General features: G+C 36.4%; 2 protein-coding genes, 2 long non-coding RNA genes and 1 pseudogene across 5 annotated transcripts; 3 read left to right on the top strand and 2 right to left on the bottom strand.

Annotated features, from left to right (window-relative positions):
- The first annotated feature begins 18,479 nt into the window (after positions 1 to 18,479).
- Positions 18,480 to 20,539, top strand: ATN (cyclin family). The gene is made up of 4 exons (XM_011093728.3): positions 18,480 to 18,825; positions 19,069 to 19,211; positions 19,438 to 19,493; positions 19,598 to 20,539. The coding sequence occupies exons 1-4, from the start codon at positions 18,727 to 18,729 to the stop codon at positions 20,395 to 20,397; spliced, it is 1,098 nt and encodes a 365-aa protein (XP_011092030.1). The 5' UTR covers positions 18,480 to 18,726; the 3' UTR covers positions 20,398 to 20,539.
- Positions 20,223 to 26,575, bottom strand: LOC148785214 (uncharacterized). The gene is made up of 2 exons (XR_016067703.1): positions 26,145 to 26,575; positions 20,223 to 21,640 (listed from the first exon to the last, which is right to left on the bottom strand). It is a non-coding gene; the product is annotated as an uncharacterized LOC148785214 (long non-coding RNA).
- Positions 21,793 to 23,562, top strand: LOC148785215 (uncharacterized; annotated as a pseudogene).
- Positions 26,576 to 42,215: 15,640 nt separating the features above from the next.
- Positions 42,216 to 61,777, top strand: LOC105172345 (glycoside hydrolase family 2 protein). Of its 2 annotated transcripts, XM_088885777.1 has the most exons (11): positions 42,216 to 42,640; positions 43,054 to 43,192; positions 46,514 to 46,741; positions 48,692 to 48,750; positions 50,368 to 50,416; positions 50,746 to 50,976; positions 56,544 to 56,713; positions 56,787 to 56,991; positions 59,225 to 59,893; positions 59,977 to 60,204; positions 60,671 to 61,777. In XM_088885777.1, exons 1-11 carry the CDS (start codon positions 42,492 to 42,494, stop codon positions 61,460 to 61,462), a joined length of 2,919 nt encoding a protein of 972 aa, XP_088741903.1. In that variant the 5' UTR covers positions 42,216 to 42,491; the 3' UTR covers positions 61,463 to 61,777. The 2 variants fall into 2 exon arrangements, with proteins under 2 accessions (XP_088741903.1, XP_088741904.1); XM_088885778.1 differs by lacking the exons at positions 42,216 to 42,640; positions 43,054 to 43,192 and having other exon boundaries at positions 46,601 to 46,741; positions 50,727 to 50,976.
- A 749-nt stretch (positions 61,778 to 62,526) lies between these two features.
- LOC148785213 (uncharacterized) lies at positions 62,527 to 66,420 on the bottom strand. Its single transcript, XR_016067736.1, has 2 exons — positions 63,654 to 66,420; positions 62,527 to 63,571 (listed from the first exon to the last, which is right to left on the bottom strand). It is a non-coding gene; the product is annotated as an uncharacterized LOC148785213 (long non-coding RNA).
- Positions 66,421 to 72,089: the final 5,669 nt, after the last annotated feature.

The following is a 72,089-nucleotide window of genomic DNA, read 5'->3' as shown; positions in this document are numbered from 1 at the left end:
CAAGTAACAAACGACTCATGTGTGGGAATTTTAGGGATGTTAACAAAGCATGTTCTAAAGATTTCTACCCTTTCCCGACATAGACTAATTGGTGGATTCCACATTTGGTCATGAACTGTTAAGACTAATGGATGTCTTATACCACCAAATTATGCTTAACTCCAATTATTAGAAGCTAGTTAGCTTCACCACGTCAAAGGATACCTATTATTGTGTCGTTATGTCTTTCGGGCTTAAAATACAGGTGCTACTTACCAGTGGATATTAGACTACATGGTCTGAGAGTAGCTAGCGCGTAACATGGAAGTGTACATCGATGACATGCTGGTGAAGAGTCGACAAGCGTATCAACACATCATCGACCTAGATGAAATGTTTGAGATACTAAGGAAGTACCACATGAAATTGAATCCTGGTAAATGTGCATTTGGAGTTCGGAGCGGTAGATTCCTTAGTAATATTGTCATCGAGAAAGACATCAAAGTCAATCTGGAAAAAATATGAGGAATACAGTTGATGGTTCTCTTGCCAACCTCAATGAGGTCCAGAAACTAGTTGGTCATATAGCAACCCTCAATAGGTTCATATTCCGCTCAGTATAGTAAAGCCTACCCTGCTTCAAAGCTTTGCGAAAATCCAAAGACTTCACTTGGGATGAGGCATACCAGCAAGTTCTAGGACCCAATAGCCTATCTGGGCAAGTTGCACTTACTGACTAAACCCCCGCCAAGTAAGCAACTATTCCTGTACCTTGTTGTAGGCCATCACGTTGTGAGCTCCGTGCTCATCAAAGTCGAAGATGAGAATCAGAAACCCATATACTATGTAAGTAAGGTATTACATAGGGCCAACAACGCTACCCTGAGCTAGAAAAATGAGCTTTCACTTTGGCAACTACATGCAAATTACAACTTTATTTCTTATTACATTCTATTATTGTTCATACTAACACCCCTACGAGCAATGCTGGGGAAAACTGAGACTTTAGGTAGGATAATCAAGTGGGTTATAGAGCTCAGTGAGTATGATATCTCTTACCAACCCAGAACATCCATCAAGGCCCAAACACTTATAAATTCATGTTCAAAGCTAAGCCAACTGAGGAAGACAAAGGAAAATGGTTACTGCATGTAGATAGCTCCTCCATCTATTATAGGAATGGAGCAAGAGTCGTGCTAACCAGCTCGGAAGGGGAGGAACTGGAGTTTGCCCTGAGATTTAACTTCAAAGCCTCAAACAACGAGGTAGAATTTGAGGCCTAATACTAGGTATTAAAATAGCTCTTGATGTACAAGCAAGGAATTTAACCACTTACACCTACTCCCAACTAGTGACCAACCAGGTGGATGACGCATATGATGTAGAGGAGGATAGGATGAAAAAGTGCCTCTAGGAAATCCATGAACTTAAGAGCAAGTTTAAAAGCTTCCAGCTTCATCAAATCCCTCACATTAACAACACCATGGCAGATTACCTTGCTTAGGTAGCCAGCTCTCTAGAAGATTGCAGTACTTGTACGATTGCTGAAGAAACCCTTCTTGCTGATGAAAATAAGGCAACCCGCATAAAGAGTAGGGCAAATCGATTTATCTTACTAGGAGGGATACTCTACAAACACAACTTCTGTCGACCCTACCACTAATGCCTATCAACATAGAAAGGTAAAACTCCTATGTAGGAGATACATGACGGATCTGGTGGATCGCATATAGGTGGGATGGCTCTAGCAGAAAAGGCACTACGAGCTGGATATTCCTGGCCTACTCTCAAGAAAGACGCAATGGATTGGTTAAAAAAATGCGAGCAATGTTAGAAGCACGCCCCACTCATCCATGTGCCTACTGAACTCTTCAAAGCCCTTTCAGCACATTGCCCGTTCACCAAATGGGGAACGAACATAGTAGGTCCTTTCCCAACTGCATAAGGACAACACAAATACCTACTAGTAGCAGTGGACTACTTCAGTAAGTGGTTAGAGGTCGAGCCTCTTTCCAAGATCACAGAGAACGAAGTGCTAAAATTTCTTAGAAAAAATATAATCTATAGGTATAGCTAACCTCGTGAAATCATTTTTGACAATGATCACCTGTTTCAAGGCTGGAAAATTCATGATTGGTGTGCTAACCTCGACATCATGCAGTGTTTTACCTCGATCCCCTACCCCCAAGCTAAAGGGCAAGTTGAGGTCACAAATAGGAAATTGATGCAAGGCATCAAAATCAAACTTGAGCAAAGAAGAGGACAATGGGTCGATGCCCTGCCCTGGCGTGCTGTGGTCCTAAAGAACCACCCTAAATCCACAACAAAAGGGACTCCTTTCAACTTGGGTGTACGGCTCAAAAGCCGTCATCCTTGTTGAAGTAGGACTGAAAACCTTCAAAGTCCAACACTATGAAGAAGAAGGTGACAATATCTTGTTGCATACTAAACTTGGATTTAATAGATGAGGTTTGGAAAGATGGTCGAACTCACATGCAGAGGTACAAATAAAAGGTGGCGAATGCCTATAACAGAAAGGTGAGAATGAGATAATTCCATGTGGGAGTCCTTGTGCTAAGGCATGCAAGTGATTTGAAACCTGTAGGAAAGTTGGCCCCAAATTGGGAGGGTCCTTATAAGATCACTCGAATTATTAAGTTTGGAGCATAAGAGCTGGAAGACACAGATGATAGGAAGCTCTCCCGACCCTGGAATGCTTATAATCTTAGGAAGTTTTACTTCTGAAAATCTTGCTCTTACTTATGCTTTTATAGATTTACTTGTTAAGCACTTTTTTGCTAGAATAAGAACTGATCTCATTCTTCTTGCTATATGCTCTGTTGGCGACAGGTTGATAGCCCTGGTAGCCAATAAGCCACCTTCAGTTGGCACACACATACTTGTTGGCTTCAAGCCCTAATAAGTTACCCACAGTTGGGGCACATATACTTGCTGGTTTCAAGCCCTAATAAACCACCTTCAATTGGTGCATGCATATTAGCTGGCTTCAAGCTATAATAAACTGCCACAATTGGCGCACGCATACTTGTTGGCTTGGAGCCCTAATAAACCGCCCTCAATTGGCCCACGCATACTCTTTGGCTTCAAACCTTCATAAGTGCCCTCAATTGGTACATTCACTCTCATTCATTTTTTTGTGTTGGTTGCAAGCTCTAATAAGTCGCTTCTAGCCTATTCCCTCATTTTATTGGCTACAAGTCATAATAAAGCTGCCTCTAATAGGCACATTTACTTGGTTTATCATTTTATAGTTCACATCCACTCACGTGCTATATGAAGTACTCTCTTATCTCCTAGTATTCCTATACTTGCTTACTTTAGAGTGTAACAGGTCTATGATTGCAAGTCATGGACAATGACGCTTTGATGCTAAATGAGAAGATTTTAAAGCATATCTGGTCAACCTTCTCTATTAGTAGGAAGGAAAATATCAGGTTACCACCTTACAAGCTAAGAAATTACTCATTCTTCACTTAGGAAGATATTATGTTTACTTAAGCATCTAGAGAAAATATCATTTACACTTGTTGTTATAGCAAGATTTCAAAGTTTTCCCCTCTATTTCTACCATTAAGCACCTTTAGAGAAACAACCATCCAAGTATCATGTAAGTATTGGGTTATGCACAATATTCTGTTTTGACCTACAGGAAAAACAAGCATATTTGTGCATGTATCTCTAGCAATTTACTGGAAAGGAAGTATGTCAAGAACCCAACAACAATTAATTGAATGGAAAACATATCGTAAATCATCAATAACAAAGAAGGGGGGGGGGGGGGGGAGAATAGAAACCAAGGCGTGTAGTGCCAGCAAAAACCAACCCACACCTAGGCATTTCCAAAACCTTAGACAGGAGGTACCCAAAAATTAAAGTTGTTTGTTTGTGCAGAAAAAACAAATTACTTATCATTAAGAGGGGGGACACTCTCATTACCACTAGCTAGGGGCTCTGTACTGAGGGGGAAGGCATCATCCATCACTTGATCGTCTAGGCCCCTTGGAATTCTTTCCTCCTACCTAGCACGTAGAAGGACCTCTGGCAGTTCACGGGGACCTCCTCATTTGGCTTAGGGGCATTAGCCAGCCCATCATGTACTCTAGAAAGAAAGCAGGAGCACCTAGAGAAGGGTACCCCTCATCACAAATTGAAAGGGGCAGGACTGAATCCTATGGTAGCAATATTTCAAAGCACTATCTCCTAGTAATTTCTAAAAGTCTAGAGATTCTTGAATTCTTACAGCCTATTGGTCCACATATCCTCCAGCACATTCTTTCCCTCTTCAGTGGAGGGGTATTCATGAATTCTCTCCTTCCTAATTTGCCCCTACTTCAATACCACTTGCTCCAGACGCTAGTGAAGACTATTGATATCATTCCTCAGGTGTTTAAGGCTCCAAGATCCTCCTCATGCACCTGATCCTTCTCCTAGATCGCCATCTCCACCTCTTGGCCTCTTTCGTTGCTGGACTTCCCTGCTCTGCCCAGCTGAGTAGGCCATTGCCCAACACGGTTGCCTGATAATCGTACAGGTCAGTTGGTCAGTTCATTATTTATATAATAACTTACTAAAAGATATTATTAAGTACACATCTTGTTAAGATAAGAAGCAAATAAGCCCAAAGCCTGAGCTCGGGGTTAGCAGTCTATGTAAGCCCGATCTGATAGTGTAAGGACTCCCTTTAGAAACTCGGCAGCAAGGCTGCTCTCACCCTCCTCCTGCATAGGGAGTAACTTTCTCTTATAGCTTGTTTTTTCTTTGTAGATTTCTTTTCAACAAGTTGTGGGATCCCAGCTCGAGTAGCAGGATAGGGCACTAGAGATGCTAAAGGCCCAACTGACCCTTTAGCCCGTTAAGTTGGCATAGAGAAGGCCTTAGCCTATCGCTTACCCTTTGGGTCCCCTATTGTGGCAAGACTAGCTGGAGTAGAAGGATGACTCTTCAACACTGGGTGCTTGGTAGAAGAGCTAGCCTTGGGAGACTTCCCCTCCTGGAGGGCCTTATCATGCAGCATCTTGTGGAACATGTGACTGCAAGAAAATAGGTACAACAAAATGCAGGTCCTATGTACTATTCAAATAAGCAAGAAAATTGCAAAGCAAATGAGTGAAAGCTATACCAGCAGCCTCCTTAAGACTCAACCCAAGATGATGATGAAGGATTGAATGGACTAACTTGTGAGGGTCATAATAGCAGACATTCAAATGATCCAGCAGAAGCTGGAAAGTAGTTGGGTGAGTGCAAGTAGAGTATCTAGGTTGTTCAAGAGGGCCAAAAATCCACTTGAAAGAAAACGCCAAGGTATGGGAGAAGAAATGAAGAAAAACAGACACTTCCACTCTCTCATAGGGGAATTAGAAGAGAGAAAGTAGGCATCCCCCCTGGAGGTAAAATAGAACAAGTTGGCATTGGGCACTCATCACCAGCCAACACCCGAATCAAAAAATCGTAAGGTATCCCATACTTAGCCCTAATAACTCCTATGTCTTTTATAGATAAATGAGAGTGAAAAAACCTAAGGGGTTCCAGTGAAAAGAAGTGGATCAACCCGAAACGTCGCGAAAGTGTGAAAAATGAGAGATTAAAAGAACAAACGGTGTTCAAGGGGTACACCCTTGAACGTTCTCGGGCTACTAGTCTATAAATCACAGATCAAAAACAAAACACTAGATCTATGATCTAGTCTATTGAAAAAGTAAAAAATAACCAAAAACATATAGTAAATATACCTTTACCAGTTTGTACTTTTGATCGACTTCACGCGTTGTACTCCTTTCCAGCATACGTCCACGCAAGACACCAATGTAGGAGACCACTAATATTGTGAACACCATACTAGGAATAAGGGATTTGTCCTCGTGCTAGCAAGAAATAAATTCGAAAAAAAGGATAAAAAAAATTACACTATTGCTTAGTATTTTTTTCGATCTGCCTAGTTCTTAAATTGATTTTAAACCAAGAAAAACATGAGAGATGGGGAGAGAGACAGAAAACTTTTAGCCCATGAGAGAAAGAGAGAAATCAGCTAGGGTTGGAGAGAATTGACTGTTGGAAGAGTTGGAATGAAGTTAGGAGCAAACGGAGGAAGACCTAGTCAAGTAGGTAATTTTCCTATCTCCACCAACTTCCCATAAACCCACCTTCACCTCTCAAACTCGAAAATCGGCCTCAAAATTAACCCTAGCAGTCGATGTTTCTTCTCCATACAAAGTAAGTCGAACAAGCCCATTTCTAACTAATAAATCTAGTTCACTGATTAGACTAGTCCATCTACTAATAAATTAATGAATCCAACTCACTAATTAATTGGCCTTGGCCATTCAAAATTGATCCAATTAATTCAAAAGACAAATCTAAAATTCAATTAATCTAATTAACTAATTTAGATCATCCATCTAATGGATGAATCCACATAAATGATTCAATCATTTCTGCTCTTCAAGAATTAATTTAATCTAATTAAATTAATTCCATCACTTTTTCATTGATTTGTGTGTGACTCTTTATGTTCACCTATGTGTTTTATAGATAAATGAAAAATCCTAAGGGGTTCTAGTGAAAGCAAGTGGATGGGCTCGGGAACGTGGCGAAAGCGTGAAAAAGAGAAATTAAAAGAATAAACGACGATCAAGGGGTATACCCCTAATCGTTCCCGGACTATTGGTGTATAAACCACATAGATAAAAAACAAAACACTAGATCAATGATCTAGGCCATGGAAAAGGAAGAAAATAACCAAAAGCATAATAGTAGAAATACCTTTATCGATTTGTACTTCTGATCGGCTACACACATGTACTCCTTTCGCATAAGTCCACACAAGACACCAATGTAGGAGACCTCTAATATCGTCCACACCACACTGGGAATATTAGATTTGCCCTCGCTCTAGCAAGAAACAAATCTAGGAAAGGGATCGAAAAAACTACACTATTGCTTAGTGTTTTTATGATCCACCTAATTCTTAAATTGATTTTAATCCAAGAAGAACATGAGAGATGGGAGGAGGGGCGGACAATTTTCAGCCTTTGAGAGAAAGAGAGAAATCAGCTAGGGTTTGAGAGAATTGAGTGTTGAAAGAGTTGGAATGGAATTAGGAGCAAATGGAGCAAGATCTAGTCAAGTACACAACTTCCCTATCTCCACCAACTTCCCATAAACCCTCCTTCACCTCTCAAACTCAAAAATCAGCCTCAAAATTAACCTAAGCAGGAGATGTTACTTCTCCATACAAAGTAGGTTGAACAAGCCCATTTCTAATTAGTGAATCCAATTCACTAATTAGACATATCCATCTACTAATTAATAATTAATTCAATTCACTAATTAATTGCCCCAAGTCATTTAAATTTATCCATTTAATTCAAAGGAAAATTCAAAATTCAATTAATCTAATTAACTAATTTAGATAATCCATATAATGGATGAATCCACATAAATGATTTAACAATTTCTACTCTTCTAAAATTAATTTAATCCAATTAAATTAATTTTTCTCTTTTAAAATTAATTTTAGATTAATTTCATCACTTCACAGTGATTTGTGTGTGACTATTTTGTAAGGGAGTGAAAAAGTGGATCGGCTCGGGAACGCGCAAGCGGAAGCGGTAATTAAAAAATTCATAAATTAAAACTGAATATAATAAAAACCCATGATCAAGGGGTGTACCCTTGGAGATTCCCGGCGTTCGATGTAGTTAATGAAATAAACAATAAAAACTAAATCGGGGCTTATGGTGAAATTAAAACCGAGTGCAAGAAATGTAAATTAAGGATTATCCTTTTGTTTGATTTAGTTCGAACCTCCTTTTGTTGGTTCGTTCACGCGAGACTCCAACATAGAAGTTCTCTAAAAATACGCTCATACCACCCCGGGATATAGGGATCCCTTAATTCTCTTGGCTAGAAGAGAATAAGGGAGAAAAACACACCAAGTGTGTGTAGAGAAGGGGGGGGGCGGCCGATTGGGTGTTCTATGGTAGGAATATTTTTGTGTTGTGTAATAAAACTTAGTTATTTTAAATAACTAATATATATACCTTGTATTGATGTACTAGAATGTGTCTAGGTTCATTCCATAATACATAAGGCAATATATTCTTTATTCCAAATAAAGAATGACCAACATAGCACTTTTCAAAAGTAAAAATTCTTAGTCAATTATTTCCTTTCCTAGAATTTTCCAATGTGTTTAATTAGGGAGTGCTTGGCTGATTTTATTGAAATAAAATACAAGGCCCAATTAATTTTAATTAAATTCAATTTAGTTAAAATCCACATAATTAAGTCCATCATATATTTAATCCAATTAAATACATGAGCCCAATAAGTCTTTATTACTTAATAAGTCCAACTTATTAAATAATAAGGGCAAACCCAATATACATTAATCTTATTATTAATTAAATCTAATTTAATTAATAATTCTCGATCAACTCTTCATCAAGAAAGCCCGTCACTGTAGGTGACCGTCTAGTAACAGTCCATGGCTAGAGACTAGACGAATATCCATGTGAACGTTTAGGCTCTCAGTCTATACGGGTATGGTCCTTCCGTCTACCATATCCCGACCTTAGTCTAGGACATGGAATTGGGTGTCGGTTCTCATCCTAATCTAAGCGTCTATGCTTAATACTTGAGATCGCCTTACACCAAATTGCTTGATATAAGAACCTCTTTTTCTATTCGACCAATGACTATGACACAGGTTCATAAAGCGTAAACGCATCTCCAAATGCATAGGAGATACCTCTGTCACATATTGACAGGGGATGTATCCTTCTCTTGAAACTCACCGTCCTCGCTACATGCTTTGACTGCACTGGACAAGGCTTATGATGGCCATGTCTGAGACACAATCACCTCCTGCACAAATTCAAGATACACTCATTGTACGCATGTGACTGCCGTGATACCTCAAGTTTGAGGACTACTCCCATACTATCAAAGTCAGGAATTCGAGTCATACCGACCAAGCCTCCAAGGCTTCCATATGACAATCCCCACGAGTCAGTTCAGTCGATTCGCCACCTAGCCAATGAACCCACTAAGACCGTATAGACGTCCCACGTCTGTTGCCGATGAAACGCAGCACTCATCAAATGAATACGACTCTTAATGCAAGTCTCCATAGGATATTCGATGCCCATTCTTGAGGTCCTAGACTTGAAACATTTCAAACCCAACCCTTGGCTGTTGATTTTATGACCGCCATCCAATGCGCGTCCAACTGTTGCATGGTTGTCAAAGTGGTCTGTGGGCTTTGTTGTGATGTTTAAAAGAATTACAAATATATATAATGAGCACAACAAAGGAAATGCCAATAGTGAATACTCATTTTATTCACTAAATAATATTACATGGAATCGAGTTATTGTTAGAATGGGCTACAAGTATGCCAATCTAATTGGCTTTCAGGTAATTTATTCTAACATCTTTAGGTTTTCCTAAGTCTTTTCTAGATAATTGAGGGGGGGAAATCCTAAGGGGTTCTAGTGAGAGGAAGTGGATTGGCCTAGGAACGTGGCGAAAGCGTAAAAAATGAGAAATTAAAAGAATAAACGGCGTTCAATGGGTATAGCCTTGAATGTTCCCAGGCTATTGTGGTATAAATCACATAGATCAAAAACAAAATACTAAATCTTTAAGCAAGGCTATGGAAAAAGAGAAGAAAATAACCAAAAGCATATTAGTAGAAATACCTTTATCGATTTGTACTTTTGATCGGCTACACGCGTGTACTACTTTCCGGCATATGTCCACGCAAGACACCAATGTAGGAGACCTCTAATATCATCCACACCACACTGGGAATATGAGATTTTTCCTCGTGCTAGCAAGAAACAAATCCAGAAAAAGAGATAAAAAAACTACACTGTTTCTTAATATTTTTTCGATCTACCTAGTTCTTGAATTGATTTTAATCCAAGAAGAACATGAGAAATGGGGAGAGAGGCAGACAATTTTAAGCCCTTGAGAGAAAGATAGAAATCAGCTAAAGTTGGACAGAATTGAGTGTTGAGAGAGTTGGAATGAAGTCAGGAGCAAACGGAAAAAGACCTAGTCAAGTAGGTAACTTCCTTATCTCCACCAACTTCACATAAACCCTCCTTCACCTATCAAACTAAAAAATCGGCCTCAAAATTGACCCTAGCAGTCGATCTTTCTTCTCCTTACAAAGTAGGTTGAACAAGTCCATTTCTAATTAATGAATTTAATTCACTAATTCGAAAAGTTCATCTACTAATTAATAAAGAATCCAATTCACTAATTAACTGGCCCAAGCCATTTAAATTGATCCAATTAATTCAAAGGACAAATACAAAATTTAATTAATCTAATTAACTAATTTAGATCATCCATCTAATGGATGAATCCATACAAATAATTCAATCATCTCTACTCTTTTCAAGAATTATTTTAATCCAATTAAATTAATTCTCCTCTTTCGAAATTAATTCTAGATTAATTCTATCATTTTTCAGTAATTTATGTGTGACTCTTTAGATTCACCTAAGCTATTTGTAGATAGTTGAGGGCATAAAATCCTAAGAGGTTCTAGTGAAAGGAAGTGAATCGGCCCAGGAACGTGGCGAAAGTGTGAAAAATGAGAAATTAAAAGAACAAACGGTGCTCAAGGGGTATACCCTTGAACGTTCCTGGGTTATTGGTGTATAAATCACATATATCAAAAACAAAACACTAGATCAATGATCTAGGTGATGAAAAAAGAAGAAAATAACCAAAAACATAATAGTAGAAAAACCTTTACCGATTTGTACTTTTGATCAATTACACGCATGTACTACTTATTGGCATATGTCCACGCAAGACCCCAATGAAGGAGACCTCTAATATCATCCACACCACACTGGCAATATGACATTCGTCTTCTTGCTAGCAAGAAACAAATCCAGAAAAAGAGATTGAAAAAACTACACTATTGCTTAGTGTTTTTGCAATCTACCTAGTTCTTGAATTGATTTTCAACCAAGAAGAACGGAGAGATGGGGAGAGAGATGGACAATTTTCAGCCCTTGAGAGGAAGAGAGAAATCGGCTAGGGTTCGAGAGAATAGAGTGTTGGAAGAGTTGGAATGAAGTTAGGAGCAAACGGAGGAAGGCCTAGTCAAGTAGGTAACTTCCCTTTCTGCACCAACTTCACATAAACCCTCCATCACCTCTCAAACTCAAAGATCGGCCTCAAAATTAACCCTAGCAGTTGATGTTTCTTCTCTATACAAAATAGGTTGAACAACCATTTCTAATTAATGAATCTAATTCACTAATTAAAAAGTCCATCTACTAATTAATTAATTAATTCAATTCACTAATTAATTGGCCCAAGCCATTTAAATTAATTCAATTAATTCAAAGGACAAATCCAATATTCAATTAATCTAATTAACTAGTTTAGATCATCCATCTAATGGATGAATCCACATAAATGATTCAATCATTTCTACTCTTCAAGAATTAATTTGATCCAATTAAATTAATTCTTCGCTTTCAAAATTAACTGTAGATTAATTCCATCACTTCTCAGTGATTTGTGTGTGACACTTTAGGTTCACCAATATCTTTTGCAGATAAATGAGAGCGAAAAATCCTAAGGGGTTCTAGTGAAAGGAAGTGGATCTGCTCAGGAACATGGCGAAAAGCGTGAAAAATGAGAAATTAAAAGAATAAACGGCGTTCAAAGAGTATACCGTTGAACGTTCTCGGGTTACTGGTGTATAAATCAAATAGATCAAAAACAAAACACTAGATCTATAATTAAGGCTAAATCCACAAATTGAAGTATCACGACTATCAAATCTGTAACACATAATACACAATATCATTAACTTCAACACAACATCATTGTTTTTTAAAATCTACGAACACCATTATCGTAAACTCAGAAACCTTGAGAATATCCACACTTTTCTGAACGAAACCAATGCACAAATGTAAAGAACAATTATCTTCCCTCATCATCTAATCATCGCGTCACACCTTTAATTAGGGGTGGCAATATGAGTGGAAACCAATGGTCCGAACCCAACCCACCTAGTTTTGGGTTGAGTTGGACTTAAATTTTCTTAATATGGATTCAATATAGTTTTATTTAAATAATTTAAATAAATTATGGGTCCGATATGAGTTCTAATGGGTCATAAACGGGTTGTTCATATTTATTTTCTATTAGTTTACCAAAAGTAATTTTAATAATATAATAGAATTGATGAAAGATATTAGTATAAATAATAATCATGAGTTCATTATGGGTTCTATATGGCACTAAAAAAAAATTACTATTAGCTACACTATCAGTGGCTATGGCTAAAAACCGTGGTAAATTATTACTATTAACCATGGGTGAAATAAAATCGATGCAAAAAATAGTTTTTCCACTATAAAAATATTATTTTCCACAGTTAAAAGTCATTGTAAAAATATTTACCATAATTTTTATCCATGATAAATATTTTAGCCACCCTCACAAAAATCATGATCAATAACCGTTGCAAGGCCGTGGTTAATTACTATTTACTATAGCTATTTCATATTAATCATGGTAGTTAGCGATGGTTAGTTGTTTAATTGTTGTAGTGTGGGTTGGTGATGAATTTTAAGTGGGTTGGTGATGGGTTCTATATAGATTGGTGATGGGTCTTAAATTCATTAGGATTGATTTAATTATACTATATATTACTAACTACTGTTACATTTCTAACTTTTCACATTTTTATGAGAAACAAAAATTTCAAATTTTACTTAGTAAATTATTATTTTTTAAATGAATGAGAAACAAATTAAAGAAAAGTGAAGAATTTTATAAAAAAGTAGTCAAAACTTGTAATTCATATGTAACCATTTAATTTTTTTTCCTAATAAACTGAGATTTAGTATAATTATATATAAATTTTTTATAATTTGCAAAGTTATATCTAGCACACATGATGTTTACTTCAGTCTAACAAATAAGTTCATCATTTAGTCAAAATTCATCAAATTTATTGATATTAATAAAAACAACTGAATGAAAATTAATATTTACTCTTAATTGACTTATTAATGACTTATTGCAGGTCAAATATTTTTCTTCCGACTAAACTACCCTTATAATGGTGAAGATATACCCCCTCACATGCATTAATGCGAGAAGACGTACGAGGGTAATTTGATCATTGAAACATTTGTTTGACCTGTAATAGATTAATAATAAGTCAATTGAAGGTTAACATAGATCTTTTTTTTCAAATTTTTTTATTAATATCAGCAAATTCGATAAAGTTTGACTAATGGGGGGACTTATTTGTTAGACGAAAGCAAACCTTAGGGGTGTTAGATATAATTTCTCAAATCACAGAAGATTTACGTGTAATTATACCAAATCTCGTTGAAGGATAATGTAATAATCCCAACATTAAATTGGTGGACTACAAGGTGAGACTCCTGCAGAAGAAAGAAGAAGAACCCTACTAGAGAAACCCATCATCATGAATTTGTCCAAGGAATCCTTCACATGGCACCGGAGGAGGTTATACATGAATTTGTCTCCTACTATCAATCTTTGCTAGGAGGAGAAAGGCGACAGCAAGTGATGGATCTTCGGTATCTTAGACCGTGGGCACGACATATTTTAACGGAGAGGAGGTTGCTTTTCTCACTACCCCTTTTTCGGGAGAGGATGTAAAAAATGCCGTATTTGATATTACTGAGGATAAAGCACCGGGACCGGATGGGTATTTTTCAGGCTTCTACAAAGCAGCCTGGCCTGTGGTTGGCGAGCAAGTTATGAAAGCAGTTCTGGATTTCTTTGCTATGGGGAGAATTCTTAAACAAATCAATAGCACAATTGTGGCACTTATCCCCAACGTACACTCTCCCATGTCTGTTGCTGACTATCGACCAATTCATGTTGCAATGTACTTTATAAAATTATTGCAAAACTCATTGTCCAAAGGTTGAGTGTGGTTTTGGACAAGATTATTAACCCCTGTCAGGCTGCATTTGTCCTTGGCGGAGCATAGGGGACAATATTCTATTAGCACAGGAGCTATTCAGTGGATACAAACAAACCCGACGGCCACCTAGGTGTATATCAAAGGTTGATATTCGAAAGGCGTACGACACTGTGAAGTGGGACTTTCTATTATCTGTACTACAGTTATTTGGGTTCCCGAAAATGTTCAATAAATGGATTTAGCAGTGTGTCACAACACCCTCATTTTCGGTTGGGATGAATGACAAACCACATGGATTCTTTCCCGGGGCACGAGGACTGAGACAAGGTGATCCCCTCTCTCTATATCTCTTTGTGCTAGTGATAGAGGTGCTCATATGGGGTTTCTGCAACTGATAGAGCAGGATATGAATTTCACATTCCATTAAAAATGTGAGGCATCTAGAGTCTTCCAGTTGGTGTTTGTTGACGACCTGTTGTTGTTTTGTCGGGTTAAGACAGAATCAATTAGGATCCTGAAAGATGGACTAGATCGATTTGCTTTGTGGTCCAGACTTAGACTCAATGTAGAGAAGAGCCACCTCATTATATCAAAAGCTGTCCAGAATGTGAAAGAACATCTGTTAGTAGTGCTGGGATTCCAGGAGGGTCATCTCCCGATGAGGTACCTAGGGCTCCCTTTGATTTTTTCTAGACTATCTATCTCTAACTGCCAACCATTATTGACTAAAATTGATACACGTATTAATGGTTGGGAGGGTCTTGCACTATCGTATGCGGGTAGACTACAGATTATTAAATCTGTTCTTATATCTCTGAGTGTTTATTGGGCATCGGCATTCTTATTACCGAAAGGGGTTATCAGAGATATTGAAAAGCGGTTACAGACTTTCTTATGGAAAGGTACCGAAAATAGCGGCTACCCGAAGATAGCGTGGAAGGAGATCTGTAAGCCAAAGGAGGAGGGGGGTCCGGACTTCGAGATATTGGTATTCTCAATCGTGCACTTATGTGTAAAAAAATTATGCAAAGTCACTCGATGTAACCGGACGTCTATTTGGGTGGAATGGTTGTTTCATGGGCGCTTACGAGACACTTTCATTGGGACTATCCCGGAGCACCGGGGGCCATGGGGGTGGAAAAAGTTATTGCGGTTGCGGACTTGGATAAGATCAGTGGTGGATTATCAAATTGAAGATGGGAGGAGTTTCTATCTATGGAAGGACCCGTGGCACCACCCCGGTCCCCTTATTCATAGATTCCCAGGAGGGCCTGCTTGTTTGGACCTACACGATTCTACCATGTTGAGCATGGTAGTACATGAGAGGCAATGGAACTGGCCCCTGATTATGGATAGGGAGTGCTTGGAGATTACCCGCATGCTACCCCAGATCTATGGGGGTGACAATCGTATTCTATGGAAGTTTTCGACTGGAAGTCCCACTACCCACGAGCTTTATCGGATTTTTATTCCACCTGAACTGAAAGTAGACTGAAATTCGCTACTTTCGGGATCTTTGAAAATTTCTATATATATATATATTCATTTTATGGCTTGCTATCTTGGGCAAGCTTGCCACGACGGATAAACCTTGGTTATCTCATCTTGAGAACTATGTGCTTTGTAATGACGATATGGTGGAGTCACATGACCACCTCTTCTTCCAGTGCAGATTTAGTAGCCGGTGCCTTAGCTCTGTTTGATTCAATTTCAGTGGCCCAATAGGGATTGGGCAAGAGATATTGAGTGGGCAGTAAGGAAGTGGCGAGGGAAGCACATCATCAATATTGCATACCATACCTTACTTTGTGCGTTTGTGTACCACATTTGGAGGGAGTGGAATTTGAGACGATTTCAGCATGAGGAAAAGTTTCCTAGTACTATAGCTAACTTAATTGTAAATGATGTTAAACAGCGTATTCTTAGCGTTGATTTAGCTAGTTCGATTAATACATATGCATTATACCGACTGTGGTGCATCCCTTGGCCTGACGAGGGTACCGCCTAAATAGGAGCATTTTTGTACCATATCTTTTACTTATTAATAAAAATTACATTTACCCAAAAAAAAAACCCTCTAGAGAAGCTACTCGTGTAATTCTCACATCACGTGCTTGTTGTTCATTTTCATGTATACAAGTAACCATATAATACATCGATAATGTTTTAGTCTAATGTTTAAAGATATAATTAAGATTTTATTAACAAGTTTAAAATTATGGGTTCGAATCACATAAAATGTGTCGGTATATGTCTCACTCGATGTGGGTATCTGTAATACTTTATGTAAATTATTGTAATTTGTTCTGCTGTTAATCGTACTGTTGTATTAATTGAATCAATATAATTTATTATTATTTTTAATCATATCGATATATTGTCTGAATCCACGTATTACTCAAAATAAATAAATAAACATATAATATAAAATAACCTCAAATTAAGCAATCTCACTTTTAAATCATTCATTTATCAATAGCCAATTTATCCCAATCACTAACACTAAAAAAAAAAAAATATATATCAAAAGCAACCTACAATCTTCTCTTCTCATTCTCATAATTTTCTTTCTCCATAAGCACACTGGCGCGCAGTCACAACTCCCTTTCTCCATATACTTTATATTTTTATGTAATTTCTTTTTCATTTCATATTATAACTTATGATTCTAAAAATGGTGAAAATAAAATCGCCTCTCAATAGATATAGAGAATTTGGTTGCATAACTTGATGTTAATTTAACATGAGCATTTAAAATTTTATGAATTATTTTGATAAAATGCAGTATTTTGTTTAGATACTTAGTAGATTTTTTACTTTACGATTTAACAGATGAATCTTAATGTACATGGCCATTAGACATAAATGATGTATGATACAAGTTTAGTCGTATTGTATTAAGAGTGGTAGTTACCTTTCTCAATAGTTGAAACATTTGTCCTTTCTTCTTTTCGTCGTGTGAAATTTTGAAATATTTTATGTTCAAATTAGTAAAATAACTTATATTAACCCGACCCGACCCGACATGGTTTCAACCCATTCACTTAGACCCATTTTGGACCCAACTTAACCCGCCTATTTGCCACTCCCAGCTATGACTAAAAATCGTAGTAAATAACTGTTATTAACTACGGTGGAATAAAACAGATGCAATAAACTCATATTTTTTTACCATGAAAAAATTATTTGCCACAACTAAAAGCCGTCATAAACACATTTGCCATGTCTTTGGCCATGTCAAGTATTTTAGCCACCCTCATAAAAACTATATCCAACAATCATTGCGTGGCGTGGTCAATGACTATTTGCAACGAATATTTATTATAAATTATGACAATTAATCATGATTAGATATTATTTTTTCTTGTAGTGTAAAACATACTAAACCCTGCTAAATATTATATTTTTGTAGTAGTTTTTCTTAATCAAAATAAAATTATTTAATCTAGATAGAATATTCAAGTTGTATTTTATTCTTATTTTTTCATTTTTAGTGAGTTATCATATCATATCTTTCCGTATGTATTTTTATACCATATTGATTTATGATAATTCCATATACAGTCCTCTTATTACCTAAATTTAAATATTCCCATCCACAACTCACATTTAAATTCAGTATTTCTGATGGATCTTAATAAAATCAAATTATTATCTATTCAAATCCAATATTAACTATTATCCCATATAAAGTTTTTTGTATTAATCCAGAAAAGATATAATAATAAATTCAATTTTCTTGGGTAAATTACAACGACTACCCCTAAGGTTTGGCGTAATTACAGATATTTTCTCGTTATTTGAAAAAATACCCCTCTGATGTTTGATGAAATTATGTAATCCTTAAATATAAGTATGAAATTGTCAATTATGCTATTACTGTATTTTTTTTAAAAAATAATAAAAAATTGTAAAAAAAAAATAGACTGAGAGGATGAAATTTTTTTAAAAATTTATATAATATTTTACCACTTTGTCAATAAAAAAATTAAATAATTTTTAAAAAATAAATAGAATTATAATTTTTAATGTATAAGAGCATTTTGATCAGTTTATCATAAAAAATGCATGGAAACCAACGAAATAAGCTAATTGTTAGACCACCGCTAAAATCAGGAGAGTATTTGTAACTCTTCAGACAACGACGGATATTTGTAATTATGTCAAACCTCAAGAGAGGTCGTTGTAATTTACCTTATCAGTTTCATACTTTTTAAAATAGTCAATATTAATCATGTACTTTAGGAAAGCGTACCAAAATTAGTCCCATAGTAAAAAATTGTAACGTTTACGACTTACTTTACAATATTTTTTCACAGTGTGGAACTAATTTTATAATATTTTTCTAAAAATTAGGATTAATATTAAATATTTTAAAATGTATGAGATTAATAATATAAATCAACCTTACTAAAATTGTGATTTTTTGGGCATATCCACTTCCGAAAAAGTCCAAAAGCGCCTTTCCTCTTAAACGGTACCTTAATTATTTCATTTTAAAAGACAGTAAATGAGTGGAGGAGCCGTTTGTATGCGTTTTCTCTTTCCGCTCAGAATTCGACCGTTGGAGCAACACACGATACTATCCGTTACCCAAAAAAGTGGGTTCCAATTCCAACTACTAGTTGACCTTCGCACTTGGACATCCCAGGCAAATCTGAACATTAATCTCAGTTTGTAAAGAGATTCACACACACACACACACGCGAACACCGACTGATTGCGTGAGAAAGAAAAGAAGAAACACCCACTTTGTGTGTTTCCTTGTGGAAAGAATGGTTGCAAGAAGCCCACCAAAGCAGCAGAGGAGGACGGCGGTGGTGGTGGCGCCGCCGCCCCTCAGTCCCACTCTTCTCAGGGAGACGGTTAAGAAGGTGAGTGCTTTGTATAGAGTCACACCCTTTGTTTTCTGGAGATTAGTGAAAGAAATCCCGTCAAATCAGAGTCTCCCAGTTCATGATTCTTGATTTCCAGTTCTGTTTACTCACAGTAGAAGAGATCTTTGTCAAGTGAAATTATCTTTGAATGGTCCAAAAATTTGAAAATTTCGGGTGAATGCTTTCGAAATTTAGTCTTGTAGTTTTGCTATTGATTTCGTGTATGAATATTTGTTGAAGGTGGATAAGTGTATGGCCCGATTGCAAGAGCTTCAACGCACAGTCAATGGTGGGAGAAAAGTGGTGTCTGGTGTGAGTTTGAGTCCTCGCAGTAGCAGAGGCTATTTACGAACAAGTCTCCGTTGTAAACAGGAGTCTCTCAGGTAGCTATTCTCTCCCTCTCTGCCTTCATTTCTTCAGATTTGTATGTAAAGATGAGAGCACTTTCAGTACATTTGATGCTTTTAGCTGCAATACAATGGAAATCCCAAGTTTATGATGCTCACATGATTGTTATTTGGCCTTAAATTCATTGAAATTACGGGTTGTATTCGGCGTGGTAATTCTATTCGTTTCGTTACTCAAACGGGGTTGATTCTGATTTCGAAGGATAAAGAATGCTAATTCGCGAAGGTCTCCTACTGGAAAACTGCCAATATGTACAGGTTCTTGATTCTCTTCTCTTTCTTGCATCAAGCTTTTGAATTTGTTGGGATGATTGGCTCTGAGTTTAAGTACATTGTTTGAAATACTACTTGCTTCTGTACAGAGGAGTGGCAAAGGATGTCGTTGCCAGCAATGCTTCTGGGAGAAACAATGGGGGAAATTCTACAAGCGAGTCAATTTGCAAGAAACATAGTGGATGCAGTGTCTTCCAAGGCCAGAAAACCGGCAATCGATGACCCGAAAACTCCACTGGCTGAGAATAGAAAGCAAAGATCACCTACTTTGGAAAACTCGGGACTTCAAGCACGGAGGAGGAGAGAGAAACAAGTTGTGCTGCAGACGGTACGGTCCGAGTCCAATGTGCCGTCTCTTCAAAGAGCTAAGTCTAGAATAAACTTCAAGGGTTCTTCACCTGTGCAGAATGGGATTAGAGAGTGTGATAAGGAGAACTGCAGGTACATAGCCAACAGAATTTCCCCGAGGAATAAGCCGTGGGCTAGAAAGACAGTCCTATTCCCCAATCCGTTATTTCATTCATCGCCCACGTCGAAGCATCAGAAGTTTTGCAAGACTAAGTCGCCGGTGATTGCAAGGAACCGACAAACTCCACATAAGTTTTTGATCAAGTCCCCTCCTGCTGCTGCCTCAAAGTTCCAAGTGAAGATCAAAAGCCCTCCTCTCTCTATTTCACCAACGCGGGCAGCCAAGAAATCGCCAAAGGCGGCATCATCAACTGCAGCCAAGCTGCGACGATCGTTTTCACCATCCAGGCTGGCAAACAGGCTGGTTTCACCACTGAAAAGCAGAAAATCTGTACAGAAGAATGAGGAGGCGAAGATAATGAGTGGACTCAAGCAGCGTCCGATGTCTTTCTCGATCCGGTTCTCTCCTCGAAGGGCCTGAAAGTATATGTCTTCTTGTTGCTTTTATAAGATGGAGATGTTCTTTGAGTTACAGATATTTCCTCAATGTCCACTCTTGTGTAAATTCTCTCATATTTGGTTGATTCAATTGATAAAAGATATGTTTTTCATCATTTAACAAATGTTGAAACTGAGGGTGTATGCTTGAATTTTCAAAATATATAATTACAGAAAATTACTAATTTTTCTATATGAAATTAATTACTTTTAACTTTTTTTATGAATTTATTGAATTATGATAAGTGAAAAGAAAAATAATTTTAAAAAAATATGAATTATATAATCCAAAGAAAGAAAAATAAAGTAGAGATAAAAACTTTAAATAACGAGTGAAGTGAGAGAAAAAAGGGAAAAATTAGATAATATGGAATGAGAAAAGAAAAAAACTTATAAAATTATAACGGTATTCTCTCTCTAGATAGGGGCAATTTGGTGTACGCATGCAAAATTTCCTGTCAATGATATTGACATATGAAATATATTTTTCATTAATTTTATACTTTTTGAATGATGGATAAAATTAAATATTGTCATATATAGAATTTAAGTATTTAAGGAAATTTGAATTTTTATTTTCAACAAAGGAAGCAAATACCAATAATTTGGTAATATTATATCACGTCTTGTGATTAAAAAAACAAATGTTAAACAAATTATAAAGGACCAATCATATCGACCGACATCATCAAGTAAATATGGCAAAGTGTTCCGCCCTACAACTATAAAGAAGGGTGTTTCTCCGGCAACCAGACACACAGCTCAAGGCGCAAGACAATATACAAGTAAAGTTGAGTCAAGAGACAAGATAGAATTGAAGATACAAGTGAAGACACAAACAAAAAAATATTTAAAAAGTCTCAAAATTCTCTCAAGCGCAAATCAAAAGAAGATCTAAGGCGTTTGTTGCGGGACTCACTCAAATTCAGCATTTGATTCGGGAGCAAGTTAGAAGACCTATGAATTAACATTATCAAAACACAAATTTACCTTGGCGGAAGATTGAAGCTTCAATTCCTCCAACAAATATCCAAAGTTCAAGCCAAACATTCCAAAGTTTATAGAGTTTTTGAAAATAAGTCAAAAGACTCTCGAACTAAAGTTATTGAAGATCCAAGTCTGCACTGAAAGAGATCAAAACGTCAAGTTCCTCGTGCAAAGCTGCCAAAATCAAAGACCGCGTTCTTGAAGTGAAGAAGCAAAGGTTCCAAATAGAGATTTTGTACCTATAAGATATTCAATTAAGTCTAAAAAATATTTATGATATTTTTCTTGTTTCAATAAATTCAGAAACACAAAATTTGCGTTACAAATTTCTGGCACGCCCAGTGAGACATCTCTATCTCTCATCTTTTCACCAAAACGCTGAAGTTTCACAATGACTGCCAACAAAATTGATGCACTCAAAGTCCATGCTTCAAGTTCAAATGACAGTATTGGAGTTATCATTAGAAGTGTGTCCAAGAAAGTATACCCCGAGGTGACTTTCCATGAAACTGTTGAGAAAGATTTACTCTATCTCGGCGGGAGCAATGAAGATGATGGAGATTTGAAGAACGATTCTTCTTCATCCACTCCTCACTCAACATCAAGTGTAGCTCCTGTCATGGTGATAAACACTACAACCTTGGAGGAGCAAATTGGAAGTCCGAAAAGAGCCATAAAAAGTCTTGCAAAGCATATCCAAGAGCAAGACTCTCAAATCAGCAAGCTAATGAACAAGATTAACAGCATTAATGCTAGTCACGTGGCCGAAAAACAAGTTGAGACACACGATGAAGCTTAGACATCTCTAAAATAACAATCTAATGAAAGAGAAAGGTCATCAACGAAAGAGTTTCAAGTCTCCTCATAAGGGTTGATTCCCCTTGACCAACTGAAAGAGTTCATCATGGGGAGTATTAAAAATGAACTCGATGGAAGCTCTAATTCATCCATGACATACACAAATCCATACACTCAAAGAATGGAAACCTGAAGATGTTAGTCGACTATCAACCTCCAAAGTTCTAGCAGTTTGATGGCAAGGACAACCTCAAGCAACACGTGGATCACTTTATTGAGATGTGCAATATGCAGGGACTTGTAGAGATCATCTTGTAGAACAATTTGTCCGATCTTTGAAAGGAAACAAATTTGATTGGTACACTTACTTGGAACTAAACTCAATGATAGTTGGGGGTAGTTAGAGCAAGAGTTTCTCAATCGCTTTTACAATATTACAAGGACAATCAACATGATTGAGCTTACAAACTTCCACCAGCGGATGGAAGAGCCTGTTATTGATTATATCAACCGCTGAAGAAATTTGAGTCGCAATTGCAAGGATAGATTATCTGAGACTTCGACAATTGAGATATGCAACCAAAGATGCATTCGGGTCTTTGCTACATACTTCAAGAAATCAAACCAAAAACTTTTAGAGAATTAGCAACTCGTGCACATGACATTGAGATAACCATGGATCTTGACAAGCAAGAAAAATTTAAGTGCTGATACTGATGAAGATGGACAAGGAAAAGACCAAGAGTATGTCACATTATACTGAAAAATTTCAATAATGCTCCTTAATAAGAGCCTAAATTGTCAATAACTCCCATTGATAAGAGCCTAAACTGTCAATATCACCCATTGATAAGAGTCTAAACTGTCAATAATGCTCCTAGATATGAGGTTAAACTATCTGAACTCTTAAACTGAATTTTCTTCAAGCACTCCTTGTTACGAGTACAACTATCCAAACGAAGACTCCTTGATATGAGTATAAACTATCTTCCAAATTCAAATGAGAAATCCATGATATAAGTATAAACTATCTACAAATTCAAGCTAAAGGCTCCTTGGTACGAATTTACACTATCTATAGATTTTAAATATAGAGAACTATGTTATGACTTGATCCTCTCAATAGGGTATGTTGGTAGCTTGAATTTATTTTTCAAGTTCAATCACATGTCAAAAAGAAAAAAAAGAAAAGAAAAGAAGAAGAAGAAGAAAGTGGAGGAATTAAAATCTCATGCAAAGAAACTGCTTTGACTCCTCCATTTTGGTGAAATTCGTGAACAAGTTCGAGGGGACATTTGTAAGCATGCAAATTTTATAATCAATTTATATTGACATGTGCAAAAGTTTTCCGTTAATTTTATATTTTTTTATAATGGATAAAATTAATATTGCCATGTATAGAATTGAAATATTCAAGGCAATTTAAGTCTTTTCTAGCCAACAAAGAAAGCAAATACCAATAATTTGATAATTTTATATCACATCTTGTGATTAAAAAAAGCAAATGTTGAACAAATCATAAAGGACCAATCATATTGCGCCACATCCTCAAGGAAATATGGTAAGCCTTCCGCCCTACAACTATAAATAGGGGTATTTCTCCGACACCTAGACATACAACTCAAGGCACAAGACAAGACACAAGCGAAAACGAGTCAAGAGACACAACTCAAGACAATTGAAGACACAAACAAGAGAGCATTCAAGAAGTCTCAAAATTCTCTCAGGCACAAGTCAAGGAAGACCCATGACGTTCAATACAAAAATCAAGGCATTCGTCATGAGGCTCATTTAAACTCAATGTTTGATTTAGAAGCAAGTCAGAAGACCCGCCAATTCATGTTATCAAGACACAAATCCACCTTGATGAAAGATTGAAGCTTTAATTCCACCAAGAAATACCCAAAATTCACGTCAAATATTCTAAAGTTTATAGCATTTAATTTGGGAACAAGTCAAAAGACCATCGAATTAACGTTAAGGTAAATTACAACAACCTCCCCTAAGGTTTGGCATAATTATGAATACTCCCTAATGGTTGTCTAACAATTAGCCTAATCCGTTAAGTTTCCATCCATTTTTATGGTAAACTGATCAAAATGCCCTTGTGGATTAAAAATTATGATTTTATTTATTTATTAAAAGATTTATTTTTTTATGGATTAAGTGGATAATTTTTTCACAAGTTTAAAATTTTTTCATCCATCTCGTTCGATTGTTTTATGAGTTTTTAAATTTTTTTAAAAAATAAAAAATACAGTAAGGAAAAAATTGATAATTTCCTCCATCCGAGGATTACATAATTTCATCAAACATTAGGAGGGTTTTATAATTTTTTAAACAACGAGGGGGTATTTGTAATTATGCCAAACCTCAGAGAAGGTCGTTGTAATTTACCCTTAACGTTATCAAAGATCCAAGTCAACACCGGAGGAGATCTCCAAAGTTGCCAAAATCAAAGATCGCATTCTTGAAGTGAAGAGTTAGAGGTTCCAAATAGATATTTTTTATATCCACAAGATGTTCGATTAAATCTAAAAATTATTTGTCATATTTTTCTTGTTTCAATAAATTCAGAAACATGAAATTCCAAACATGCTACGACTCGTGAGACTATGAATGAGGGAAGCACATCCAGATTACATTGTTGTGGATTGAAGGCTTGGACTTAATCAAAACCTTTTGATTTATAATCAATTAGTGGGCGTAATATTAATTTGAACCATCCAAGTGAGAGTTTACTTTATTAATGACCAAGACCTAGATCTCTCAAGTTATTGCTTGTGTTAATATCAAATATTAAATATAAATCCATTCTAAACACATCACATGCAACAAACCCCGGCACACCCCCTATTGAATGATCATAATTCCGAACCTATGTGATCCATTGAGCCTGCAATGGATCAATAGTCTTATTACCCCATGTTATTACAAAATCTATAAACTTATTATCATGGTAATAGGCTTTTATAACCCCTCTTTGTTTTTCGGGCTCTCCACCATGGGCTCCATCAAATGGACCTCAAGATAGAATCCCCGGGCTCCATTCTATGGACCTCTCCATAGGCCTCCATCTCCTTGTTTACATTTAATTTAAAATCAAATAAAAGTCTAACCCCTAATTACACCCATTACAACTTAATATAAGAACCCCAATCAAAAGTTGAGGGAATACAAAAAGGAGAGAGATAGAAAGTCTTTTATAACAAGGTGAAAAATGATATAGAGATTATAAACAAAAAGGCACATAGAACAATTGGGCTTTGTAATCACCCCCATTATTTATTCAATAAACAATTAATACATATTTATATCAAATACAAACATACCCACAGATAATACATTCCACACAATACATAACATGATATCCAATATCATAAATTAAAATATAATTATGTGCAGAAAATACACATTAATAATAAAATTAAAAATAGATATCCAACCAAATATGTATATTTTTATTTGAAAATTATTTTCAAATTATCCAAGGCAAATTTAATTTTGAAAAAATCCAATTTAACCAAAATAAAAATTATCCATAATAAAAAAAAATAAAATATGCAAAAAAATAGAAAATCCAATTTTTTTGGGCGAAAACAGCACAAAACAGTCCAAGCGCGTGACCCTATTACCAGCAATGGCTGCTTCTACATTGTTTTTGAAAAAAAAATGCCAAACATGCTAAACACATAAATCTAAAGTCATAAACACGAAACCAGGCTCTGATACCACCAAAATCATCGAATGCTTCTCGAGAACGTGATGAAAGCATAAAATAAAAATTATTAAATGGTTCGAACCAATTAAATCAGATCAAAGGGTTGTAACCTCTCGGGCGTCTGGAGTTAATAAACACAAAAGTAAATAAATAACAACATGCGTATTCAACTGGCAAAAGATATAAATGAAAAGGATACAAGAAAAGTCAACCATGACTTTTACCTTCTTCATTTATAGTGTTAAACGGCTACACGCGTTGATTCCGATCTCTATATTCATTCGTCCACTAGCGAATTCAATGTTGAATCACTCTAGATGATTCGTACCACACTATGAAAATGAGATCTAATTTCACTGCTTGATGGAACATGATCTATACAAGAAATCCAAAACACACTATCAATTAGTGTATTTAAATTAATTTTTGTTCAAAGGCTTTGTTCCAGAAGAACACAAGAGAGATGGAGAATATTGAGAGAGGAATTTCAGCCTAGAGAGAGAGAGAGAGAGGGGTAGAGAGACAAGTATATTGTGTATATAATGAATGACCTAGTCATTCAACTTTTGTACAAATTGTGCACACGACAATCAAAATGGTTGCGTGGGGCTCTCCCTACAGTCCCACTCGACCACTCTCCCACACATGGAGGTGTCCAACTCCTCTATGGCTTTTCCAAGTCAATACATATGGCTAGGTTTTGGTTTAGTAGAACTGGCTTGTTTAATTCAATTGAATATACTTAATCCAATTAAATATACTACCTAATAGAAGCCTATATATCTATTTAATCCAATTGAATAGACATAAGTTCAATCACATTTAATTAATAAATTCAATTTATTAGTTAATCAAACCCAACTACACTAATTAATAAATTCAATTTATCAATTAGACAGACCCAACTATTAATTAATTAGTCCAACCAATTACTTAGTCAAAGCCCTTTTTAAATCAATTCAATTAATTTAAAAAGCTAATTACTCTATATTTAATTAGTCGAATTAATTAAATCTTGGGTGGTCCATCAAAATGGACTATCCTAAATAAATGATCCAATCATTTATATTCTCAATTCATTAATTTAATCGCCAATTAAATTAATTCGTTAGTTCTAGAATTAATTCCAAATTAATTCAAACATTTTCATAGTGATTTATGTGTAACTCTCTAGGTTCATCCTCAACTAGACTTGGGCTTGTGTTAGATGGACGACCAATACTTTAATTTAAATCGTTAGGTTCACCCACTTAGGTTCAAATCTAATTTAATTAGTTGTTCCTAATTAACCAATAATAAAAAATGTCAGTTATCATGGGCAACCATTTAACAACAGTCCATGGCACTAGAGAGTAAGTAAATATTGGTGTGAATATTTAGGATCCTGAGTTCCATACAGGTACGGTCCTTCAGTCAACCGCCTCCTGGTCCGAGTCTAGGGCATGAAATTGAACGTCAATTCCTATATTTGACTAGGCAACTATGCTTAATGCTGGAAATGTGTTTACTCTATTGATCGACATAGGAAACCATTCCCTATTCGATCAATCAATGTGGCCACAAACTCAAAGAGTTTAAACCATCTCAGAGTGAATAGAAAATGCGACTATCATATACTAACAAGTGATGGATCATCTTTTGGACCCATCGTCCTCACTATACATTCCAATTGTATTGGACAAGGCTTATAATGACAACATCAAAGACATAGTCATGTCTCCTTAGCCTAAGATACAACCATCATATGCATGTAACTATCGTAGTTCCTCAAGTTCGAGGACTAATCTCGTACTATCTTAGTTAGGGAATACCAGTCATACAAAACAAGTCTTAAAGGCTTTCATATAACGATTTTCAGCCCGTTACTCCAGGTTAATTATTTTTTTATTACTAGAAAATAAATAAATTATATTAATATAGTTTATTTAAATATAATAATAATAATAATATAACGAGTCACAATTTCTAACCGCGACTCGAATTAAAAAATAATTTCTTTAAAAAAAATTGCGCCCAATCGTATTTTGAATCACGACTTGAGCAATTTTGTTTTTTTTTAGTTTTATTTAATTAAATTTTGTATAAATTAATTATATAAAACTAATTTTTAACAACATATTAAAGTTCAAAAAATATAATACTAAAATTGTATTAATTTAAAAATAGCAAGAACCTTAAGGCTACCGAGTGCCATACGGGTACGATCCTTCCATTGGCCATATCCCGATCTTAGTCAGGGCATAAAATTTGTCATCGGTTCCCATACTAGACTAGACATCTATACTTTATATTTTGATTATGCTTCTTTGCTTGATCAACTCAGAAAAGACTTTGCTATTTGATCACATTATATGACCACAGATTCCGGGGAGCACAACACATATTAGAACGCATAGGAGATTGCTATCATCTCATGATAGGCGATGAATCCTCTCTTCAAGCTCACTAGTCTTCATACATGTTCTGACTGCACTAAAACAAAAAGCTTATAAAAACCACATCAGAACATGATCATCTTTTACTAGGCCCTAGTCGTCCCATATATAAGAATGTGTGGATCCTTAAGTTTGAGGACTAAACCCCATACTATTAGAGTTGAGAAGTTCAAGTTATACCGTCCAAGCCTTAGTTCAGTCAGCTTGATAACCTTTGTCAACCACCCATTAAAATTGCATAGACATCATGCGTCTATCGCCTATGAAACACGACGTTCATCCTATGGACGTAATATTTAGTGCAAGTTTCAGTAGAACCCTTGATGTTCATTCTTGAGACTCTTGACTTGGAACATTTCAGATCCAACCTTTGGAAGTTGATTTCATAGTTTCTATCAAATGCGCAACCCAACTTCATTGGTTGATTAGTGATCTATAGGCTTTGTTATAATGCATGAAAATTACAGGTGTAAGAACAACAAAGTAAGGCCAAATGAATTCTTACTCTTATTCATTTAATTCAGTATTACAAAATAAAAAGAAATTACTTAAATAGGCTAACAAAATAACCAATCTAATTAGCTTTCTAGATCACCTATTCTAATAATTTCAGACTTGATCTAATGTCAACCACCCATCTACCTCAGTCCCATCCTATCCAAATGCAGTATGGGCAATTTGTGAAACGTGCTTGGTTAGTAGATCTGCCGATGTAACGCGATCCACTCTCATATCACATCTGCCCACCATCTTTGGCAGTAGATGGTAGCGCCTAAGAATGTGCTTGGATTTATGATGAGATCTTGGCTCTTTTGCTTGTGCTATTCTACCATTCTTATCACAAATGGTAATTGTGGGCTCGGCAATGCTAGGCACTACACCCAACTCTAGATATAATTTTTCATCCAAACCGCTTCCTAAGCAGCTTCCGAAGTCGCTATGTATTCAACCTCTGTGGTGGAATTAGTTGTGGTTCCTACTTGAAACTCCTCCAAGCTTCCACACCACCATTCAACTTGAATACGAAATCGGACTGAGATTGCCGTCATTCTAATAATTTCCCACTTGATCTAATGCCAACCACCCATCTGCCTCAGTCCCATCCTATCCAAATGCAGTATGGGCAATTTGTGAAACGTGCTTGGTTAGTAGATCTGCCGATGTAACGCGATCCACTCTCATATCACATCTGCCCACCATCTCTAGCAATAGATGGTAGCGCCTAAGAATGTGCTTGGATTTGTGATGAGATCTGGCTCTTTTGCTTGTGCTATTGTACCATTCTTATCACAAATGGTAATTGTGGGCTCGGCAATGCTAGGCACTACACCCAACTCTTGATATAATTTTTCATCCAAACCGCTTCCTAAGCAGCTTCTGAAGCCGCTATGTATTCAACCTCTGTGGTGGAATTAGTTGTGGTTCCTGCTTGAAACTCTTCCAATCTTCCACACCACCATTCAACTTGAATACGAAATCGGACTGAGATTTGCCATCATCCACATCAGACTGGAAGCTAGCATCGCTATACCCTTCCAGTACCAACCGTGCACCGCTATACACCAAGAACTTCTCTTGAGTCCTTCTCAAGTACATAAGTATGATCTTGACTGCAATCCAGTGTACTTCACCAGAACATGCTTGATACCTACTCGTGACACTCAGAGGAAATGCGATATCAAGTCTTGTGCATTTCTCATCAGTTTTAGGAGACTAAGTCTTGGAAAGCTTAACCCCATGTCTCATGTGAAGGAACCCCCATATCGAGTTTTCCATCTTAAACCTCTTCAAGACTTTCTAGATATACAAGTTTTGGGACATTCTTAATATCCTTATAGATCTATCTCTATATATCTTGATGCTAAGGATGTAGGAAGTATCACCCAAATTGTTCATGGAGAATTGCATAGAAAGCCATGCTTTCGTCTCACGCAACATATTGGTGTCATTTTCGATGAGCAAGATATTATCCATGTAAAGCACGAGGAACACAACTGAGTTTCCATTAACCTTCTTGTATACACAAGGGTCAAAATCGTTCTTGAAAAAACTATAACTTTTTATGACTAGGGATGGTAGACGATTCGAGTCGGCTCACGAAACTCAATTTTGAGATTGATTGGTGCCAGTTAGGAGCTTGAACTCAATGTCCTTTGTCCATAAGCTCGCGAGCTTTTTCTATTTTTTTTAAATTTTTTATATATATTTTTATTTTTAAACTTCATGGCATTAGTGGCAAGCATCTTCAGCTTTTCTGGCTTTAGGAACCTCCTTCCTCTTCCCTTAGGCAACAGCCAGGGCCTTGACAACTGGTTGCTCGCAGGGACTGGACTTTGGCTCTTCTTCTTCCTCCAACATCAAGCCTTCTTCCCCTTCTTCGAAGTTGAAGCCTCCCCCAACATGACCGCAGGCTCCAATCTCTTGATCGCCGCCTCGAATTGGACCAAGATATTGATCAATTTGTGGATGGACTTCTCAAGCCCATTGATGTTGAAGTTTATAACTAAGGGGTCGTAAAAGGGAGTGAGCAACTGAAGGAACACATCAATATATGTGTCGTTTTCGATACCTGCCTTCAAGTCCTCAAGTTTCTCCATGAAGGATAGCATTTCGCCACAGTGATCATGAACCAATGATCCTTCAGCCATCTTAGTACCAACGAATACTTTAATCCTGGAAAATCGTATATGCCGATCAAGCACCAAGTATAGATGACACAGGCGCATCATGATTGAACTACATGATCCAGCCTATCATACTATTTTTGAAGTTTATTAGTCATAGACGCTAGCATGATACTGTGAACCTTCCTATCATCATCATGCCATTTCTTGAACGTCACACGTTCTTCAGCACTAAAGTTCTTGAATGGAAAGCAAGATGGGACTAATCATTGTAGTTTTCTCCATTCAATCTGTTAGTCTCAAGAAAAACAGTAAGTGGATTCTTAGACATAATTTGATCTACATCAAAATAAAAGCAGAAAATTAGCAAATATTTATTAATATTGAATATAAGTTCTGCATGGTCTTTAGTCATATATTACTCCCACTATTTCTTTAAAATGCCATCACTCTCAAATGGGTATTTGGAAAAATGGTTCCCTAGTGGGTTCGAGGTCCACGATGATAATTCTCCATGACTTCCTTTTACGATTTGCAAAGAAATTATCTCATGAGAGGTAACATTACATTCTCATCATATGAGATCCCTAAAATATTTTGCCTCGTTTTCACATGATTCGAAGGACTCAATTCAATCACGCCGTTCCATGTTAGGCCCAATCAATGAACCAAGTGAATTATTTCTGCTATCACCCCTACGACTCATGAGACAGGAAAATAGGAGAATAATTCTCTTGTTCATAATAATGTAGCTTTTCTTCATTCCCAAATGTGCCATGATTCGTGATCATGAAAGGGGTGAAAATAGCATCCACACCACAATATTGTGGATGGAAGGCTTGGACTTAATAAACTTTTTAATATGTCCATTATAGGCCTAATATTATAATTAGGACAATCCAAGTCACAATTTAATTATCTTTAGACCGAGACCTAATCACATTAGTATTTTGCATGCTTATTGTTTAAAAAAAAAAATAAATCATGCATAGTATCACATGGAATAAACCTAGCATGCCCCTATTAGGATGATCACAAGCTTGTTCCTATGTGACCTACTAAGCCCATAGTGGATCATTGGTGTTTTTAAGGGTAGGCCTTATGCTATTACAAATAATTATAACCCATTACACTTAAGGGCCTTTTGTAATCCTTGTTTTCTTCATGATCCTCTCCAAGTGTCTCCTTGGACCCCATCTCCATGGACAACCTTTATAACAAGTTATTGTTCAATGAAATAAAATGCCTTACCTCCTAAGCTACTCTTATTACATTTGGAAATATAGAAACCCTAATCATAAGCTGGGGGGAGGTACATAAAAGGGAGAAAAAATGCGTTATTATTTTCAAGGTGACAAAATGATAAAAAGGCTTAAGAATAAGTGGCATGTAGGCCCCAACCCAAATAGAATATAATATCAATCACATGGGTTTAATGGGCTCTGTGATCACCCTTTGATTCATTTATCACATAAACAAATTAAACACATTTCATAATATCACATATTATAAAATTAACATCACATGTATCAAGAGATATCTAATATCATATATGGCATAATTATGCAATAAAAACACATGTTGCACCTTCATAAGAAATTTTATTTAATAAATGATATCAACACCTTTTATTTCCAGCAAACACATTAATCCAATTAAAATTTGTGGAAAGTAACCTTGACTAAATTAAAGTTTTGGACACTCCAAAATAATTTAATCAAAATCATGAAAACATTTTTGACAAAATTAATAAATGTCATTTTACAAGGAAAAAAATCGTATTTAACTCAAAATTATAAAATAAACAAAAATTTGTTTTAATGATTTAGAAAATCTTAAAAGAAATTACAAAAATCATATTTTCATAAATATATGGCGTTAGTGGAATGACTCCGGTCCCGAAAAACATCACACGACAGCAAAGCCGTGTGGGCGGTTTTAACCAGTGCACGTGCAAGTCAAACCAGCTCAGCGCCATGCTAGGCGCAAAACTGCACCAACTGCTGCGACACCCAAGTTTGAAACCTGGGTTGTTCCTCCACCACTAGGCCATAAGCATTTTTGTTTAATATCTTCTTCCTTTTATTATTTGAATAAACAAACCGAATTATAAAAATACTTTAAAATAGTTTTAAAACATCACATTAATATTCAAAAATTAAAATACAACAGAACATATTTTCTATCACATAATCATATATAAAAACATGTAAATTATACTTTAATCAAAATTAAAACAACCATCTACTTCACATAAAGCATGTTATACCACATATAACATCACATAACCAATAGGCATGACTGCTGAACCGGGCTCTAATACCACTGAAAGAATCGGTATGGCATGGGACATGACAAGAACGGAAGCATGAAAATAAGCATATTTAAATTATAAAACCGAAAGGACTATTCCCTTAATCCTAGGTATTTGGCACTCGACAAGCATAAAAAAAACCTAAAATAAAATAAGTGGCTATTATAACATAGAGTGACGCAAATGTAATCACGAAAATTTACCTTTTTAATTTGAAGATTTTTCAAGCTTTTCTCTTCCAAACATGTGCTCACGCAAAGACCAACAAGGTCTCCTCTACGTCGAACACATACTACACCACAAGGTGGTCTACTCCAAATCTTGCTAGAGGTAAAGTATTTGTAGTATAAGAGATTTAATTATACTATTAACTTAGTTTATCAAACTCAAGAGCACTTAGCTCTAACTTGAAACTAGTTCAAGAAGAACAAAAATAGTGGAAAAAAAAAAAAAAAGAGGGAGAAGAGAGTGGTCAAGATGATAAGTGTGAGAGGAGTGTTGTCTTTTGTATTATGTACAAAATAATATATACACCAAGCCTATTCACTACACACACACACACACACAAGAGACATCTCATATACTTGTTGTATGTATACATGTACATAAGGGTGTTAATATGGGTTTAGACCATGGGTTCAATCCAACCCAACTAGTTTTGGGTTGGGTTAGTTATAAATTAAAATGGGTTGATATAGGTTTAAGTTAAATAAAATTATATTTTTTATGGGTTGGATATGAGTTGGAGATGAGCTTAATATGGGTTGTTAATGGACTTTATATGGGTTGTTAATGGACTTTATATGGGTTCAAAGAATCCACAAGCTACTCTATATTATCACCCACTCTTCTCTTTCACCAAACACACACACACACACTCACTTCTCTCTTTCTCCACGTACACACACATAATCAGATGCATTCACTCCTCTCTTTCTTCACACATATGCGCACACTCACATACAACTCTCAATTTTCAGTTAAAAGCTTGTATATCATTCTTAGTATTTCAAATTATTAGTAATTTATTTTATATTTTTATGTAATTTTTTTATTTCATACTGCAACTTATAATTTTGAAGATGATGAAAATAAAAATTGCCTCTCAACAAACATAGAGAATTTTGTTGCACGGCTTGTGTTCATTTAAGATGGGCATTCAAAATTTTATGGATTATGTTGATAAAATATAGTATTTTATTGATACTTATTAGAACTTTTTTATTTTATAATCTAGCAAATAAATCTTAGTGTGCATGGTCATTAGTCAGAAATAACGTGTAATAATGCAGTAGTTATCTTTTTCAATAATTCAAATATTGTCCTTTTTCTTTTTTCATTATGTACAATTTTGAAACCTTGAGATTTAAATTAATAAAATGATTTATACTAATCCGACCCAACTCATTTACAACCAAACTCATTTTGGACCTATTCATTTGAATTTATTTTGGACCCAATCCATTTTTTACCTGACCCAGTTGAACCCAATCCAAATCTGACCCAACCGGCCCATTTGTCACCCCTACATGTATATATTGCATGTCAAGTTAAATATAGGCACGACGTGTGTCCCCATAGTAAACTACCTACTAGTACCACAACTACTTATGCAATAACTTTCTCATTCTTACAACCTCATATGTATGAATATCACATATAAATATATATATATATATATATATATATATTCAAGCTGGGCTATATATATTCTATTGGGCTTAATTCAAAATAAATTAAACTCATAGGTTTGGACCTTCATAGAATTAATCCAATCAATTCTTAAAAGTTCAAATGGAATTTATTTGATCATATCAAATAAATCCTAACCCATAGCCCAATTAATTAATCTATGAAATAATTGAGTTTAATCTAGTTATTTAATCTCATTAAGTCAAAACTCTAATTAATTGATCCTATTAATTAATTCATCCGGTTTAATTAAAATTGATCTTATCAAATTATTAAACCTAATCCAAATTTAATTAATCTCATTAATTAAATCTTGGGCTTCCCATCACATGGGTTCTCCCATTTAAATGATCACAAATTTTAATCTCTCGAACTAATTTAAACTCTTAATTTAGATGAATTCATTCCTTCTAGGATTAATTTATAATTAATTCTACTACTTCCATAAGTGGTGTTTTGAGCGACTCTGTAGGTTCACCCTCAGTTAGACTTAAGCTAGTGTCAACACACAATTTAATTGGCAAATATTTTATGCTAGATTAATTATATTATATTTAGTTAATTGCTTTCGATTAACACTTAATTCAAAATCACTCATCACTATGGGTGGTCGTTTAGCAACGGTTCATAGTACTAGAGAATATGTGACATATAGCATGAACCTTAAGGCTACCGAGTGTCATACATGTATGGTCCTTCCATAAACCATCTTCTGATCTTAGTCTAGGGCATGGAATTGGTCATTAATTTTCATCCTAAACTAGACATCTATGTTTAATATTTTGATTATGTTTCTCCAGTTGATCAACTAAAAAAACACTTTGCTATTTGATCACCGTTGTGGCCACAAACTCCCGAGAGCACAATACATATCATAATACATAAGAGATAGCTATCATCTTATGATAGATGATGGATCCTCTTGCGAAACTCATTAGTTTTCATACATGTTCTGACTGCACTAAAATAAAGCTTATAAAAACCACATCAAAATATGGTCATCTTTTACCAAGCCCTAGATACAGTCGTCCGATATATGAGACTGTGTGGATCCTCAAGTCTGAGGACTAAATCCCATATTATCGGAGTTGAGCAGCTTAAGTCATACCGACCAAGCCTCACGGGTTTCGATATGACAGCTCCCCACTAGTCAATTCAGTCAGCTTGACAACCTTTGTCAACCGCCCATTAAAATTTCTTAGACGTCATACATATGTCGCCTATGAAATACAACATATGAACATAATATTTAGTGCAAGTCTCAATAAAATCCTTCATGCCCATTTTAGGGGCTCTCAATTTGGAACATTTCAAATCCAACCTTTTAAAGTTAGTTTCATAGTTTTCATCAAATGAGCAAACCAATTTCATTGGTTAAAGGAAAAGGATCCAATGAATTCGAAAGAATTGAACGAGGAGTCGTATGAGGTGAAAATCTCATGTACGGTTCTATAGAGTGGCAGTAAGGGTGACTTATCTGTCAACTTTTCCACTATCACCCCCAAAAAACCAAACTCTGCCTTATGTAAAGTTGCCAGAGTACGATTAACCTCTGGATTTGAAATTACTGATTTGTGGGCTTTATTGCAATGTATGAAAATTATAGGAGTAAGAACTACAAGGCCAAATGAATACTTACTCTTTTTTATTTAATTCAATATTACAAAATAAAATAAAATTGCTTAAATAGATTATAGAATAGCCAATCTTGGTCACAATTCTAATGGTAAGGTGATGTTGCCTTCCAAGATAGTTTTCCCAATTCTTGCCCCTTAAATGTCCCCGTGATATTGTTGTGCATATGTTTTAGATAAAAACATGTTCAACATTAGGGGCTAAATTGGAGATATCAGAAATAAAGCTAACTCCTTGATTTTGAGATCTAATATCTCGATGCAACAAATTTATAAACCACTCCCAAGTGTTCAATTTTTAATCTCAATATATTCTATGGCTACAAGCGAGATGTTATCATTTCTCTCTCTTCCTATTGCAAACAATATGACCTTTGTACATTCCTCTTAGAAAACACCTAACAAGGCCAATTATTGGCCTGCGACCCCCTAAGAAACCCTCCCTCAACCTACTCGGACAACAATACATCCTTCGAAGCATAGGTAAAGTCAATGATCAGTCCATCTTCAATAACAATGTACTCCTCCTCCTCGATGTTGCGCTTCTCCAAAGTAGAATAGTAATCATTCAACCTTTCATTTATTTATTTTTTTTATGTTGCCCTTCAACTCCTGGGCATACTTCTTAGCTATGTACACCTTATGCAGACTACACTTAATTAGAATATCCGTCATGATCTTGTTTTCGAACATTCTATGGTTTGTATTATCCCTAATAATATGTCCAATTATCTCTCAAGATACTTATAATTTGCCTCTTTGTTCTAAGTCATGTATGCACATGTGTGTCTCCACTTAATTAATTTAATCTAGAATGTTTTTCTTCTGATGATTAAGGAAGCGCTCATATTGAATATGATCAACGCGAGAATCCGAATGAAGAAAAACGACAAGGGTGAGATTTCAATTTACATTCTTGCACCCTCTTGGTTTTTTTTGCTTTCAATTCTTGGCCTATGTAATTAGATTATTTTTTATACACCAAACGCCCAGAAAAAGATCAAAGTGCCACCTCTTGATTGGATTTATTTTTTATTTATTTTGTTAATTTTGATTTTTCGGCCTTTCGCCATGCTTCCCCGACCAGTCCACTTCCTACCATTCTTGCATGAGGTAGTGCCCCTTCTCATAACCTAATATCTAAATATATCCTTGTATTTTTCTCTAGTAGGAAATTTCATCCCTACTTGCAGATCGACATTCCCCCCTTTCATCCTATCATTCCACACTAGATACCCATCACCCTCGTCATCTGAGCTGCTACAAGACACAAGCTTACTTCTTCCCAACCATCAGTGAACCACCCACCCTCTCTCATTGTTCTCTCTTATTGCGCTCTCTATTCTCTCTCTACTTTTCTTTTCTCTTTCTTTTTTTGTTCCATCAGGAAATACCTTATTGTTTTAAAGATTCTTCTGGCATGACTATCCGACCTAGACTCAAATATGTCATTATCAAGTGAACCCTAAATCCTCAACATCCTAGAAGGAAATGGGGATGCTGAGGAGCTAGAGTCACTAGATTTTGTAACATCCTCATTCTCTTCATTCAATGCATCATCTTTCACTAAATCCTCACCTACCCTTTCTTCACCCTCATCCCTGGGTGGATTCTCAGGGCTAATTTCAAAATTGGTTGGTGAACTTTCAGAATCTGCAAAATGACTTTCGAGAATCATTTACTTAGTAATTTCAGGTGAATTATCATGTTCATCTGTGATTGGTAGATCAATTTGGTGATTTTGAGGACGATTATCATGTTCATTAGTGTTTGAGGGGTCAATTTGGTCATTCTTAGGGTCTTCTAACCTATCTGCAAACAGATCATCAATAAAATCACCCAATGGACTTGTTTCAAGGTCAGTATGGAAAAGGTAATGAAAGTACTTATTCATTACTTGGAATTATATGGCTTTGAGTAGCAATCAACCAAAAAAGGGCCACATTTTTCTTCAAAGAAAAATGGAATTACATCAAAATCCTAAATGCCCTCAACGATTCCTAATACCTTCATCTCCTTCAAAAACATAATACTCTTATCTAAATTTTTGCTAAGTAGACAGTAATATATAACAATATTCAAACCCTTACCCATTGCCTGAGTATACATATCAATTAGATCCCCACAATACAATCTTTCACTATCTACTTTCAGAAACCACGTCCTAATACCACCCACATGCCTAATAATGGGTATCCATACAATAACCCCACCAACCCAGACATCAAATCTGCACACTCATCTTATACCATTCTATATAATAAAAGGAAAAAATACAATTTAGCTCCCAATGTTATGGGAAATGAGTAATTTATCCCCCTATGAAAAATAAAACTTTCTCCCCTGTGATATAAAAAACAGAGCAAAATACCCCCTTCGGCTCAGCGGTACATTACACGCGCCCCGCGTGCGTCTGGATATATTTTTTTAATCAATAAAATAGTATTATATATATATATTTAATTTAATATATTAATATATAATTATATAAATAATATTTAATATATTTATATTATATAGTAGTATATAAGTATTATATATATACATATAAAAGTCCTTTCTTCTTTGTCCCTATATTGCCGAACTGCCGTCGTAGCCACCATCTCCCTCCCCTCGCGTCATTGCCGACCCCAACCCCTTTCCCCTCCTGTTGCCGCTGCCTCCCCCTTTCTCCTCCCGTCGCGATCCCCTTCGCTCTTCCTTGTGTTGCCGCCGGCTCCTCCTCCTCCTCCCTCTCATGGCCGTAGCCTCCTCCCCCTCCCACGCCCAGATTCGGCCTCCCCTCCCCCTCTGCCTCCTATTCCTCCCCCTCCCCATCCCATTTGCTTCCTCCTCTTCCCGCCCCTGCCTAGTCCGCCTATGTTCAGATCCGCCCTGCCTTTGGCTGCCGCCACCGCCTCCTCCTCGTCCCTTCCCCTCCCGTCGGCATCTCTCTCTCTCTCTCTCTATATATATATATATATACATATACACATATATAGACTATATATAAATACATATATATAAATAGGTTTATTATAAAAGTATCAATATATATATCTATATATTCAAATTTAATTATATATAATATATTATTATTTATTATTTACTTAAATTTAAACCATCGATTTAAAATAGATAGAACCAATCATTTTAGTAGTTAAAGTTGAACCTTAATTTGATCAAAATCTAACGGTTTAATATTATTTTAGAATTTGAATTAAAAAAATAAAAAAATATAAAAAAACGCGTGTAGTACATGAAACGCGTCAGGGGGTATTTTGCTCTATTTCTAATAACATAGAGGGATAAATTGTTATTTTATTTTTCATAAGAGAACAAATTATTTATTTCCCATAATACAGCGACAAATTCAATTTAACCCTATAATAAAATAAGTTGTAACTACTCCCACAATTACTTCTACTATATCAATTGAAAAAGCATTTTATAAACAACATCAATTAAAAAGCATTTCAACAAACCATTAATGCCAAGCTTCAAAAAAGCATCAATTAAAAATAACACAATAATGGGGTGGGGGACCAAATGCAGGGGAACAACCAACAATATAAAATAACAAATAAAAGAGCCAAAATTACAAACATGTGGGGATCATTACAAGGATACATAAATAAATTCTCTTAAAATCCTAGGTTGATTTTGCCTAGAATGTGACAACGGGCTATGGGAATCAAGCTTAAAACATGTAAGAAAAAAATGAATGTTTTAGGAATCTTTACACCATCCACTCAATTCACCAAGAACAAACTAAGCTTTAATATTCTTCATAGGGTTGCATATTTTAATAAAACAACACCAAGAAAAGATTCTTTACCAATAACTCATTTGCTTAGGTAGAAAAACCAACAAATAAAAACTTATTAACAAATCATACGTTTTAGGCAATAAGGAAAAAATACAAATGTTAATGAAAAAACGGAAATTGTATTCCAGACAGTAAAGCCGTCCGTATTGACTAACGAAAGTGGGAAGAGATATAATTGACTAAGCACATTTTTTTTTCTCTATTTTATTAATGCATGACGTTGTTGTAAAAAGAACATAACAAAGGAAAATTTTATGCATTTAACTCAAAAATAAAAAATAAGAAGTAGCGGACCAAAATTGGCACAGTACAACTAACCTTGGCATGTATAGTTAATATATTACATGAAATGCTATAAATAAAGAGAACCCAAAACTTCTATTAGCCTAAGCACGTAAAAAATAAATGAGTTTAAGGCTCCTTTTGGCGAGTCAAGCCACTAGGAAATGATTTCGAAATTTGTTCATATTATGATGAACAATATGTTACATTATTTGCATTATTCTTCTTTTCTTTTAAATACGTATATTTTATCTTTCAAATTTCATCTTCTCATTGAATATTAAAAATATAATTAATTGGGCAGTTAAATTCTTCTCTAATAAGGGGGTAAATCTCATTTTTGGTCCCATATCTAGGGCACTTCATTTTTTGTCTCAATTAATATGAAAATTTTAGTTTTAGGACATCATCTTTTAATTTGTCTTGATCTGTCCATTAGTTTTTTGACGAAATTGGTATGTGAGAGTCACATGTCCGTTAAATGTCAAAATTAGAGGATTGGAGAAAAAATTCAACCCTAGTTTCTTCCACAATTTCATCTTCCGTTTCCTCTTGCAAAAAACTCTCGTTTGAGCCCTTTTATCTTTTACAAAAATCAACGGGAAATCACAACCCTCATATGTTATTTACAACTTTTGACATATTAGTTTCTTGTATTCATGTGTTAATATTACTTCCTTAAAACACATATAGTAGCACTTCAATCAAAACCATTACAAAACATAATAATACTACATTACATTGACCAGTTACAAGGAAGAAAACAACAACAACCTAAATTCATAATACTAAAACCGACTGCAACATTATTCTTCACTTATGCCCAGTTCTATTTTCCAAAAGCAGCTCAAAACAAGTAAAATCAATGTCCAAAGCAAAAACTTACCCAAAAAATTCACCTTCTTCCTCATTTGGGACACCTCTTCTTCTGTTTGCAACTTGCAAGGAGCCCCAATATGATTTTATTCACTTTTGTGCACATTGGTGGGTCTTCCCATGCAAAAAATTCACGTCCACTTGCAATATTATCATACCCATGAAACCTTCTTTTAGGATTTGAGCTGGTCCACGAGATTCACAGACATGCTTTTTTACCACAGTAGCACATTATAGTTGGCTTTGTTGAAGAGGATTCACTTGTTGACTCCATTTTTTCAAGTTTGGAAGCTCAATTCTGCATCTATGGAACAGGACGGAACGGACGGTGGTGCTGAGTCATAATTTTTCAATTCCCCCTATTTTGTGTAAGTCTGTATTATCCCACAAAAGCCCTCTTCGTTTCCCTCTAGTTCTACCACTAAATAGACATATGACTCTTCTATGCCAATTCTATCAAATAGCTATCGTCAGTATTAAATGCAAAATAAATTAAAAAATAATGTCTTGAAATTAAAATTTCCATAATAATTGAGATTAAAAATGAACTGACCCTAACAAGATTTAGCATCTAACTAGTATAACTCTAAAATTTTGTACCAAATGCCCTCTTTTATCTCTTTATTTTGGATAGTGAGGGTCATCTGTTTTGTACTAGAAGAACAACCTCCTGTTTTGCACAAACTTGTTTATCGTTGTAAGATAAATAACTTGTTGGTTTTCTGGTTCTTAATAGTATCGCCAAGGTTAATCCACGGACAAAACAATTCATCAATGCCCAAACAGATACCGACAGAGCATGATATCTGCCAGACTACAATTCACTTTCGCTTTTCCGCGGAACCCATATCTCAATTATCGTGCTTCACGGCTGTGCAGTCGGGCGAGTAAGGGCTGGTTGTTAAGATGGCAGCGGTGATAGGGAAGAAGGTGTTGGATGAAGAATGGTTGGCGGCACGATCCACGGAGGTTGACCTCAGCGGAATTGAGCTCACTACTACTCACCCTCCTACCTCTGATCAGGCCCCGTGGATGGAAGCTGTCGTTCCCGGAACGTAATTGCTATATCTTTGTTTATTTTTCTCCGCTCGATTTGTCTGTTTCCTTCATTGAATTGGGTGGTCTTTTCATTTTCTCACCTAGGAACTGTCTGTTGTTTTTGCATATGCGGAAGTAAATATCGTCTGAATTTTCTGGTTTGATGGATGAAGCATGGGAGTTTTGTTAAAGATGAGAAAGTTGAGTCCATTGATTATTAAATGGGATTTGAGTTGAGCAAGGACAAGTCTTTTCTACTTGTATTTGTATCATATTAACCGTGGCTAGTATGCTGCAATTTTTGCAAAATTCTGTAATTTCATTTGATATATTTGATAATTAAATGGAAAACTTGAGAGCGCTTCTTAATTTTGAATAAGTTATGACATAAAGGCATTCGCTGATGATATTGGGTGATTCTGGATGTCAGTGTTTTGGCAACCCTTCTGAAGAATAAGCTTGTACCTGATCCCTTTTATGGGTTGGAAAATGAGTCGATTTTGGACATTGCCGACTCTGGGAGGGAGTACTACACTTTCTGGTTTTTCACAACGTTTGAATGCAAGCTGGTATGTGGTACTTTCATGTATAACATGTGCAGAAATTTGGTTTAACACATGCATCTGCTTGTGCTTTTGTAGAATCTCTAGCCATCTCTTCTTCTTTTATATATCACATTGGGATTCATTGCAAATTTCGGTCTTTTGTTAAGGAAATTTCTGCATGAAGCTACTTGGGTATACCGGAAATGCAATTCATTTTTTCATCATCTTGGTGGAGTAAGCTTATAATTGATCCTCTATTGACTTGTCACATGATCTAATTACTATTTCCATATGTAAGTATGGACTGGATATAGTGATTGGGACTTGCAACCAGAGTTTGTGCTTGAAACTAGAAATTTATACCATTGGTTAGTGACATATGATGTACCTTTCCAATAGACAAATTAAAATGAAAATGTTCAAGTTAATGCACATGGAACCTTTTTTGCCCCCCATTTTGTCAACTGGATTCATTTGTTATTGCGGGCTTAGTTTCTTGAAAAGGATCAGATGTTAGTTGTAGATATCCTGCAACCGAAACCAGACTATTCAAATGTGAATTGTCAAGATCAGTTTGAAATAAGTTAATCTTCCACTTCTGTGAGTAGTAGCATTTTTATGAGGACAGAAAGATGGAAATTGATAGTATCAAAGAATTTTAAGCTATTCCAATTTGGCAGAAAAACTGAAAGACTTGTGACTCCTAAGTATTGTGCTAATGTTTGGAACAGATCAATTAGAGTGAATAGTAGGATTTCTATGACGGTCATGAGTAGGAAATACCAGAAATTGTTGCTCTGCCAATGCCAGTAAGCACCTTCAAGATAGTAATAAAATAAAATGATAATGGATCTTTTTTTGAGGTGATAAATGACACACCAGCCAGAGATCTTTTACCTAATTCATCACGAGATGATGTAATATTCTCCTATATTAACAAAATCATTCAAGCTGTAAAAATATTGAATAGCAGGAACCCCGGTTTCTGGGAGAATGTAAAAGTTCATATGGTGGTGGTACTCCTATAACACAAGTAGAGGTTAAGTATTCTGTTGCAGAAGAAGGATCATGTCTAGAGAGTTCCGGAGTAGTTTAGCAGTATGGCAATCCCTTGGATATATGTTACTGATAGTGTTTATTATTAGGGTTAATTACACTAGACCTCTTTTGAAAATGCTAAATTACACTTTCCCCTAAAGAAGTTTTGAAATTACACTTACACCCTCTTCGAAAATTGTTAGTTTGTACTTGACTCCCTTCCATTAGGTTTGGACAGAAGATACTAATGTAAACAAAAAAAAATCATATAAATTTTTAATTTTGTCCCTCATTTAACAATACTATGTATATTTCTGTACTTATAAAGGATAAATGTAATACATATATATTTAGAGAGAGAGTGTGTGAGGTTAACATCATTACATTTTTCTCTTTATAACTAAAAAGTATTACATCTAAATAAGGGGTAAAATTGAAAATTTATGCAATTTTGTCTTGCTACTGTCAGCATTTTTCATCCAAATCCTAACAAAAAGGGGTTGGATATAAATAGTGAATTTTTGGATGGGGTGTAATTGGTATCCTATACATGTTCTTTAGATGGTAACTTATATTTTTGAGGCTTGGTAGTGACTACAATGTTGGCGTGCAAGAATGGAAGAGAAAATATTGAAATTTAGTTCTAAATTTACACATAGTTTCACAAATCTTATTTAGATTTAGATGTTTTGCTTTCTACATATTCCAAAATTGTTTTCAAAACTAAGGATATGTTTCATGATTTTTCTAGGATAACCACATGTAATCTACTTGCAAATTGGAGTTCTCTGAAGCAGTAACTCGAGTGCAGGAGCATTACTAAACTGCTAGAATTTTAAGTAGTTGTAGTCTGTCACAGTTGAGGCATTTTAGATGGTTGTCAGACTTTTCATTTAGCATGTAACTGTGCTGATTTACATCAAATTTCGCATCACATAAGTTCTTATTTGATGAAACTGAAGGTTCAGTTAATTACTTATGCATGAAAGTAGCTCTGGAAAAATCATTAATCATTGGCCATCAGCAATTATGACCTATCAATTCTGGAAGTGCAGAGGGCCCAAGAGGGAAGTGATTTAGGCTCTGAGAAATATTGGTAAATGTAATGAAACTACTTTAGTGTGCTGGAACTACTACTGGATGTAAAAGCAGCAGAGCTAAAGTGAATAATTGCAGAACTTCTAGATGAATGAAGTTCAGATAATTAGTTTAGGGTCAATATTTTCTGTTTGTGTACATTGATGATCAAAGAAGGAACAATTTGTATTGATTGGAAGTATGTCCATAATTATAGACTCCAGGGGTACTGAAGTAAATAATTATGCAGAATTTCTAAATGAATGGAGTTCAGATATTTAGTTTGGAGTCCATATTTTCTATCAAAGTATGTTGATGTGAGTAAACAACAATTTTGTATTAATTGGAGATATACTAAACTACAGATATAGTAGCATCAAACAGTCAATTGAAAAGCTGAAAAACGGGATAACTAACCCAAGCTTTAGTGTTTCTCTATATATATGTTTACTGCACTCATCGAGTTTTATCATGGAATTTCAAACCATAATTCTAGTGTAGCTTGCTTCTTGCTTTCTAGTTGCAGGAGCGAAGTACAATATAACTATCGTTGAAAGGATGTAGAACCCTTTCGCACAAACAAATGACAGAACCTTCTGATGCTTGATCCTTTTATACTAAACAAATAGCTCCTTCTTGGAAGGAATACCACCTCACACAAACTCTTCTTCTCACCTTTGCATCTCTTAAAATTTCAGAAGATTGATGTCCAAGAAGGAATATTGTTATTGTGCCAGATTACTGACTGCTCTTGTCAAAGTCAAGAATGTAAGACAGGTTCCTATATCAAAATTTACTTCTGAGCTGTTTTATAGAACAGCTCCGTGGTTCCTAGAAACAAAATTCGGTCTACTGAACCAGTTTCTGATTAAGTGACTTCTATATTGACAGAATGAGTGAATAATGAATCTACATGTATGTGTGAAGACTGAAGAGGATTTTAATCAAAACATGAATGATTTTCTGGTATCAAGCAAGGTGCATTAATGCATTTTATATCCACAGCATAGAATAAAAGGAAAATAAAGAGCTTTGTGCTTGAGCTACAAGCCATTAAATGCGAAAGGAGGGGTGGGGGAGGGGCAAGCAGGTTTTGTGTGTGATTCACGTGTTACCATTAATTTATTTTTCAATCACACTTTTTACATTTATTTTACTGGAGACTTCAAAGTTGTTCAACCCCACCCTGCTTAGTGTTATCTGCTAATTGATCTTCTAAATTGATTTCAGTCAACGGATCAGCATGTGGATCTAAACTTTCATGCTATAAATTACTCTGCTGAAGTTTATTTAAATGGGCACAAAAAGGTCCTGCCGAAGGGGATGTTCCGAAGACATTCTATTGATATAACAGATATTCTAAATTCAGATGGTGAGAATCTGCTAGCTGTCCTGGTTTACCCTCCTGATCATCCTGGAAGAATTCCTCCTGAAGGTGGTCAAGGTGGTGATCATGAGGTATGGCGTGATTTCATAGAAAAGAGGCATCTTTTGTGATATTTATGTATTCCTGAATTGTTAACAGTTCTACTGAAATTACGTCAGAATGTTTTGGTGTATCTTAATATGCTCTCGGCGATGTCTATTAAATCTTTATACAAGTTTGCATGTGGGAAACCTGTTAACCCAATTAAAAATTTGGAAATTATTAACAAATGTTTTGTTAGTTGGAAGGTTTTAATGAAATTCATGAATAATCCCATAACTGTTTACTTGGCAATATTTCATTGCTTCAGCATTTACGGCCTTCCACTTTGATCACATAAAAAAGATATTTTAGATGAATGCAAACCAAATGAGTATTCATACATCACTCTTTCTGGAAGAACTTCCAGGTCTTAAATGGTGCAGTTAACAGTATGCTCAAGAATTACAATAAATATGTAAATTAGATATATGTCGTCTGCTGTTGGGAAAGCAGTGCCTAGCTCCTTTTCCAAAGTGGAGACATTGCGTATGGATTGGAAGAGATAGGTAATGAATGGACTTTTGCCAAATAAACTGTAAGGAGGAGCTGAATCGATGAATACCTAGTGGATAATAGTCATCTTTTCTAAAGAAAATTCCTTCATAAACTTGTTGGGTCATTTTTTGTTATGAGGAAGAGGGGAAGATAAAGACCTATGCATATATATGATTCTAAATAAAAATCAATGACTATCAAGTCATCCACAAACCACGCATAGGTGATTAAATACTTAGTGAGAGGAAGGCGATTCACATCTAATTACCTGGTTGGATGAATATTTGTTTGACCTTCACTTGCATGCATATGAACTTATTCAATTTTCTTGAAAATAATTAATGCCCAATACTATGTGTATGTGGACTAAAACAAATCATTCTTGCATTAGCTGAGTTTTGCAAGCTCATCGAGTTTTCTTGTAGGCATAGGTTTCCTATACTTAACCTCTATCTCCTAATGGCCCCAGGTTTCCGAACCCTCTAATCCATTTTCTAACCCTAGATTTCACAACTCTGTCCTAATAAAGAGAATTTAATCAATCCTAATATTCCAACTCATTGATTGATTTTATCAAACATATTTTTCTTTTCTATAAATTTGGACTTGCCTCAATTCGCCACCCTTATGTTCACCAATAGTTAGTAGTAGGATCACAATCCTCGGTCTAACGAGGCATTCTCTTGCCACAATTAATTACACCTTTTCTGGTAATCATTTTAGACAACCTTAGTATTGTAAATTTCTCAGAAGTCATGGTTGATGGTGAGCAAGATGCTAGGGAGACATAGATAAAGGTAAGGCATAAGTGGACCTTTCCAATTACGTTTGCCTTTTCCTCATCTAATCTCTCCAATGAACTTAGAATATGAAATATGCAAGAATCCGGTGGTTCAATAACTATGTTTCAAGTTCATGAATGAATCATAAAACTTGAAAAGTACTTTTCAAATGTACATCTGACCATGGGAAAGGTTTCCCAAGTCATTTTACTTCGAGAAAACGTAGGACAAATGCTCATTCAACTTTATAATGATAAATCCACTATTGATAATCATCAATCTCTGCGAATGTCCAAATTAAGCTCAACGAAACTCTTTTAATGGTTCTCAATGAATGCAAACATCCATCCATCTATAGTTATTCTGGTTAGACATACAAATTTAAGTACCTGAGTGCCTTTACTGATCATGGATATAACACCTCTCATTGAAAATCTAATCACAAGTATATTTGCTAAAGAAATGAGATCTTATTATCAAATTGATATGTTATTCAGACTGTACTATGTAACAAGAATTATAATGTGCATGATAATTTTGATCCTATAGAGTGCTTTCTTTTGATCCTCATTTTTGGCAGTACTGTTTGCATATATGAAATTTCTTCAATCGCTCCGGAATATCTGGGCTGAATACACTTTACTATTTTAATGTCATTTCTAGATTGGGAAAGATGTTGCCGCACAATATGTTGAAGGTTGGGATTGGATGGCTCCCATTAGGTGATGTTGTTAACTCCTGAACCTAATAATTTATCACCCAACTAAGTCCACTGTCAAAATTGCATTTTATTTTTATTGAAAAAGAATTTTCTATATGTGGTGTTCCAATATAACTTTCCTTGAACAATTGTGTTATTGTGCCCATTATTTGTACTTGTCAGCCGCTTCATGAACTTCTTAATATGATCAAAGGTCGAACTTAGTACCAAACCGTGTCTTTTAGATTTCGATCTCTCTGTTTATGGCATTGATTGAGTTCAAGTTGCTTTTCTGGTTTTTTTGTTCTTCCTGTGATGCATGAATGACTTGCATTTTAGGATAGCTGAAGTTAGTACAAAGCTCAATTTTTAGCTCTCCATGAATAACATACTTTTGGGTAACAAAAAGCTATTCTCTTGTTTCTCCGGTCAACTGGATGTCTAGATCTAATGTTTTTGTGGATTTAACTTGGCTTTGCTAAAGAGCTTCTTCCCTTTGATTTTTTGGCGATGCTTGATGATGTTTCCTCTGTGGGAATCTGATTGTTGGTTGACATACTGATATTAATGGAATTGGGTTTGTTATTTGAACACATCACCTGTCTTACTCTGAAGTTGCACCCGCAGTGAAGGATTTCTCCAGTGCTTTCTAGAAGTGAACAATTCAAAATCTGAATGACTATTAATGCCAAATAACTAAAAAACTAAAGAAGATTTACAGAAACTTCTCACTTTCAGCTTATCATGAGAATGTCCTTTCAGTTTCTCTTTCTTTTTGCAGTTAGATCTTCCGTATCTATTGGCGTGTCTCTATTTCTGCAGCTCAGGGTTTTCCCCTAAGTGAATTTTTGCAACCTGTCTTCTGAAGTGTGCATCTTCTTTATGACATTTCCATTTCGTTTGTGAATCTTGCAGTTCCTGATGAGATATTAGTTGATCCAAAGAAAGTTAAAGAACTTAGGCATGATGTACTTTCATTTTCATTTTCTACTGCATTCTTTTTGGCGGCAATATCTGAAAGCTTAGGCGAAGCATTACAAAAAAGGAACATGGATTTTCACCTTTAATTTTTCAAAAGCCTACATCCCATTTTGAAAAAAATCTCTTCACACACTTGTCACAGATTTGGAAGCAAGAAAACTAAGACATGTATCTTCTTGTTCATGTGTCAGGGACTCCGGTAAAATGCGTCAACTCAACTGATCAACTTTTGAACTCATCTAGTCTAAACATGATTCATTTTCGCCCAGGCTGCATACCATCTTACTCTCAATTTTTAAAAACCCTAAGCATGAATGGCAACAAAAATGGAATAAAGCAGGCTCTTGTTTTCCATCATTGAAATGATCTAAACAAAGAATTGATATTCTGTTTTGTTTTGTTACCAGGCCCTTTGTAGTTTTAAGATCTATTGAACTGGAAGTTACTGCCGTGTATAGCTTGCAAAGTTTATGATAATAATTTCAGATCCCATTATTCCTTCATTAAGTTGAAAAGATTTAACTTCGGACTAATGAACATTACATATTTTGTTCCGTTGTCTACTTAGTATGCAAAAAGCATAGCAAAGTATGTTGTTTCTTCCTGTTCTTAATATGCTAGATTCTTGAACTTAAAAGTTCATTTTCAATGGTGTCAGGGATAGGAACACTGGCATCTGGGATGAGGTTTCTCTTTCTGTTACTGGGGTAAGGAATGCACTTAAATATATCAAATTCTTTCTCATGTTGAGACTGATGTTTGTTTTTTGTTGTCGTTTTTTCTATTTCCTGAACGTAGGCGGTTAATGTTGTTTGACATAGTCTACACTAGATATGATAAAGAATCATTTACTGGGACTTGTATAAATGGGGCAGGGGTACAAAAGTAGATAAGTTCTCTTTTCCTAAAAATATTGGGAGTGTAAAGACTAAAATCCAGTGCGGAAGCAGTACTCTGAGCCTATACTTTTCTTTTTCCCCATTCAATGATTAGCTTTATTTCTGATTCTTTACTCAGATGCCATACATTCATGCAGCCAGTGAAGATGGTAGATCCTCACTTAGTTTCATCATTCTTCGATGATTACAAGAGGGCGTACCTTCATACAACAGTTGAGTTGGTGAATCAAAGTAACTCTGTTGCTGAGTGTTCTCTGAATATCCAAGTGGGAGCTGAACAGGAAGGGGATATATTTTTGGTGGAGCATCTTCAGACTCAGCATCTGTACATCCCTGCTGGATCCCATGTTCAACATACTTTACCTGAGGTGGGTTTGTATCCTTGGTGCAACCAGGTTTGGGAAGTAAATATTTTCATTCTTTTGTGTTTGACTTTCTATCTTATTAATGCTTTTGCTTATTTTACTTTCACAGTTTAATCATGATTTAAGAACTTCCAACAATTTCGAATAAAATACCTGTAGTCTGGAAGATATAAAGTTTTATCTAGGGCTAAGACAGACATGAGAATTGAGAAAAGAAAATTCTCAGATGAGTTCGAAAACTATAGACAAGCCAGCAATCATAGCATGATGAAATCATGAACGTTCATGCTGAGGGGATCGAAATTCAGTTATTCATGAACGAGTCTTTCATATTCCCATTGAACTTTGCCTTCTGAAAGATGCTTGAAGAAGCAAGCAATTCTGTTCCGTGTACTGGAGATCCTCCATGTATGAAACAACTCAAGTAGAAGATTTTCAGGAAACAACGTGTCTCTCAGATAATTTCTTAAAGATTATAGAAGAATAGAGAATATTGTGGGCCAAGTATGACACAGGGTTGCTTTCAGGAATTGATTCAACCAACTATTACATATTTATTCTTCATTTTAATGACAACGAATCTCTCAAGTGGATTCACAAAGACAAACATACAGATCCCATACTGCGTAGGTGTATTAACGTGGTGTGTTGTGATATGATTTATGGGGAAATTATTTAAAAAATGTGGAAAAAAAAGAAAATTGGAGATTTGCTGCTGATGTGGAATGCTTAAAATCTAAGTGGCACCGCGTTTACTTATATTTTGTTTAAAAAAAAAAAAAAGAAATTTAATCTGTCACCACAGTTGCTGACCGCGGTGGCAAATTTAATTAAAAAAAAACAAACATGCAAAGACGTAGGCTGCTGTATCAGGTGCTGTGCCACTGCTAGCTGTAAGTGCGGTGGCTCAGCACCCTTTTTGGTGACACTTCTTTAAGTGTGGCCCGTGAGCATTGCAGCTCACACTATTTAAATGTGAGCTGCAATTGAAATGTTTGCACAACACAAACATCTACATATTTCCCCTGCATTCTTGTTCTTGCATAGCACAACCAGTGCGTTCTTGCTCTTGCACAACACAACCATTGCATTCAAACTTTTGCACCTTTTTCTTTCAAAAAATTTTGAGTGATTATGGCTAATTTTGGCCCTATTGATACAAGTATTTTGTATGGGCAGTTAAATCATCGGTCAGAAAATGTGTCCGGAGTTCCGGATACAACTTTATCCGTACGACGCGGTGACATGGCTTTTTTTTGCGTCCTTCAACTAGTCCCACGTCACACTCGTGTTTTGTAAGTGCTCCAAAATATGGGGTTTCTTTGTATTTTACAGTGTGGGCATATTGAAATTGATACCCACTTGATAACTGCATTAGTGGAGAGATGGCGTCCCGAGACGCATACTTTTCATTTATCGGTTGACGAAGCAACTGTAACACTGCAGGACATCGCTATCATTTGGGCACTCCTGGTGGAAGGTAATTTTATTACCGGGGTAGATACAAGTTATAGTACTCAGCGGTGGCCAAATTATTGTCGTCAATGGTTGGGTTCTATGCCAAATGAAAATGCTTTCAGATGGTCAAGAATAAAACTAACAGTGTTATATGAACATTTACTCGAAAATGCATGTGATGAAGATAGTCCGTGTTATAGGAGGCACGTATATGTGTCATGTGCATTCTCGGTGGGGTATTGTGCCCTGATGCTACGGGGAACACCGTGTCGCTGTTGTATCTACGGCATATAGATAAGATACACGAGGAATATACCTCAAATTAGGGTTCGACAGTGTTGGCTTATTTATATCGGGAGCTGTGTACAACATCACAACGAAGGAAAACTAATATTGGCGGTGCCATGCAATTATTACAGATATGGGCATGGTCTCGCATTATAACACTTGCACCCATTCCCTCGAATGAAACTTCAAATCTAGTGTCAACCATAATGGATCCTGAAAACATCCTGCCTATCCCTCCATATGCTGCACAGTATGAACATTTTTATTTATTTATATAGTTATAAAGAATTTTGATTTTAATTATTTTTCTTAATTTTGATTTTAGGTGGTCGTATCATTTATCTCGTACGCATACGGTGCACAATGCTCTACGTATAATAAGGAACATGTTGGATCGTATGCAATCAAATGAGGTACACCGTTGCCATTGATTCTTTACGTATAGTGTATTTTTTAGGGATTTTTCCAAAAATATTGATTGGTGTTATATGGTATTGTAGTTTATTTGGACTCCGTATGATGGTAATACATGCGAGCTTGATGCATTGCTGTTTTATGCAATGTGCACACCGTGGAATATACGCTGCCTATTGATTAATTATTCGCTGGTAGAGATGCATCACCCGGAGACCGTTCTCCGCTAATTTGGCTATGTGCAAGACATCCCCCCAAACCCAGTGATAAGTGAACGGCGTTTACAGACAATAGACAGGCGGGGATGTCAAGACATGGACTGGGTAACATTTCAATCGGACTACGTTGCGAAATGGAACGGTGTGCAATCACTGGTGGTGGATGGACCCGTTATTGAAGGCGGTCGTGATACCGTTCCTGACTATTTGAACTGGTATCACCAAATTACTCGGGTCCAGATTTCACATAACATCTTGTCAACAAACACGCCGGGCTATCGACCGACACCCACGATTGGGAATATGTGGTAAGCACTTAGTATTTTTTAATGTTCATTTATTTTAGCATGATGCTTACGCCGCAAATGCGATTTTATTTGCCAGTATAATAGAATGAAGTAGCTAGTGATAGACTGTGAAAATTCCAGTAGAAACTCCATGTCTTGATCGTCTCTGGAATTTTCTACTGGAATTTTCATAGTTTATCACTAGCTGCTCTATTCTATTATATTGGTAAACAAAATCGAATTTGCGGTGTAAGCATCATGCTAAAATAAATGAACATTAAAAAATACAAAGTGCTTACCACATATTCCCAATCGCGGGTGTCAGTTGGTCGATAGCCCGGCGTGTTCGTCGACAATATGTTATGTGAAATCTGGACCTGAGTAATTTGGTGATACCAGTTCATATAGTGAGGAACGGTATCACTACTGCCTTCAATAACAGGTCCATCCACCACCAGTGATTGCACATCGTTCCATTTCGCAACGTAGTCCGAGGGAAACGTTACCCAGTCCATGTCTTGACGTCCCCGCTTGTCTATTGTGTGTAAACGCCGTTCATCGATGGATTTGGGCGGATGTCTTGCACATAGCCAAATTGGCGGAGAACCTTCTTCGGGTGATGCACCTCCACCAGCGAATAATTAATCAATGGGCAGCGTATATTCCACGGTGTGCGCATTGTATAAAACGGCAATGCATCAAGCTCGCGTGTATTACCATCATACGGAGTCCAAATAAACTGCAATACCATATAACGCCAATCAATATTTTTGGAAAAAATCCCTAAAAAATACACTATACGTAAAAAATCAATTGCAACGGCGTACCTCATTTGATTGCATACGATCCAACATGTTCCTTATTACACGTAGAGCATTGTGCGCCGTATGCGTACGAGATATATGATACGACCACCTAAAATCAAAATTAAGAAAAATAATTGAAATCAAAATTCTTTATAATTATATAAATAAATAAAAATGTTCATACCATGCAGCATATGGAGGGATAGGCAGGATGTTTTCAGGATCCATTATGGTTGGCACTAGATTTGAAGTTTCATTCGAGGGAATGGGGCAAGTGTTATGATACGAGACCATGCCCATATATGTAATAACTGCATGACACCACCAATATTAGTTTTCCTTCATTGTGATGTTGTACACAGCTCCCGATATAGATAAGCCAACACTGCTGAACCCTAATTTGAGGTATATTCCTCGTGTATCTTATCTATATGCCGTAAATACAACAGCGACAAAGTGTTTCTCGTAGCATCAGGGCACAATACCCCACCGAGAATGCACATGGCACATATACGTGCCTCCTGTAATACGGGCTATCTTCATTATATGCATTTTTGAGTAAATATTCATGTAACATTGTTAGTTTTATTCTTGACCATCTGAAAGCATTTTCATTTGGCATAAAACCCAACCATTGATGACAATAATTTTGTCACCGCTGAGTACTATACCTTGTATCTATCCCGGTAATAAAATTACCTTCCACCGGAGTGCCCAGATGATAGCGATGTCCTGCAGTGTTACAGTTGTTTCGCCAACTGATAAATGAAAAGTATGCGTCTGGGGTCGCCATCTCTCTACTAATGCAGTTATCAAGTGGGTGTCAATTTCAATATGCCCACACTGTAAAATACAAAGAAACCCCGTATTCTGGAGCACTTGCAAAACACGAGTGTGACGTGGGACTAGTTGAAGGACGCGAAAAAAAGCTATGTCACCGCGTCGTACGGATAAAGTTGTATCTGGTGCTCCGGACACATCTTCTGACCGATAATTTAACTGCCCATACAAAATATTTGTATCAATAGGGCCAAAATTAGCCATAATCACTCAAAATTTTTTGAAAGAGAAGTGTACAAAAGCTTGAATGCAATGATTGTGTTGAGCAAGAACGCACTGGTTGTTCTGTGCAAGAACAAGAATGTTGGGGAAATATGTAGATGTTTGTGTTGTGCAAACATTTCAATTGCAGCTCACACTTAAATAGTGTGAGCTGCAATGCTCACGGGTCACACTTAAAGAAGTGTGGCCAAAAGGGGTGCTGAGCCACCGCACTTATAGCCAGCGGTGGCTCAGCACTTGATACAGCAGCCTGCATTTTTGCAGGCTGCTTTATTGACTACTTTTTTTTTTTTTGTTTTTTAGTGAAGAACTGCTATCTCAAATAGCGGTTCATCAACTGTTTGGTTTTGTTTTTATTAAATTAATTATGCCACCGCGGTGGCTTATTTTATTATTTTTTTTGTTTTCAATATGTCACCGCGGTGACATACATTTTTTTTTTTTTTAAAATCAAAATTGTACAAACGCGGTGCCACATAGTTTTTTGAAACTTTTCCAACAACACCAAATCTCTAATTTTCTTTTTTTTTTTTCGCATTTTTTAAATAATTTCACCATGATTTTTGTTTTCCAGAAATTTACTGCAGGTCTGTCACTCTAATTTAGTTGAGCAGACTTAGCATGTGGCAATTTACTTGTTCTGGAGTTTATCACAAGATAACTAAAAAAGAACTGATTCGTTTCCTAAAGATGTAACCAAGAAAACCACAGAAGGGAGAAATGTTGAAATTCATCCAACAAATTTTGAGAGCACCAACTAGTAGAAGGCAACACAATCTGCTTTATTTTATTCCTGTCTTGTCTTTGCTCTGGGTCTGTTGATTTTACTGTTTTATTTTTGTTATCCTGTTCATCTGGGTCATCATATGCATGATCTTAAAGGTGTCCAATTATTATGATTTTGACCAACAATTACTTATTTCAAGCACAAGCTGTTCAGAAGGATGTCAAATAAATTCTTGTTAGTGGGTACTCATCAATGATTTCTATTTACCTAAGTTTATGAGTTCTTTGATTGGTTGATTATATTTCTGCAGCTATTCTTCTATAAACCCGATCTTTGGTGGCCTAATGGAATGGGAAAGCAATATCTTTACAATGTAGAAATAACAGTTGATGTGAAAGATTATGGAGAGTCTGATTCATGGAGCCAGCATTTTGGATTTCGTAAGATTGAGAGTTATATAGATAGTAGTACTGGCGGAAGGTATTAGCATTTTCTTGCTGATGCAGATATTAGTGGTTGAAAAACTGAGCTGATCTATACTTATTGCTTGCAGACTCTTTAAGGTCAATGGACAGCCAATATTTATTCGTGGAGGGAATTGGATATTATCAGATGGATTACTACGGCTTTCAAAGAAACGTTATGAAACAGATATTAAATTTCATGCTGACATGAATTTCAACATGATGCGCTGTTGGGGTGGTGGAATTGCGGAAAGACCTGAGTTCTATCACTATTGCGACATTTATGGACTTTTGGTTAGCCGCTCTGTCTTTGATTCTCTGCGCCAAACCCCCCCCCCCCCCCAATGTGTATTGACCTTGTGTGTCTGTGCATATATACATGTGCATGTGTCTCACGATGTTAATCAAACCAAAATTATTGTCCTACTCAACGAAGTTGTAGGTAGCAGTCAGTATGGTCGGTCGACCGCAAGAATTGGTTTTAAATCTATTTCTTCAAGGGTAAAAGCGGCTTTTGTTAAAACTAAGTCCATTGCATCACAGATTCTATGACAAAAAATTCTAGTTTCCATCATTATATGCCTCATTTGATCAATGCATCCATACATGTTTTTCTTCAACTTTAGGGAGCTCTAGCTTGACTCAAATATGGCGGTAGTAACTGAGATATTGTTAAATGTTATGTTCTTATATGGAAACTTTGGAGGGGGAGAGAGTGAGAGATATTTACATGAGGTTCTAAGGGATTTCCTTCTCGTATAAGTAGTGTTGGTGATTTTGTAAGTGAACGAAATTGAACAAGTAATAAACTGGTCGTTAGATATCGTCCAATAGGGATTGTTTACCTTAACAAAATGTATTAATCTTGTTATTGTGTAAACCAACTGAATAGGATGAGAAATTGAGGTAAACTAATAAAATCTATCAACTAAATTTTAACAAACAAGAGAATGTGATATAGAGAAAATTCAATAGCCAAGCACTAAGGTATTTGATTTCATTTGAACTATTCCTCTCAATTATTCTATCATCAATTTAATATTATTAACTACAACGGATGAATAATCCATTCAAATTAAGATTTATTACCTATTTCCCAATAACAAATAATAAGCATAAACAAATGTACAAAGATAAATAGGCGTTCAATCAAATTCTGTATAGAACTTCTATTCCAATTTACCTTATGGAGTTCATTATTCAGATAGAAGAAGCGATTTTTTTTCTCGAACTCATCTCCTATAATCAAATTAATCAAATACTTGCCAGATGTTCGCAAGTGTTGAAAAAAATAATGATTTATTATAAAGATAAGGAAAAATCAATTCAAGGAAGTATATCGACCAAATGACTCAAACTATATATTATAAGACCTAGCAATTTACAAAGAACAAAAATAAAAGAGGAAGAAGAAAATAGAATCTTGATAAGAAGATAGCCGCTTCTTGGAAGTTGTGCCGATCTTGTTAAAAGAATTAGGTCTCCTTTCTTGCTCAACCTCTCTTTCTCTAACTTTCTCCAGGATTCTCTCTTTTGAGCTCTAGGATGGTGTATTTTAAATGCCTTCCTGGTGGGGGCAAAAGCAAAATTAACAGGATGCAAACAGAAACACATACTAATTTCCACATTGTGGTGCCAAAGCTGGTGCTGAGGCACAAGGTCACGGCCTATTTCTCTTCTTATTTTTCTTGCGCTGCAGCTCCAGAATTCTGGAATCAACGCTTTGGCTCTTTTCTCTTTTCTTCATAATTTCCAATCTAGCTCTTTCTTGATTAAAATTTTTCATTATAACATTTCAAAACATATTGTTAAATCATGGAGTGGTTGGGTTGACGTTAGAGGAGATGGAGAAGATTATCTATTATTGTTGGAGGCCCGTAACTACTTAGGTATAGAAGAATGATTCTTGAAAACGCCTAAAAGTATATTCTTGGAAAAATGTCCATGTATTTGGGTTTTACTCTGAAAGTAGAAATCAAGCAAAATGTTTTCAAGTTTTATGATGTGAAGGGCCCACAAGATCCACCAATTTATTTCTCAGGGCAAAATGTTTCGCAAAATAATAGCCCAAAAACTAGTGAACTGGAAAACATCTACAAATGAATTGCATATCTTATTCATATTAAATCGATTTTAAAATATCAATAAATGAATCTTGATCATGTTAAATTGATTTTGAGGGCCTTATGCATGTATGAGTCATATTATTGATGAAATGTGTGATAATTATGTTGAGAACTACTTCCACCTTTAAAATGAATTCTGATAGCCATTATAGTAGCATGTGAGATACTGGGCACCAAAAGTTGCTTTTCTTTTTCTTGCTAAGTAAATGAGTATGATTACACTTTGCATCCTCTCAGTTTGTCTTGATATTTCCATAAACCTGAGAAGTGGTATTCTGAGCATTAAGTAAAGCAAGTACTTAAATGCAATAGCTCGCTTTTTCAGTTTTAGTACCCAAGTTGAGTAGTCAAAAGTCTGGCGGAAATAAGACAGGTTATGATATTTAGCAATTTGCTTGTAGGTTTGGCAAGAATTCTGGATAACTGGGGACTGTGATGGACGAGGCGTTCCAGTATCAAATCCTGATGGTCCCCTGGACCATGACCTATTTTTGCTTTGCGCTAGGGACACTGTGAAGCTGCTAAGAAACCATCCTAGTCTTGCTCTCTGGGTTGGAGGTAATGAGCAAGTGCCACCAGATGATATTAATACAGCTCTGAAAAAGGATCTAGAACTCCATCCTTACTATGAAACTTCTACGAATTGCAAGCATTCCAAGGAAGAGATATCCTCAACTTGGAAGGACCCAAGTGAATATCTGGATGGAACACGTATATACATCCAAGGATCCATGTGGGATGGTTTTGCTAATGGGAAGGGGGACTTTACTGATGGTCCTTATGAAATTCAGAATCCCGAGAACTTTTTCAAAGATGACTTTTACAAATATGGTTTCAATCCTGAGGTTGGTTCTGTAGGAATGCCGGTGGCAGCTACTATCAGAGCAACAATGCCTCCAGTGGGATGGCAGATGCCCTTATTCAAAACATTGGCGAATGGCTATGTCCAGGAAGTCCCCAATCCTATATGGAACTATCATAAGTACATACCATACTCAAAACCAGGCTTGGTTCATGACCAGATTTTACTATATGGAACACCTAAGGATCTTGATGACTTTTGTCTTAAGGTATACTGCAGTATTTCGTAATTCCTCAAGTTCATAGTTGGCTGTCAAGTTTTTGTTATGTGAACTTAAAGTATCTATTTCAGGCGCAACTGGCTAATTACATCCAATATAGAGCTCTCTTAGAAGGTTGGACCTCGCGTATGTGGACCAAATACACAGGTGTGTTGATTTGGAAAACTCAAAACCCATGGACAGGACTAAGGGGCCAATTCTATGATCATCTGCATGAGCAAACAGCAGGGTTCTATGGCTGTCGTTGTGCTGCAGAACCAATTCATGTTCAGCTAAATCTAGCAACATATCTTGTGGAGGTAACCATGAATGGTTTTTTATAAATATTCAGCATGAGTCTAGAGTCTGTTCTTAATGCTTGATCTTCTTTCAGCTAAATAAAATACCAAAACCCCAAGTATGAAAAGTTCCTGTCTCTTCTTATGCATGAAATATTTTTCATGCAACATCTCCTATACCCATTGCTTTTTTGTTTTCATTTTCGATGTGAAAGAATACAAGATTTATGAGTGTGCATGTTACAAATTCTAATCTAATAATCTGCACCACTGTAAAGAAAATTGTAAACACAATTTCACTACCATCATGTGTTACTGTTACTGGATTTTCATGATAGGATTAGTAGATTAATGGATGAGTGGATTGATTTTTGACGGAAGAGTAGGATATACCTGCCTAATATACCCTTCTAGACAAGTTCGTCTTTTGTTGATCATTTACTTGATTTATTGGAAGAGGAAAATTTATGCGAGTGTAATAATACAGGTGGTGAACACAACATCAGAAGAACTATCCAATGTGGCTATAGAAGTGTCAGTTTGGGATCTAGAAGGAGCATGTCCATACTATGAAATCTTTGACAAACTCACTATACCATCCAAAAGCACAATATCTACTTCTGAGATAAAGTATCCAAAGTCTGAAGATCCTAAACCTGTCTATTTTCTTCTTCTTAAACTCTATAAAATGTCAGATTATGAGATATTATCCAGGAACTTTTATTGGTTACATCTGCCAGGTGGCGACTATAAGCTCCTGGAACCATACAAAAACAATAAAATTCCCCTTAAAATTACTTCTCTAACTTTCATAAGGGGTTCCAGCTATGAGGTCAGGATGCACATAGAGAATAAGTCACAAGAACCTAATTCAAGAAGTCTAGTCCATAAAAACCATGTCTTCGAAGATGCCAACAGAGATTTTGGTATGCCACCATCAGAAGCCGTAGATGGTGTACCTGATAGAGAAAAGGGGACCAGCTTGTTTCCTAAGATGCTTAGGAACTTTTTGACTAAAGCCAGTGATCTGCAAGTCACTGAAATCAATGGAACTGAGACTGGAGTCGCTTTCTTTCTCCATTTCTCTGTCCATGCTTCAAAAACTCAGAAAAACAATGAAGACACTCGGATTTTGCCAGTTCATTACTCAGACAACTATTTCTCATTGGTACCTGGGGAAGTAATGACTGTAATCCTTAACTTTGAGGTTCCCTCGCGCATTACCCCTCGCATTATGCTTCATGGTTGGAACTACCAAGGTGGACATACTGTTCTCTAGCTGCTATGAAGAACTAATGTTCTGGCAACGAACACTGTTCATTGCTTTCTCTCTGATGTTTCAAGTCATTGCTAATGAAGATCGTCAATAGCTGCAGGCAAAGATCCACCAGCTGGATACTAGGTCATGTTCTGTTCCCGTGCTTAGGACTGTACTCTTTGGAGAGTCAGGTACTGAGGTGTATAAAAATGTCTGGTACTGTTTATCTTTGTAAGTATTATCCATAATGGTATTAGCAACTTGCACACTGACCTGAGATTGTGTAAACTGTTTGAACTCCTTTTACTGTCAATGTCTTATTATTGCTTAAGGTCATCTGTTTTGCCTACTACTTAGCTTTAATTTCCTTGCATCTCGTTCCTCCGGCCAACCAGCACACACGTGAAGTACGACCCTGTTTACATGTTTCAGTTGGATGCAATTTCCAGGATCCCTAGTTGACTATCTACAATGATTTATGTTAACAACCTCAGGCTCAGAATTGCATTTGGCCTTTCTATAAGAAAGATGGCGCGAATTACATCCACACACCTTGAGAAATGGTGTAATTGCAAATACATTTCCATAAGATGAGAAATTATATATGGCCTCCCTGAGATTTGTTCCGTCTTGCATATAACTCTCACTAATAGAGTTTTGGTGAATTTATTGGATGTTACTTTGAAAATACCCTTGATCAATAATTTGACTATAATTTGATTAATTTTTTGGACTGACATGCTTTTGATTTTAGAATATTGAGGGATTAAATGTTATAATCTATTATAAGTTGTATCTAAGTATTATATTTATTTTTTTCTTGCTAAGCTAGCTGTTTTTTTATTGTTTATAGCCGTTAGAAATGTTTCAATATATACATATTTTAGTCTAAAGGCTTTCCATGCAATCTTTTCATGGGCTCTCAATGGACATCTCATACTCAAGGGAAAATAGATTGAGATATCGAAAAGAGAGGTATAATAAACATGGGTGATTGAAGAAAAACCATTATTATGATTTCTGAAACGAGGGCTATTCACGCAATGTCAAGAAACTACTATATGCACCAGCATTTAATAGTAACCTGTTGACAGTAACATCTAATGTAAGTTGTATACATGAAATATTCTTTGTTTTTTATTTTTTTTATTTTTTTTGATAGTGAAATGAGATTATGTATTAATCAAATGGGCATCAGCCCGAATCACAAATAAAGTTTGGAGGGACAACACCCTCAGATAAACCCATAGCTGATTTAGCTAGCAGGTGAGCGCATTGATTTGCAGATCTACGCGTAAAGCAAAACGAAGTTGAATGATCATTCTGAATCATGGACTTAATATCAGCGATGATAGGACCGATAGGTGAACAATCCTCTTTTCTTGGATCTTATGTACCACGTGGAGGCAATCACCCTCAATGACACAAAGAGTCTAAACTTCTCAACAATGAAGTTCGGTAGCCATGCGAGTAGCAAGAGCTTCTCCATGTTCCGGGGAGTTGATATCTGACATAACAATGGATTGCCACAGCAGACAATCACCTTTCCAATCACGTGCAATGACCCCCAAACCGGTCCCGGTGCCTTCACCAAACAGTGCCGCATCAAAGTTGATCTTGATTGATCCTTTGCTTGGTGGTTTCCAAGCACACCTAGAAGAAAGAATAGGAGCCTTGACCGCCACTGCGTTTTGGAAATCTTTAAGGAACGAGCCAGCAGATGAAATACAATCCAACGGGTTGCATAATCTATGCTTCATGACGAGACTATTTCTCCTTCCCAAAAGTCAGCCAACACAATATAGCAAAAACCAGTTGAATTGTTCATTATCTACAGCCTTCCTCACCTACATTAGCCATGATGCAATGTTGCTTGGCGAGGACCCAGTAACCATCCAAGGGAGATTGGATAATGCCCAGAGCTGCCTTGCAAACGAACAATCGATGAGAATATGTTTGAAGTTCTCTTCTGCTACACCACAGGTCGAGCAGGTTGGCTCAACCATGCACCATTGGCGAATCAGATTCGACATTATGGGGATGGCTTCTTCGTGCAATCGCCACAAGAAGATCTTGACTTTGTTAGGGATCTTTGCATTCCAAATGAAACTCCAATTACCTGCATGATCGCTACTTTGGCCCACAAGAGAGTCACTATTTTCTGCAGAAAGTTGGTGAGCTAAATGGAAAGCAGATTTGACTAAGAAGTTACCATTCTTATTATAATGCCACATTTGGAGATCAGCTGAGCAGGAGCTTCCCGATGGAATTGATTGGATAAGCGTGGCATCTTCAGCATAAAACAGCCTCTCAATAAGCTCCTTGTTCCAGCTTTGTGTATCTGTAGAGAGATGAAGGTATTTCTTTTCCACAAAACAACCTAACCAACTATTACAAAATTGGAGTACGAAACTCCTTAAGATTATTACAGGCAAATATTACAACTTGAATAATAATAATAAAATGAACAGAATGAAGAAATAATTAGAACAACAGTATAACAAAGAACCAACCGACCCACGGTTGCACCACCACCACAGATGCACCAATATACTCCGATCACGAAGATCTTACTACCTCACGGTCACAAAGATCCAACACTTTCACACAGAACTTTTAGTGAGGAAGATAAGAAAAATTATTGCTTCAGTCTGTCAATGGCCGAAGGGGAAGAACCCCTTTTAAAGGGGTGAGAAATAGGATGTAGAAGGAAAACCCCATGTTTAAACAAAGAAAAAGAATCAGAAGATATGGCGACAGAGAAACAGAGAGTAGAGAAGACAGTGCAAGAAAAGGGAAGAGTGGAAATGGTTGTTAGGGTTAGGGTTTAGAGATTAAGTAGGTAAAGAACCGGTTTGGGTCGAGGCAAGGTGGGTTGGTTAGTGGGCCTGCCAGGTGCGTCGGGTAAGTGGCCTACCAAGTGGGCCTTTTAATTAAGTCATTGGGCCACAAAATATAACAGTATCATCATTGATCAAATCACGTACTCGTAAATCTGGAATGAAGATGCTACGTGAGTACTAGGTAGAAAAGTAATCGATCTCGGCGACTAGGGATCACTTCAAACACCAATGTTTCGTCCATCTTCGACTCACCACCGAACTCCCTTGGATATAATATGACGTGCTCCAATGAGACTTTGCTAAGTAAATGATGAATTGTAGCCTTTCTTAGCGTGAAAGAAATCCACTTGTGGGAAATAACGAGCTTTGAGTATATGACTAATCAGGAGATACGGATTCGTCATAATACGCCAACTTTACTTCGCTAGCAATGCAAGATTAAACGCTTGCAATTTTCAAAACCCAACATCTTCATCTTTCTTGGATCTACACATCTTCTCCCATGCCACCTAATGAATTTTTTTTCAATTCGCATCTTGCCAAAAAAAAATTTGCTGCAATGCTCTCAATTTCCCATAGAAGAGTATCAGAAAGTTTAGAACAATTAATGCAATAAGTCGGTATAGATTGAAGAATAGATTTAATAAGAACTTCTTTACCCCCATATGAAAGAATTTTCTCCTTCTAGCCACTCACTCGTTGCCATACTATAGTCCGAATATAGCTGAAGAGGTCCCTTTTATTTCGACCAACGAAGTAAGGCACCCAAGTACTTTGCTGGCAAAGAATCAATTTTTAACATCAAGCAGTTCAGCCAGCTCCATGCGATTTTCCTATGTCGTATTTTTGCTAAAGAAGATAGAAGACTTGTCCAAGTTAATAAGTTGTCCGGATGCCCTCTCATATGCCTCAAGCACCCGTCTGATACAAATCATAGTCTCTTTTATGGTTTGGCAAAAAAATATGATAGTGTCATCGGCAAACAATAAATGAGAGGCGTTTGGCGCTTGCCCAACAACTACCACCCCATGGAGATGACATTGTTTTCTTTAGCCTGCAAAAGACAACTGAGGCCTTCTGCACACAGGATAAATAGATAAGGAGAAAGAGGGTTTCCTTGTCCAGTACCTTTTTCTGGTAGAAGAAAACCAAATTGAGTCCCATTGAGCATAAAGAAGTAGGTGACGGACTTAACACATAACATGATCAAAGCAACAAATCTATCTTGGAACCCTAACTTAACAAGCATGCGTTCCAAGAAATTCAACTCAATCCTATTGTAAGCTTTACTTATGTCTAATTTGACTACCGCATGACCCTCTCTACCTCTCCTTCTATTTTTAAGGAAGTGATTAATCTCAAAAGCCACCAGAACATTATCAGTAATGAGTCTCCTTGGAATGAATGCAGACTATGAAGGTAAATCAATAAGATCAAGAAGAGGTTTAAGCCGATTAGCTATCATCTTATAAGCAAGTTTAAAGACGACATTACATAGATTAATCAGTCTGAATTGAGCCACAGTTTTTGGTTTTTGACATTTCGGAATATATGGGTAAAATTCAGTGAAGATTGAAAATGTGGTTATTAAGCAAACAAAGTACAGTCTTAGTAGTAGCTCCCCAACAATATTCCAAAAACATTGATAAAACACCAGGGGCATGCCATCAGTGCCAGGGTTGAAGGGAAACATTTGAATAAGAGCTGATTTTACCTCTTCTATTGTGCAAACCTCAAGCAGTTTCGTATTCATCTTAGATGTAAACCGGGTTGGAACAATCTCTATCACTTCATCTAACTCCTCCTTCATTTGTCAAACAGATGAGAATATGGTGTGAAAATAGCACTGGAGTCAGGATCATCACACCAATCACCGCTTTCATCCTGAATGCGTTCGATCGGGTTGGTCTTCCGTCTTTGCGAAGCTTTATGAAAGAATACCATGTTGCGATCTCTCTCCGCCGACCATGCTGCTTTACCATGCTATTTCCATTTAACTTCCTCGACCAAAAGGAGGGAATTTAATTGAGTTTTGAAGGAAGAAAACCTAACCTATTCCAGACCTAAGATATCCTTAGATTGAAAAGAGGCAATATCTCATTCAAGGAGTTCAATTTGTTTTGGAATGTCCCCAAATTCTTTCCTACTCTATTTCAACAGTCCTAATTCGCACGTGTAAAGCCTATGTGCCAACTCATTTGTGGAATCAACTAGAAGATGTATGCCAAAGTTCCGAAATATTTTTCAATCTTTAGATTTAATCCAAAGTGCTTCACACCTTTTAGGATGACCCCCGACCCACGTTGTCTATTTTTCCTCTCGTACTATAATAATAGGTGCATGATCCGAGTAGATTTGATTAAGATGTTCACTCCTTGTCTTTGGTCATTTTGTAGTCCAAGCCAAGTTGACACAAGCCCTATCAAGTTGTTCCTCACCAAGAACGGATGGTCCCTGATGTTCGCCCACAAGAAAGAAAGTCCCGAGAAACTAAAATCATGTAGTTCACTATCAAGAAGATCTTGTCGAAAAGAGCAGAATCGCCATTGAGGGGTTGGGAGAGTGCTATCTTTTCCAGAATCTGAAATGATCACATTGTAGTCTCCGACGCAAAGCCATGCAAATTTGAAGACCGACTGAGACGCCAACGAAGATCCCACATTAAGGTTTGTTTACTAGAATCAGGCTCGCCATAGAATCCAGTAAAATGCCAGAATTCCTCCCCTTCCCATAAGCTCACCCTCGCATCAATATTGTTGTTGGGAAAACTCACTAAATCAACAGATATACCCTTGTCCCAAAGCAACACCAGTCATTCGCTTTTACCCTTTGAGTCCACTCCCAGGCCATACATGTTAGCATTATCTTCACTTGTTCGATTCTCTTATTGTTACATTTGGTCTCCATTAAGAAAACAAATAGGGGGTTAAATTTGCATTTGAGGTCATAGAGATGTCGAATTGTCCAAGGACCCCCCATGCCTTAGCAATTCCAACTTAAACAGATCATATGGCGGGACTGCAATGCAGTCTCCCGAAATTTCATCTTCTTCAATGAGGTGGTAGTCAAGGAACTTTTTCCTTGTCAAGATATGAAATCCAGAGATAAGTCGAATGATGGGGGCGACTTGCGTTTGCCTTGGTAGATGATTAGGCTTTAGTGGTTGATGGGCATTTGGCTCGATCTTTGAAGAGAGTGCGTTTATTTTTGGTATTGTGTATGATGGGTCCAAGATTGAAAGGATCTGAGCCTCCACATTCTCATGTTGTACTCTGGATAAGGCATCAGTAGTTCTATTATCAGTTCCCTTTTTATATTGAACTTCTTAACTAAGTCCCAATAATTTAGTCACCCATTTTTGTTGCAGCAGGGAATCCACTCTTTGATCAAGTATGTACTTTAAACTCCTGTGATCAGTCCTTATGATAAAATGGTTTCCCTGCAGATAATGCCTCCACTTGGTAACAGCTAACAGCAAGGCTAGAAATTTTTTCTCATAGGTAGAAAGTCCTAGATTCTTAGCTGCCAAAGCTTTGCTTAGATAAGCAATAGGTTTTTCCCCTTGCATCAAAACTGCACCTATTCCTTTCCCACAAGCATTTGTCTCAACCACAAAGGGTTGAGAAAAAAATCTGGCATATCTAACAAAGGTGCAGTAGTCATCACTTCTTTCAGTTGGTTGAAGGCTATTTTAGCCTCTGCAATCTACTCAAAAGCATCCTTCTTGAGAAGAGCAGTCATGGCTTGCTAATAAGTCCATATCCCTAAGGGATATCCTTTAATAGACTGTAAGTCCCAAAAATCCCTTTAAGGCTTTAACATTAGTGGGGGTTGGCCATTTGAGCATGCTTTCAATTTTATGGAGGTCAGTAGCAACAACCTCCCAAGATATGATTTGTCCCAGATATTCCATTTTTAACTGAGCAAAAGAACACTTGCTCTTTTCTGCATAGAGCTGGTGCTTCCTAAGTGGTTCTATCACTGTTCTGAGGTGCACTAGGTGCATTCCCCAATCCTTGTTGTAGATTAAAATGTCATCAAAGAACACCAAAACAAACTTCCTAAGGTAAGGGTCAGAAACAACATTCATTTGTGCTTGAAAAGTTGAGGGAGCATTACACAATCCAAAGGGTATAACCAGAAACTCATAATGCCCATTATGAGTAATGAAGCTGGTTTTGGGTATATTTTTCTCCCTCATCCTTATCATAAGTATCCTAATCCTAAGTCAATCTCAGAGAAGTATCTAGCACCACGTAGCTCATCAAGTAATTCATCAATTATAGGGATGGGAAAGTTACGTGTATCTGTCTATTGAGGTACTTGTAGTCAACATATAGCCTCCAAACTCCACCCTTTTTCTTCACTAATAGCACTGGGGATGTAAAAAAGCTCTGGTTTGGCCTTATGATCCCACTCTTAAGCATTTACTTTAGTATCCTCTCAATCTCAATTTTCTGCCTGTATGCACATCTGTATGGATGTTGTTTTCTGGGGATTACAGCGGGGAGTAACTCAATGCGATGCTCAATGCCTCTCTCAGGGGGAAGTGAGCTGGGCTTCTTAAACACATCATCATATTGCTAGCGTAGCTTAGTTACTTTAATGTTCTCATCTATCCTATTTAGGACCTTGGAGGTTAAAAGGAGCTCCCCATCTTCATCTTGAATTCTCCTTCTTAACATTTTAACTAGTGAATGTGCAGTCATGAATTTAAACCCTGGCTCATTAGATAAAGCTTTAAGGATCAGCTTCCCTTCTGCCTAGTTGAGGGTGATCTTTAGTTTGTGAAAACTGAGCCAGTCACATCCCAATACTAAATCACGCCCTCCTAGCTTCAGCAGCCTCACAACGTGTGAATTTTTATATCCTTACACCTCCCAACTGAATCTTGGATACACCAACTTGCTGATAACCTTGCTGCCATCAGCCACCCTAACTACATAGGGGTGGTATTCTTTAGTTGACGCCCTAAGGCTCCAACAACCTTCTCATTAATGAAACAATAGGTACTACCACTATTTATTAGAATAAGAATTTCCTTGTCTCTTACCAGTGCATTGACCTTTAGAGCTACAACTGACACTTCCTTTCATAGCATGTAAGGAAACTGCAACCTCCTTTGTCTCTTCCCCTTCTGTTGAACACTCATCTTGCTTAGCACTACCACAGTCTCTTGCTTCTTCACCACTCATCAACATATAAACCTGTCTAAATTTGCATCTATGCCCAGACATAAAAAGTTCATCACACCTGTAGCACAATTTTTTTTTCTTTCTTGGCTCTCACTCTACTTCGGGCAGAAACCTTTTGGCTTGGGGGTTGTTCGGGCAAGGGAAAGATGGTTTCGATTCACAGTATGCTCTTGCTTCCTGTCAAGTATAACAGCGTAGTTCAATGAGGTAGGATTGCAGGTAGATACGAAGGACTTGACCTCCTCCTTCAGTCCACTAATGAACTTCATCATAAAGAATTCTTCCTCAAGATTTTTGTTGAAGATGAGCATTTGATCCTTTAGCTCTTCGAACTTCTCCAGATATGCATTTACAGTAGTTTCATGGTGGAGTTTGTTGAACTCTGTCATAACTCTTTCATTGTCCAGGGCCTCAAATCTCTCAAGTATGTTTACTACTAGATAATCTAAAGAACAAAACTCTTTCTTCTCAATATAGCCTTGGTACCACAGCTCATCCCTTCCTTGCACATATATCGGAGCCATAGGAACCTTCTGATCTTCAAGTACTGGAATCAATTGAAAATACTTGGTGTGTCTCCTTACCCAGCTTCTGGCATTCCCATTTTGTTTAAGGCACTATAAGTTCTCATATTTTGATAACTGTGGTGCTCTTATCTGGAGACATTGCTGCCCTCGTGCCCGGAGGAGTTGTGCACAACAGCAATTGAGGATGAGCTCTTCCCCACAGATGCAATTAGGCTTTCTCCTAGGATGGACTTCTTTCTATTGTATGCTACAGCTGTTCAACAACACTTTGGAGCGGCCGTTGAACAGTTATCAAGCTGTGTTCCACATTTAAAATCGAAGCTTGAAGCCCTTCCTGCACCTCCATCACTTAATCTAAACGACTGTGGATCTCATCTTCACTAGCCTGCCTCCTAGCCTTTTCATCCATAAACATTGTATCTGTTTTCTTTTGTGCTTCTTGTATTTCTTTCAATCTTGTTCCATCAGTCATTTTAGTGTATTTTAGGTCCAAGGATTGAGTGGCTCTGAGGGCAAATGTAATGGTTATGAGTGAAAATTCGCAAAAATGTAAACTAGAACGAGAAAAGAGGTGGGAAGAAAAAGAGAGACAGAGAGAAAATGAGAGAAATCGATCTTAATTCCTTCAATAATAATCCTTTACACGTCATTGGCCCTTTTTACATAGAGTTGCACCAAAAAATTGATTAAAGCAAAAAGCTGAAAATTACAATAAAATTTAGAAAATTGTGTGCTTTTTTTCCGTCTTCATCTCATATTTGGGTGGCTCTTTTACTTTGCGAAAATAGTTCAAAAAGGCAAATCCACAATACCCCAGTTACGCTCGAATCTCCTCCATCCACGTGTCTCATTGTTGGTCTAGATTAGGGATGGATATCAGAGTCGAATTCCCCAATTCTTTTCTTAATCTGATCGCGCCCTAGCTCCTTCGAAACGATGTCGATTTTGGTTTTGATTTTTCAATTTACCCCAAATTTTAACCTTGCCCTTGATCCAACAATTCAGGTGTGTCTTTCCAATCATACGGTCCTTTTCAATAGTCGTGTTTTGGTTGTGAAACGCTACACCAAGTTACAGAACTGAAATTACCTAATACATGATATCCGATATATTATCATTTATATCATTGAACCAGGAACTAATTAATCTGACAAAAATTGCGCCCATTATCACTAAGAATAGGTGTAGAAACCAAAACTTCAGGAGGGATTGATATGGTTGCTTTTATGTAAATTACTTCCCAGGATATTGACCTAGGAGAAACTAGAAAAAAGATAAGATTATGATCTATTAGATGTAAATTTATATTAAGATGGGTTCCTATGTAGGAGCATCCTGAAATAATAAATGAATATGTTAGGTGAAAGACTATTAGAAACAATAACTTCCACATGACACTTACCTAGGTGGAAACAAATTAATTCCTCTAGATATAGCATGCATTGGGGATGTCCTACTCTGCTGGGACATCGACAAATGAAATGAGAAAATTGGTTAAATGTGAAAGTATTGTGATGGTTTAGAAATTAAGGCTACTAACCTCAAAGGGCATCCTTGGGGCTTTTTGAGCTTTATGTTGCGGTGTGAGTTGTGGGACTTGGGGCTCTGGAATTGGTTCATGTTGTGGGACTTGTGGCTGCTCTGCAACTTGTTCATATTGTGGGACTTGGGGTTGCTCTGGAACTTGTTCATCTTGGGAGGGTTGGAAACAAGATGGGAGCATCTGCATTTTAGGATAGATTGTCATAAAGTGAAATAAAGTGGTCATAAAATATTAATATAGAATATTTACCTCTGAAGGAAATGTTTCAGTTTCATCAGAAGGTGTTACATTTGGGGCACTGGAACTCTGTCTACCTTTTCTTGAGCCTGATGCATCATGTGAGGTTCTGGACCTCTGTCTGACTTGATTTGGATTCTGTAAAGAAATAATTTAAATGAGAATCACATGAAAATATAGATGACAGCTATGAAATAAAATAAAAAGTTACAATTATCTATTTGAACTTGGAATTAGGTGTGAGGGGGGTTGGTGCGACTCCTTTTACATCGCGGCCTTTACTTAAGTAAATTGCACAAGTAT

This window comes from Sesamum indicum, linkage group LG10 (assembly GCF_026168435.1).
Source record: "Sesamum indicum cultivar Baizhima isolate 11 linkage group LG10, ASM2616843v1, whole genome shotgun sequence".
Classification (NCBI taxonomy): Eukaryota; Viridiplantae; Streptophyta; class Magnoliopsida; order Lamiales; family Pedaliaceae; genus Sesamum; species Sesamum indicum.
The sequence above is the reverse complement of the archived record's forward strand: the minus strand, read 5'-3'. Positions and strand labels throughout refer to the sequence as shown.

Bases quoted from the DNA above. Each gene is read 5' to 3' on its own strand.
- ATN (XM_011093728.3), top strand. From the start codon at position 18,727: ATGGTTGCAAGAAGCCCACCAAAGCAGCAGAGGAGGACGGCGGTGGTG. The intron at 18,826-19,068 runs GTGAGTGCTTTG...TATTTGTTGAAG, and splicing joins TCAGGGAGACGGTTAAGAAG to GTGGATAAGTGTATGGCCCG. The intron at 19,494-19,597 runs GTTCTTGATTCT...GCTTCTGTACAG, and splicing joins AAAACTGCCAATATGTACAG to AGGAGTGGCAAAGGATGTCG.
- LOC105172345 (XM_088885777.1), top strand. From the start codon at position 42,492: ATGGCAGCGGTGATAGGGAAGAAGGTGTTGGATGAAGAATGGTTGGCG. The intron at 46,742-48,691 runs GTATGGCGTGAT...TGTCATTTCTAG, and splicing joins GTCAAGGTGGTGATCATGAG to ATTGGGAAAGATGTTGCCGC. The intron at 50,417-50,745 runs GTAAGGAATGCA...ACATTCATGCAG, and splicing joins TTTCTCTTTCTGTTACTGGG to CCAGTGAAGATGGTAGATCC.